This window comes from Corvus hawaiiensis, chromosome 3, assembly GCF_020740725.1.
Source record: "Corvus hawaiiensis isolate bCorHaw1 chromosome 3, bCorHaw1.pri.cur, whole genome shotgun sequence".
NCBI lineage: Eukaryota > Metazoa > Chordata > Aves > Passeriformes > Corvidae > Corvus > Corvus hawaiiensis.
In genome coordinates this window covers 108,705,395-108,775,520 of record NC_063215.1, presented here as the reverse complement: position 1 = coordinate 108,775,520, position 70,126 = coordinate 108,705,395, and the positions used below count along the sequence as shown (strand labels likewise).

Here is a 70,126-nt window from a genome sequence, read left to right as displayed (position 1 = left end):
CAAATCCCAAAGCTTTGCTCCTTTGCAATGTCACACAGATCTGGCTCAGAGGTGTCTTCAATCACAATTCCATAGGTAAGAAGAGGACGTGTATTTCACTGGGAAAAGAGGCACTGCTTTGGAAAAGGCATCTGTATGTATATTTACCCAGGACAGCAGTCCAACGGCGTTGTTTGCAACTTGTTTGCAGAAAGATGAGCGGACTGTGAGGTTATTGAACAGGTGACAAGGGTTCCTCAAATCTGTACCCTAGCCTGGGTGCCATTCAGCCCACGGGTATGGGATCATTTGGTACCATGGACCAGTGCTTGCCAGCATATTGAATTCCTGCCTAGCTGGATGAAGCAATTCAGGGTTCAGCTCCAGCTCTTGGTGGGCTGCATGATCACTGACAATGCTGCCTTTCCAGAATTTATTTCTCAGTTGCCTTTCATAGTCATTTGAAGCTTTTAAACCTCACATGTCAATTTGCTCTGCCTTAGGGAAAAACACTTCTGAGCCCTGTGCAAACTGTAACCTTTTGACACCAAAGTCTTCATGGTTTCCAGGTTCAGATGTTAGAGAAGAAAATGCATGTGAATGTGTTAATTAGGTTTTCTGGAGGAACAACTCTGTGTCACGTGGCTGCGTGTGTTTGCTTAGCTATGGGTCAAATCCCGGACTAGTAAAGCCTGGGAAGGCTGGCATGTGTCAGGGAAAACTAGTCCGTGAGCTTATGGAGTTGCCATCACCAGCAGAGTGGATGTGTCCTTTGGGGATTCCTCTGGAGACAAAATTAGGCACCTGCTCCCTCCTGCAATATTCTCTTAGATCTTTCTAAAATATCCTAGAAAAGGCAGTGAAACTTCATGTCTACTTGCACACCCACTGTTTGAATAGGGGCATTTTTGTCTCTCCGCTAAGTCATTGCTCTTGCACACCAGAAACAGGAACACCAACAAACAGGAATGATGCATGATCCTCCTGCTGGTGCCTCAGAATACTGGTAAGTGCAGATCTGGGTAGCTACCCAGATTAACATTTAATTAGCATTTCATGCTCCTTCAAGATCCCCAGATCTCAGGGCATTTTGTTTCCAAGCTGCAGCTATACCATCACTCTCTGGGGAAGAACAGTAAATAGGAAACAGCGACTGCCAGTATTGCAAGAGTGTGGGGAAAACCTGAAGTGTCTGTGTAAAAAGATGAGTGGGAAGAGTGTCATTGCCACAGCCAAAGCTTAATTAGGGCAGCAGGATCACTTCTTTATGCATGGCTGCAAGATGATCATCAGGGACCTTCATTTTTGTACCTCATGCAGGAAAGGAGCTCTTAATAATACCCTGCTACTGAAACCCACACTGGGGTGTAGCTCTGTAGTGGTTCCCAATGAAGCAGATTGCCTGCTTTGTCACTGCCAGCCCTGTGACCCTGTGAGGGACCACAGTTCATCCCACACGTTCTGTCTCCAGGAAAAGCTTGCCTTGGCTTATATGAGGGGAAAAACCAGAAGAATAATAAAATGGACAATTAATCTGGTCACTTTGGAGGACATGCTCATGCTTTCACATGTCAGCCTTGTACCGGCTTGTTCGTCATCATGAAACATATCAATAGAAAAAACTCAGATCCTATGCTACATCTGAATGAAATTCCTTCAGATTATTAAGATTTCTGTTGTCAGGACCAGGACAAAACCCTTCCGACACTCACTTGCAGCTGTCCTGGATTTCTGCAGCCCTTTGTGGAAACCTGCTGTAGGTACAGTGTCTGGAGTTGGTTTGGGCCTTTAGGAAAGATGTGTGGAACAGTATGCAGGGCTCTCCTAGGAGAAAACTGTTTGTCCAAGACCAGGGACATCGTGCCTGCAGAAGTGGAGTGGCCCCGCTCCCAGCCCAAGAGTCTGTGAGCTGAGCCACGCCGGGGAGAAAAGACCCCGAGGGGCACCAGCCCAGCCGCCTCACCTGCCATGACCGTTCTGCGGAGCTCTGCCGTGGGGTGGAAGTCGACGCTGGGCGAGCCACCGAGCTTTCATCTGCTGCTAGAACTACTCCGTGATAGCTCCTGTTTTTCCCGAGAGAGAAGCCAGCGCCATCTTGTAACGCGTGTCCTGGGCGGGTTTTCCTCTGGCATTTTGGGTCTTTGTTCCAGTGGGAGGACGGTGAGGTCTGACAGTTTGATATCTACAAGTTACTTACCTATTTTTCCTTGCCTTGTGGGCATTCTGTTTGTTAATAAAGTGTTGGGTTTTTTCCACTTTCATCTATTAGTATTCATTTCCTATTGCTGGAAAGGAATTGTTGGAACAGTTTAGAGGAGACAATTTATTCCAGACTGCCCTAAGTTTTCTCAAACTGACACAGATGGCTTCACATAGGAACATCCTCAAGGCTGCTGAGAGGAAGGCACGGAGGAAGACAAACCTAGTTGTACCGATTTGGCCAAATTTAGAAATATATCCCCTGAGAGAAGGCACATCACCACCCCTCCCCCACCAGGTTCGGGAAAAAATAAATTTTCCTTAACGGAAAGTGAAAGAGATAAAAACGATTTCTTTAACAAACACAGGGGAAAAGGAAAATAATGCTAACTAATAAAAATCTCTCGCTGTGGAGAAAAAACCTGGCAAAGTGTTAAGAGTCCTCCCTTTGGTCTCCTCGGAGCTGGGACTTGGCCCAGGGCCAGGCCCTCTGTGCTCGATGGAAAGTCCTCCCGATGTGCTCTGATAATTGAAGCAGTCCAGTAGAAAAGGGAGAAAATCTGAAATTCCAGGGAAGGAAAAAATGTTCAACTCTCAGTCTCTCTCTGGAGAAAAAGAAACTGAACAACTGGCCAAAAGCTGACCGGGCAGCCGCAAGCCGGGTGCCTCCTCCCTCCCCTGCCGCAGCTGGAAAAAAAGTCGCTATCTCTGTGTGACCTTGAACAAGCTGCAAACTGCTTTGAAAAAGTTTTGCTCAGTTTTTCCTTCCCCCTCTAAGGCTCAGTTTAAAGGCATAAAAAGGCACAAAAATTAATTTCTGGGCATAGGGCAGCAATATGGGATACACATCATAAAGTCACCCCAAGACACTAGTATTTCTGAGGGAAATTCTTTTACACCAAACCAACTGGAGTCGTCAAACAGCTGACCGGACGTTTCGAGACATGGGCCAAAGGGGAAACCTTTCAGTGTGTTTGGTCAAGGCCGGGCTATGCTCGAGGCAAAGGTGTGTCAGTGTACTCGGCTCCTTCTCTCCGCATGGTGTCCGGCAGGCACAGGAGCCCAGAGCTCCTGCAGAAACCATCACAGCACTCGGTGGGAGCAAACTTGTGTCCAGTCCTCACACAGAGCTCTGGTGTCCAGCACTGCACCTCCTTGGAATGAGGAATTGTTGCAGTGCTCTTGGAAGGAGCTAAGGAGGTTTGGCCTTCAGATCAGCTCCTTCCTAGCTCCTGATTTGCTGCCCTGGGTAAGCTGCTGCCTGTGGCAACACTTGGTTCACAGCTGACAGCCCTGCTCTGCTGGCGGGCGGCCATTGCAGGAGCTTTAGCTGGGGTCATTGTGATGCCTTTTCTTGGTCTTAAAATCAAGAGTCATGCATGGTTAGAAGGGGAAAAGGGATTTTACCTTGGTATTTATTTTAAGGATCCTTAGGTGTACACGTCCAGGTCATAGGCATCAAGATGCACCCCGCTGAGTCTATCTCTCTGTGTCTCCCCTCTCAACATTGGGTATAACATTACAGGTTTTACTAATTAGCATATCTATCAAAGATTCCCCAATGAGAGGCTCAAGTGAGCTCCCCTCCCCAAGGAACCTTCCGCTGGATGGTTCTATCTTGGTTTACAGAATGTGTTCTGGAGAGGACCTTGGGGTCCTCTGGGGCACACTGATCCCTAGCTACGAAGCTTCTAAAATGTTTAGTTTCTTAGCTTGACAAACAAGTCCAAGAATGTAGGCAAAAAGCACTAGGAATACAGAAGTTGTAAAAAAGTATAACAGGGGTATAAAAGAAAAGGCAAAAATCTTCATGGCATCATTTCCCCCCTTTTAGAGACTAACAAAACTCTATCTTGTCTAGTCTCTACTCTACTCTATTTTTTACCCACAGAACCGGTTTACACTACCAGCTGCTCCACAGGAAATTACACAGATAATAACTACAATTACAACTATGAAGAATATTTCTTTTACCCAGGCCCAGCTTGGTAACCATGAGGTGAGGGTATCAAAAATATGATCAAATTTTAAAGTCTTATTTCTAGAAGCCACTTCATGTAGAATTTGAGTTCCCTTCCAAATTTCATCCAAATCTTTCTTAATTCTTCCACTTTGGTCCACATAAGGACAACAAGAGGTTTTGACAATAGCACATACACCTCCTTGTGCAGCAAGTATGAAATTGAGAGCTATCCTGTTTTGCATAACTGCACGGGACAGACTGTCAGCTTCTTCTTGTAAGGCTGAAATTGCATCTGCAGTATGCTGCTCAATATGTTCAATGACAGCTGAGATGTTTACAATTGCTCTCTCCAGTGCAACTACTCCGTAAGCGGGTACAAGGGCTCTGATTATGCTATGAAAAAGTGTGGGACGTTCAATGAGGGGATTAAGAGATCTTTTTCTCCTCTCATTTGGTTTTTCAAGATGGTCAAATATTGTTATATTTGGGACCACAGCCCCAATAGCACAAGCCTGGTCTTTGTTCACGGGCATAACTTTCCAGGCCTTATCACCACATATCCAATACAACCCCGTCCCAAACGGCTGAGCCAGTCTCCACCCTGTCAATTTCATCTTTGCTGCAATTCTTGGGTCTATTATTTCCCTGAAATTGGTTCCCACATTTCAGTGCGGTTCTCTTCCATTAAAATGCCAATCAATGGCCAGTGACCCTTCCCATCTAGGGGTGGTAACTGAGTACAGATCCAGCAATTGCTCTTATTAAGAATTTTGGACACATTTTGGACCACCGTCTTATGTAAATCATGGGGTGAACCCTGAACCATGGTTACCAGTTGGGCAAACAGCAAACATGTAAAAAACAGTTTAGACTGCATCTTTCTGATTTGTATCAGTCTCTGTCTTCTTGGTGATTTCAGGATCAGAAGCTTTCTTCACTCTGGAGTAGTGAATCCACGGTCCCTTGCCAGCAACCTTGACCGCAGTAAAAGTGGTCAGCAAAACTTGGAATGGTCCCTTCCACTTGGCTTGCAAGGGGTCACTGTCCCACCACTTGATGTAGACCCAGTCTCCAGGCTGGAATGGATGAGCAGGTATGTCCAATCCTATTGGTTTGGATAACATGACGAATCTCTGGAGCTTCTGCAAAGTGGAACTCAGAGCCATTAAATATTTACCTCTCATATGAATTTCCCCCGGGATATGTGGAACCTGGTATGGCCTGCCGTATAATATTTCATAGGGACTGATGTTGTCCCTTCGCCTTGGCTGTACGCGGACTCTCAGCAAGGCTATAGGCAGGGCTTGAACCCATCTCATGGATGTCTCTTGACAAATCTTGCAAATCTGGGTTTTGAGGGTCCCATTCATACGTTCAACTTTGCCACTTGCCTGGGGCCTGTATGGTGTGTGCAGGTCCCAGGTAAGTCCCAAAATCCTGCTAACTTCCCCAACCACTGTTGCAACAAAATGCAAAATGTGGTCCCCTATCTGATGACATTCCCAAAGGAACTCCAAATCTTGGTATTATATGATCAAGCAAAGCTTTCACTACTTCTTTTGCTGTGTTGGTGCGACAGGGGAAAGCCTCAGGCCATCCACTGAAGGTGTCAACCAGTACCAGTATATACCTGCATCCCTCTTTGCGTGGCATCTCAGCAAAATCTATTTGCCAATAATCTCCTGGGAGATCTCCTGTCTTTGTCACTCCTAACACAACTCTCTTGCTTGTGTCAGGGTTGTTTTTACAGCAGGTTTCACACTTGCTTGTTACAGATTGTACAATATCAGTCATTCCTCTCCCTATCACTACTTTCCTCAAATGTTTAAAAGATTTTCTGTTCCCCAGTGGGTACTTTCATGCTCTCGTTGGGCTATTTCCCGAAGGATCGGGGTGGAACTACGACTTGTCCTACCGGGGTAACAGTCCACCCACCTTCTTTGACTTCAGCCTTAAGGAACTTAATTAATTTGTGATCATATTTTGGGGTAAATGATGACAAATCTATCTCTTTCTGTGGTACCACTGCAAAAATGCCTTTTTCTGCAATCCCCCCGGCTGTTTCGTCAGCAAAACGATTTCCCAGTTCGGGGGCTGTTTTCCCTTTCTGGTGACCCTTGCAATGCATGACAGCTACTTCCGTAGGCTTCCAAATGCTCTGTAAAAGTGCAAGAATTTGTTTAGCATGCTTAACCTCATTACCTTGAGCGGCCAGCAGGCCACGTTCCTTCCAAATAGCTCCGTGGGCATGAACAACACTGAAGGCATATTTGGAATCAGGCTGTATGTTCACCTTCCTCCCCTCACTCAGTTCTAGAGCTCTCGTTAGTGCAATGAGTTCAGCTTTCTGGGATGATACATCTGGAGGCAAGGCTTTTGCCGCAATGATTTTACCTGAGGTGGTTACGGCGTAACCGGTCATCCTCCTACCGTTTCTCATGAAGCTGCTCCCATCAGTGTACAATTCCCAGTCTGGATCTTTCAAAGGAACATCTTTCAGGTCTGGTCTGCTGCAATAAGTTTCCTCTATTGTCTGCAAACAATCATGCTCAGGCACACTGTCAAGTAACGTAGATGATAAAAACGTCGCAGGGTTGACCACAGAAGTTGTCTTTAGAGTATCATCATCCTGTTCTAACAACACAGATTGGTATTTGAGCATCCTGCTAGGGGAGAGCCAGTGTCCCCCCTTTTGCTCCAGCACATTTATCACTGCATGGGGTACATACACGACAATGTGCTGCCCAAGGGTGAATTTACGGGCCTCCTGTATCAGAAGGACTGTTGCTGCCACAGCTTTCAAGCATCCTAGCCAACCCTGGGCGACATTGTCTAGTTGTTTTGAGAAATAGGCCACAGCTCTTCGCTGGTCTCCAAGGTGCTGTGCCAGTACCCCCAGAGCAACATTCAGTCGCTCATGTGTAAAGAGTTCAAAAGGTTTAGTCAAGTCCGGCAGTCCCAGAGCTGGGGCTGACATTAAGGAATGTTTCAGCTGTTTAAATGCAGCCCTGGCATTCTCTGTCCACACGATTGTCCCCTTTTCAGCTGCTTTAAGGACCTCATATAAAGGTCTCACCAGTATACCGTAGTTTGATATCCACAGGCGACACCAACCTACCATTCCCAGGAAGGCCTGCATCTCCCTTACGGTATGGGGCTCTGGAAGTCGACAGACGGCTTCCTTCCGTTCTCTGCTGAGTTGGCAATGTCCATGGAAAATTTCCAGGCCCAGGTATACTACTGTTTCCCTGGCAACCTGTGCCTTCTCTTTCGAGACCCGATACCCACTTTGGCCCAAAAAGTTCAACAGACTTACAGTGAGCTCGATGCAGTCATCTCGTGTCTTGGCCGCTATCAAGATGTCATCAACATAGTGGAGAACCGCTCCTCCTGGTTCTTGTTTCCTCCAGTCCTCAAGCTCCTTTGACAGCTGTTTTCCGAAGATGGTCGGGCTGTTTTTGAATCCTTGTGGTAAAACTGTCCAGGTAAGCTGGGTCTTCCTCCCTGTTTCTGGATTCTCCCACTCAAAAGCAAAGAGTTCGTGGCTATTCTTATGCACAGGAATGCAGAAAAAGGCATCCTTGAGATCTAAAACAGTGAACCACCCTAATTCATTTGTTAGTGTTGTCAAAAGTGTGTAAGGATTTGCTACCACTGGGTGTATGTCCTGTGTTATCTTGTTGATTTCCCTCAAATCCTGTACCAACCTGTAGCTTTCACCATCAGCTTTCTTTACTGGCAAGATTGGTGTGTTGTACCTGGATTCACATTCTACTAACAACCCAAATTTGAGAGACTTTTCAATCACAGGTACCAATCCCTTATGAGCTTTTAATTTCAGAGGATATTGTCTTTGTCTTACTGAAGTAGCCCCTGCTTTGAGTGTGGTACTCACAGGTTCAGCTTTTTTGGATCTCCCAGGAGAATCATCGGCCCACACTATTTGAATGACAGCCTCTTCAACTTCTTTGGGAATTTTTCCATGGCATTCCTGTACAAGTATAGCAGCTGCTTCGATAATTTTAGATTCTGGGGTTATAACTTTCACTCCCCCTTCCTTTGAAAACTTAATTTCTGCTTCCAATTTTTCCAATAAATCTCTGCCTAACAATGGCATTGGGGAATTTGGCATATACAGGAACTGGTGAGTGACCCAGTGTTTTCCCAATTTAAATTTTAAAGGTTGGAAAAAAGGCCTTGTTTCACTTACCCCTGTAGCTCCAATCACATCCACAGTGTCTTGACTCAGTTTACCTTTTAAAGTACTTAACACAGAATATATTGCCCCTGTATCAGCCAGAAATTCAACATCGTCATTCCCCAGCTTAGCTACAACCGAAGGCTCTGCTGGGGTAGTTACCTTCGGTCCCCGTCAGTCTGTATTTACAGTTAGTTCTGAAACTGGGGGCTTCTTCTCTGCTCGTGATGGACACTCATTTTTCCGGTGCCCCCGTTTTTTGCAAATTGCGCATTGGTCCTCAGATAGGGGAAAAGGGGGACCCCTTTTTGATGTGTCAGATGACTTTTCCTTATCATACTTCTTCTTGTAGTGGGGTTTACGATGTTTATCTTTGTCTGCTAAGTCCCTGTTCTGGTATACCTTCCAGGCTACAGTCAACAATTTACTTATGTCCGGTGGCCCATCTATCTTTTGCAGCTTTTTCTTTATGTCATTAGCAGATTGACCTATAAACAGGTAGGCCAGGTGGATCTGCTGCTCAGGTGAGTCAGGGTCTAAGGTAGTGTATTTTTGTGCAGCCTCTTTAAGCCTATTTAGAAACTCTGTGGGGGTCTCATTTGGATTTTGTTTGATCTCATATAACCTAGCCCAATTCACTGCTTTAGGAACAGCACATTTTAACCCAACAACCCCCCATTTTTGGTATCGCTTCAGCTTTTCCATCTGTTCTGGGACATTAGGATCCCAGTTAGGGTTTGCTAGGGGATAGATATCATTAACTGACCCTTGAAGACTCCCAGTTGCAATTTGAGTTTCGATAGCAGATATAGCAGCTTTGTTGACCATTTCTCTCTCTGTTTTATCCAATAATTCATCTAGCATAACATTTAGATCACCCCAATCTGGGTTTTGGGATTTTATGGCCATTTCTACACGCATAGCTACTCTCTCTGGGTTGTCCCTGTACTTCCCAATTGAGTTTTTCCACTGCTATAATTCTCCAAGAGAAAATGGTGCCTTTATATAAATGACTCCTTGATTTCCCACAGCCTGTCTCAGAGGTGCTTCTAATACAAGTTCTTCCTCCCCCCCTTTATCTGTTTTGGACCTTGTGTGTTTAGCGACGGGACTGACTGCTCTCAAAGCTTCTCGGGCTACCCTGCCCCTTCTTCTACCACCCTCCCCGTGAGAACCATCTGTATCAAAATCATCCCATTCGCTTTTAATCCACCCCTTCTCTGCCTCTGGGGCAGTCAGGGGGCGGTGGCCAATCCACCCCTTCCCTGCCTCTGGAAAAGCCAGGGGGCGGTGGCATACCTGCCTCTTCTCTGCCTCTGGGGCGGTCAGGGGGCGGCGGCCGATCCGCATCTCTGCTACCTCCGCGCCCACCCTCCGCCCCCAAGGAGGCTGGGGGTGGGGGGGCCCCGCGCCGCTCCTGCGGCTTGGAGCCGGCCGCTCGCCCCCTCCCCTGCCCCTGCTCGGACAGCGGCAGGGACAGCGGAGGCGGCGGCGGCGGCAGTGGCGGCGGCGGCACCACTGCTCCCCCATCCTCCGCCCCCACCTGTGCGGGCTGCCCCGCCGGCAGAGGCGGAGCCACCGCTCCCCCATCTCCCCCCTGTGCGGGCTGCCCCGGCGGTGGAGTCGGTGGCGGCGGCGGCGGTGGCCGTGGCGGAGCCACCGTTCCCCCACCCCGCACCCCCACTTGTGCGGGCTGCCCCGGCGGTTGAACAGGGAGGGGAGACCCCTCCCCATTGCGCAAAGCTGGTGCTACCATATCTGTATCTGTCATATCAATCTCTCTGTCCGTATTAGTATACGAGTCAGCTTGCTGCGGCTTTTTCTTTCCCTTTCTCCTCCTCAAAGTCATTTCCATATTACTTTTGTCTACCACATATGCTTCTTCCCTGTTCAAATACAAAGTAAAAAGTTCTGCATATCTTAGTTCATCAAACCTACGTAATGATCTCAAGTCTACCATCAGGTCATTAATGATGTTATTTTCCAAACTCCCATAGCGAGGCCAATTTCCTTGACTTAATTTTAACGTCGGCCAAACCCGTGTGGACAATCTGATCAATTCTCGGGTGTCCAAAGTAGTTTTTCGCCCTGTCCGCCATTTCCAGTGTTATATTATCAGCTCTAATGGGCTGTTAGGAGGGATTTTTTCATTCACACTGCCCATGTTTGCTCACAGACAGGAAAACTCTGCCAGCGGAAAGCTCTCAACTCTGGAATTCAGCCTGCAATCTGGCCTTGGAATTCCGATTTCCCAGGCAGTTTATCTAGGTTACTACACAAACACTTCAAAACAGCACTTTAAAATACTAAAAAGCAACTAGTTTTAGCAAGCAGTAAATGCGCGCGCAAAAATCTGGTCTCAAAACGATTCAAACCCACAATTTCCCGACGTCTCAACCAACCAACCAATCAACCAACCTCTGAGCCACTCCTGCGGCTGTGTAGGGTGCAGCCTCTGGGCTCCTGTGGACTCCACGGAGGGCGTCCCCTCCTTTCCACAGTTTGGAGGGGAAAAGTTTAAGCTTTCCCCTTTCGTGGGCTTCTATGCCCCCAACCTTTCCAACCCCCTCGGAGATCTCCTTCCCTAGTGCCAGCACAGCCTCGGTAATATCGGTCCCCCTCTTTCCGTGCTTCTGCCTTTCCGTGCTGGGCCCTAAAGTCCTGGTCACAGTCTTAGATTGTTGCTCCGGCCCCTCTGTAATTTGCTGGCAAAGAGAGGGGCAAAGCAAGATGTGTTCCAAACCAAGATTGCAATTTTCAAGGTCTTTAGGGTCCCTTCGTGGTCGCCAGCAACTGATGCCTTTTCATGGTCTTAAAATCAAGAGTCATACACGGTTAGAAGGGGAAAAGGGATTTTACCTTGGTATTTATTTTAAGGATCCTTAGGTGTACACGTCCAGGTCATAGGCATCAAGATGCACCCCGCCGAGTCTATCTCTCTGTGTCTCCCCTCTCAACATTGGGTATAACATTATAGGTTTTACTAATTAGCATATCTATCAAAGATTCCCCAATGAGAGGCTCAAGTGAGCTCCCCTCCCCAAGGAACCTTCCCCTGCATGGTTCTATCTTGGTTTACAGAATGTGTTCTGGAGAGGACCTTGGGGTCTGGGGCACACTGATCCCTAGCTACGAAGCTTCTAAAATGTTTAGTCTCTTAGCTTGACAAACAAGTCCAAGAATGTAGGCAAAAAGCACTAGGAATACAGAAGTTGTAAAAAAGTATAACAGGGGTATAAAAGAAAAGGCAAAAATCTTCATGGCATCAATTGAACCTTTCAGATCTTCCCAAGGAGAGCTAAGGAGGGAACTTGTCAAAAGAGCATTGCCTGGGCAAAGCTTTTAACATTAAATCTTTCCTCTGTGCTCATTACCATGCACAGGAAATATTTGAGGAAGCAAGTTTGTTGTTCCAGAAATTCCTGCAATCAGTCAGATTGCCAGAAAGAAAACACAGATTTGGGATGTGTAATCTCACTTTAATTCATTGTATAGAGAAATACAGGAGCACTTCTTGGGAGCTGTGTGTCTAACCTAAGTGACCTTGCCACCAAGAACTGAGAAAAGTGGGGAGAGATGGAATCAGTGGCACAAGGATCTGCAGTGGGATTCTCCCGCAGGCCTGAGGAAACTGCCCCGGGCTTCCACTGGGCCATGGCTTTTTACTCCACATCAAAACTTCATGCAGCGGCTTTTCACTCCACATCAAAACTTCATGCTTCACACTGTGGTGGTGAATCTTCCCTGGCCTTGTCAGGCCACACTGTGATCTCAGAAATGCTTGTTAGGCCTCAGCCTTGATGAACAGCCCCTGGACTCAGCTCCTCTTGAGCTTGCCCAAAACACTGAGTGCTCCCAGGAACTTGTGCTGTCTAACCAGCTCCTGGGGTTTTCTATGAACAGTCTTGGAAACTACTTTTCTTGCCTGAAGGCCATAACATCCTTCTTCTCGCACTTCCAAAGACAGGGTGCTGACCCAAAGTGCGGCCATGATGAAGCATTTTATGACTGAAGCCCACTGTCTTGTGGCCCATAAACAGTGGTCCAAAAGGAAGCCCTCGAAGCTCTCCTGGACCACAGCGGCTGCCACTGGCAACCTCCAGTGGGGCCTCTCAGAGCCAGCGAGCTCAAGTTTCCTGTACTCACAGGATCGTCGATCAACAATGGATCCTGGGCCAATACCCCCACTCCTCACGGCTCCAGTTTAACTACTGTTAAGCTTGAGTGCTGTTAAGCTTTTAGGCCACATTCCTTTTCATCCTTGTCCTTTCTCTCCCTTTGTCAAACCCGTCTAAACACACACACACACAGAGTTCTCAGTTCATGTCTGGTTTGATTGACTGCATTTTGTTTGTTGCTTTTTTTCCTTGTTGTGCCTTAAAGGACTAGTAAGTATTAGTGTGAATGTTGCCAACAAATTTTGTTGAGCTGTTACTTAATATTCTGTACTAGTTTGAAAACAAACCAGTGAGAGATCACAAGACAGAACTGTAATTTAATAGGAAAATTAAAATAATTGCAATAGTACAAGAACACTGACAGAGTCAGGATACAACCTGACACCCTGTTAGTCAGGGTGGTGGTAGCAGCCCAGATGAAGTGGTCCTATTGAAGCAGTGATCCTGTAGAAGGGGCTGGTCTTCAGCTGAAGGTCCAGTAGTAGCCCTTATCCTCTGGGAATCCAGTAGGGAAGAGCTGCTTGTGCTTCAATCCTACCTGATTATATCCAGGTGGGAATGCTTGGCTCCTCCCCCTGGGTGGAGCATCTCCCAATGGGCTGATGTAATTCTGTGAGTCATGGGGTGGGTCATTGATTGCCCATTTAACAGAGATAGCCCCCAGAGGGATTTATCCAGGATGAGTCATGGTAGGAGATAACAAACACAGCCCCATCTGTTTTAACAGCTTGTGAAGGTGACAATAGAATACATACTCTTGGTTGCATCTTACACTGTAACCTAGGACATATTCAATCTGGTTTTACTGATAACCTTGACAGTGAATTTTTAAGCAATCTCAAACACTCGTTCGTAACAAGCCTTGGGAGCATGAGGTACAGGGCTGACATTGGAAAGCAGGAGAATCACTCTAAAGTGACGAGTTTAAATGTCCATTTCACTGCTCTTCTATTTATTTCACTCGATTAAGCCAAGCCAAGCTTTTCTTGGAGGCAGAATGTGTGTGGGATGTACTACGCCATTACCCCATAACTCTGGGCTGAATGGCACCCAGGCTAGGGTACAGATTTGAGGAACCCTTGTCACCTGTTCAATAACCTCACAGTCCGCTCATCCTTCTGCAAACAAGTTGCAAACAACGCCGTTGGACTGCTGTCCTGGGTAAATATACATACAGATGCCTTTTCCAAAGCAGTGCCTCTTTTCCCAGTGAAATACACGTCCTCTTCTTACCTATGGAATTGTGATTGAAGACACCTCTGAGCCAGATCTGTGTGACATTGCAAAGGAGCAAAGCTTTGGGATTTGGGCACATTCTCTTTGTTGCTTTGCTCAGGCCTTTTGTGAGCACAGAATAGATCGAGGCAGAAAACTGGAGACTACACAGGATCTTCTGGGTCCATTGTCCCCCAAACATGGTAATAGGTGGCCCCATTGTAATGCTAAATAACAAACAGCAGCACAAATGACATGAAGAAAACATGGCAAAAGAGGAAGAGGAGAGGCGCTGTGAGGAAAGAATACCGTGAGACAGTGGCACGTTGAGTCAGCTGCACTCTGACAACCTCTAGGCTAGCAGGTCTCACATTCTTGGCTTGTTTTTTAAAATTATTTTATTTAAAACAAACAAAAACAATCAAAATAAAATATATACTGTTGAAAATCTATTTTCAAAATTTAAAAGATAAAATGATAACACATTTATTCAAACCTACATCTACATGTCAGAACATATGTACATCTGTAACTACAAAGCCTAACGTATAAATCCAAATCTTCAAACATTCTTCAGACAGGCAGCACCTTCTTCCTGAGCTTGAGGAAAGAGAGCTCTTCTGGACAGGAGGCAAGGGCTTTGTCGGTTAGGGAACATAGGAAATGTCCAAGGAAAACTTCTTGATAAGACTGTAGCCAGTCACGCCTGCAAAGTGGAGACACAAAATATAACAGAGGCCGCAATGCAAACCTAAAGCATCTGAAGCTACGTATTTAATGGGACAGACCACCTGGAAACTTCTAAAGAGCTGCACAGGGAAACATGCTCCTGCCAGCAGCCACTTGAGGCAGGCCAGGGAGACACCCTGACCCACTTGCACAGAGCCAGCACAGGAACAGCCTGGCCTCTGGGCTGCCCTGGGACAGCAGGGAGCCCAGAGGCCTGTGCTTTCCAGGAATGGCTCAGCTGCACACGCACCCTCCTGCTCCTCTCCCGGCCCCACAGCTGAGCAGCCCTACAGCTCCACGGGGCACTGGGAGCAGCACAGCTCAGTGCAGGGGGCACATGCAGGGCAGAACTGTTCCCTGGCAATGTGCCCAGGCTCTCTAGGCTGGCACAAGAGCCTTCCTCCCGCCAGAGAGCAGCCCAGCTCCCGCCTTACCTCTTTGTGAGGCTGAGCCATGCTCAGCCTTCACCTTGTCCTCAATTGGAAGTTGCTTCAGGCACCCCATGCCACGACTAGGAAGGGGGGTGGAGAGAGTGGGGGCAGGTGCACACCCTTCCTTTGCATTCTGTCCTTTTTGGCACAGCTAAGAAGTCACGTCCGGAGGTGTCCAACTCAGCACTTTGTCATCTCTCTGCAGGTCATCGAGCCTTCACCAGCCCAAAATGTCGGAGAGGTTTTCCCGCACATGCTGGCTGGCAGCATGCTTCCTCAGCTTGGCGCCCATCACCTTGTAGAGGGCGCAGGCAAGCTTGGTGACCACAGTGCGGACATTGGCGCTTCGGACAGGCAGCGCCTTGTTCCCCAGGAAGGACCAGAGCACGGGCAGGGCGTAGCGCTGGACGACTTCGGGGCTCCTGGGATAAACCCATGCCACAAGCGCTGCCAGAAGAGAGACACAAACTTCTTAACCACCAGCCTTAATGCAAACAAGGATCTACCTCTAGTTGTGATTTTGGGAGTCTCTCTGGCTAAGATCAGTGAAATAACAGAGAGAGCCCCATGATCCAGAAATGGGCAAAGCAGCTGAACATCCCCAAAATAGAACCACCAAGCCCTCAGGACTAATTTCTCCAGATCCGAGCCTTGTACCTGTGGCACACTTCACACCTTTACTAAATCATTCCACAATCTGTTTCCGGCATGATGAATGACCAAAATGTCAAATTGCTGTTTATTTCCATTTAGAAGTTGTCTAAACCCACTGCTGAAGGTTTGAAAGGCACTTTAGAGAGGTAATTGAGAGATTTCTAATAAAAAGGATGACTCCGTTTTTGTGACCTGGCATAATTAGCAGTGGATTTAGCCCCAGCTAAAGCAAGGCTATAAATAAAGCAAGGCTATACACTGTCTTCTCTAGTATATATTGAGGTTATCATTTTCCCATCCCTTGGCTATTGCTGACATAGCAAGCTCCTCTGAGCAATCAATTTTCAGCTGCATTTGGAGCATTTTGGGCAGCGCTGACATAGGAAGACCCTGACTGCACACCCTGAAATGCTCAGTCCAATGGCACTTCCACAGCACAGGCAGGGAGCCTCAGCACTCTGCTTCTGCCCCTCTGCCCCCAAAGGCTGCCTTGCACAAAATCCGTGCCTCTAACACGTGTGCTGAGTTTGGACCAAACGGTGACCCCCAGGCACTGCAGGCTTCCGCCTCAAAACTTTCCAAGAGCAAAGCAAGAATTCTGTGAGGACAAAACAAACCGATCCCCTGAAACAGCATTTGCCACCGTTTTCCCTAAAGGATCAGAGCTGTCCCTGAGCTTCCAAGAGAGGAGCCAGCTTGGGAATTTTTAGCCCCTCCCTTTCCTGGAGGCGGCTTCTGAGATGCCCCAGTGAGAGCTCAGCCCCGAGGCCGAGTGCCGCCCCCATCTCAGATGCTGCACACCTCTGCAGCAGCCAGGGAAAACCTGCCCAATACACCTTCCATGGGTATTGGGCAGGAGGGACAAGCTCAGCACCTCCTGATTTGGAGGAGCCACTCTGGTGTCTATTCACTGGCATTCCCTGTAAATTCTGCCTCGGAAGACCTCTTGGCTTAGAAGGGGAGGCCATACCTGAGAGATGCTCCGTGACATCCAGCAGAGCTTGGCCCTTCAGTTCACTCCTGCGGTGGCTGAACTCTTTCATCAGGGATACTTTATCTACAAGGGAAACACACATTTCTGCTCTCTCTTCTGAGGTCATAAGAGAAAGGACAGTGGGGTGGGAAAGGGCAGGGGCAACTACATTTTGTAAAAGAAAGGAAATTCCTGCTGATTTTTGAATCCTTTTCTTCTTTCCTTCCAGCCTACTTGGGAGGATTTTAAATTCCAAAAGAAAAGCTCTCCTTTCACATTTTAAATCCAAAGTTGTCTGCTGTACCAGGAGCTATGTTAAACATTTCACATCAGGGACCTCAAGAGTTCAATCACACGTAAGCAGTGAAAAGGTTTTGCATCCCAGAGCTTTGCAGAAGTGATCTTCTCTCTCCCCTATGGAAAAGGGTGAGAAGGCTCCAAAATTCACACCTCTGTTCCCACCTGAAGGATAAGCTGTTTTTAAATTGTCAGGTTACCTGTGTGGATCTAGGGACAAGACTCCAAGTTACTCATACAAGAGCTATTACTGCTCAGTGCCTCAGTAGCCTGTGGGTTTCTGTAACATCTGTGAAATCAGATCTTGGCAGAGAGATTGAAAAATGAACTGATTTCCCAATACTTGACCGGCGTATGTATTTTGGTTTTCATTGTGCCTATCTGTTGCGGTTTTGGGGGTCTGAATTTTCTGTTGCCTGCATTGGCCTGCAAGCCTCCAGTCCTACCACTCTAATAAGCCAAGGCAAGCTTTTCCTGGAGACAGAACGTGTGTGGGATGAAGTTTGGTCCCTCACAGGGTCACCAGGGCTGGCAGTGACAAAGCAGGCAATCTGCTTCATTGGGAACCACTACAGAGCTACACCCCAGTGTGGGTTTCAGTAGCAGGGTATTATTAAGAGCTCCTTTCCTGCATGAGATACAAAAAGGAGGTCCCAAATGATCTTCATGCAAGCATGCAGTAAAGAACTGATCCTGCTGTCCTAATGAAGCTAATGCCTATAATGTGGAGCCTTCCAGGAGGCTGCTCTGCAGAGGTTCTGATGCGCCAGTGTCCCTTCATGCCAACAGCAAAGCTATTCATTTGGGAAGTCAAATGGGGCCCAGGCAAACTCCAAAAATCCCTTTGGCCCTGAATTCCAGCAAAGCTGTAGTCCAGCACTTCCTCTTCAGACAAGCAGCACAGAGCCAAGGGCTCCTGGGACTTTTGGGAAATGCCAATGCACATTCAAGCCTGGTGGGGGACTGGTGCGTAAGGACTGCACCTGCACAGCTTCTGGTGGATGTCAGCTGGAGGTTTCCACAGACAACAACAGCTGTCAAGGCACTCAGCGTTCTCTTGACTCGCAGAGGCAGAGACACACTTGAGGAGAGTCCATGCCAGGGCTCAGCCTTACCTAAGTGAGCCATGGATTCTTCCAGCGCTTTCACAGCTGCGGCATAAACCCCGGGGTCCTTTGAGTTTAGGTTGTTTGTTATTCCTTCAACCAAACAGATGATCACCGGGTTTAAGCCATCTTTCAGGATGCCTACGATTTCAGCCAGCACGTCCAGCGCCTTCTGCTTCACTTTCTTGTGCGTATCACCAAGTCTCGGGACAAAATAATCAAAAATCTGTGAAGAGAACAAACAACATGAAAGCTGGATTAAAATGTCCTTGTTTGAGGAAGGGACGCAGAAGTGAGCACTCAGCAATGTAAAAGATGAAAGTGATCCTTCCTGTCAGGTCAGCACTTGCTTGCACAATTTCCCTGTTTTCCTGTGGGCCACTCTCTGGAATGGTTGCGCAACCTCATGCTGGTTGAAAGATTTTCATATATTTTGAAGAGGTTTGGGTGGGGACAGGATAGTTCCTATGGTGTTTCCCTCCACATTTCAGTCATTAAATTCATCCCATTTATTGATGCAAAACAGTATCTTTGCTTTCGAAGTATGCAACCAGATATTTACAATGCCCCTTTTTCTACACAGTTGCCTCAAGTTCTGAGGGCAGTTACGATTTTGCCAAAACTATGGCTGGAGGAGATCCAGGTTTTGTTCCGTCTGTCTCAGAACCTGTGTCTGGAGAAGTGCAGGGCTCTGATCAACTCTTCCAGGATCCAGACCAATTGTCTACCTAGCAGGTAGACTTCTGAAATTTAATGTGCTGTACCGCTCTCATTAGAGCAGGTTCAGTCCCTTGACAGCCACATTATCAGGCACCATTTTCTGGACAAAGGGAAAAAGCAGCTGCTGGGAGGAGAAGGAAGAGATCTGTCCCTAGCCATTTCCCTCCTTTTCCAAAGAGAAAAAAAGACCCCCCCCAAGAAGGGTGAGCACCGTCTTTACCAAGAGGACTAGGGATGCCGATGGAAACGAGTAGCCAGAGTTGTGCCTGTGCAAGACAAGTCGGAGTTTACAGAAGTATCCTTTAAAAAAACTTGGTTTAAACCAGCCCAGCCTGATACTTCTCTTCCCCATCCAAACCCATTTTTTTGTCTAGAGAATAATTGCCACGCTTTCAGTGGCTGGATTCCCTTCACTTAACCCAAGTGGGAGTAGGAGACAGCAGAAGTTACACCAGCAGAAAACTCTGTCCTCATCTGATGAACAGCATCAATAGGCACCTGCCAGACAAATACATCTGGACTGAAAGAACTTGTCCTGAAGCGTGGACCTGAATTAAATATTTCAGGGTAAGAGGCACCAGCCTGTCCCACACAGCCAGGATGTAGTGCCAAGACACACTGAATTAACTTGCCTGCTACAGGCTTGGGAAAGGAGCTAAAGGAAAGGAACAGTGAAGACACCCTACATACTTGGACAGTGTTAGTGGAGACAAGCTGGGGGCTGCTTTTGCACAGGTCTAGGAGGAGTGCCACTCCTTCCATCCGTGTCTTAAACTCCTTGGCTTCCAGGAGATTGTACAGCTTCTGGAGCGGCTCCGTTTCTTCCACAGCCGGAGGTAACGTGACCTGGGCTTTTGGGCGGTGTAGGAGGCGTTCATCAGAGGTAGACTTCACCCTGGAGAATAAAACCAAATGAGGACCTGTTGGTGATCATACCTTCAGTTAATTGTGAGCAGAACATCTTGGGGAGGTTTCCTAATGATGTGATTTCAAGCTAGAAAATCCTGATCTGAAAAACAACGTGAGACCTCATGACAATCATTACAGGAGACAATCTGCAAGCAACATTCTCACCAGTGCTTACTCAGGAAAACCAAGGATGAGATGCATCTCACTTATCTCCAGACAGCTTCCCAGGTACACATGTTGCACTGCTTTGTGAGGAAAGAGAGACGCTACTTCCAAGTTTAAATGCCTCATCATAAGGCAAGTGTGTGTCTTATAATAAGGAAACTCATCCCTCTGGAGAAGTGTCTCTACAGCAGGCATGACAATCTGGAAAAGCAGCTCAGATGCATCTGAACAGATGGATAGGGGCATATCTGAAGGATCCAGAAAATCCGTAACAGGAATAAAAACAGAAGCCAGACATCCCAGCACTACGCTCACATGATTGCTTCCCTAGAGACTAGATCCACAGCTTAACAAACCCACTGGGAACAACTCTCTTGGATCAGCCTGTCTCTTCCATGGGCATGGGAAGATCCTGACTATGCTACTGAGGCATGTGGTCACTCTCCTGCCAGTGCTGAGCATGAGAGAGCTAAATAAATCCCCTCTGTTATCAGAGGACAACAGGTACAAGTAGCTCTCCCACTGGTAAGAAGAGACAGCAAGGAACAAATTCCTGTCTCAAATGCTGATTGCAGCCCAGGGGGAAATAAACCAAACATGCTGTCCATCAAGCAAACAGTATGAAGGACAGGAATGTCAAGACAAAACGTCCACATTGAGACACCTGTTGACCAAAGTTGCTCAGGAACTGGCTTGCTACTTACTACTCATCTTGGTACTGTCTGAGGGTAAGAAAACCATGACTCAGGAAGGCCAAACCACGTGCATGGGAAGTGCTATTTTGGGGAACGGCATCTTGCTTCTAGACTGGGACTTCTCATCAAAACACCCATCTGAAGAAGACTGCTCTCAGAGGAAAAAAGCCCTGCTTGAATTTACTTGTCCCAAGTGAGGCAGCGGAGACATGGCCCTCTCACAGCCTCCACAGCACTGTCCTTGCCAGTGCACTGGATCTTCTGAGCTGCAACCAATGGGTGTCTTTTTGTTGCCCATTTTTTGTGGAAACCCTTCCAGAGAAGTTGTGTTCAGCGTAATGCAGAAGGAGACATTTTTTATGATAGAGCATTTGTAGGGAAAGGAAACAATCTCTGGCACAGGTCATCTCCACCAGAAAGATTTTCCTGAGGAAGAGACATGTAAAGCTTGCCATGTGCTTTGTCACATCTAACTAAAGTGCTCAGTACCGTTTACTAGAAGGCAATGTGGCCTGGGGCTTCTTCGAGCCATCGCTCCTCTTCTTCACAGGCTTCTCGACAGATGGCTGTTCACCCTTCTGCGTTTCCATCCCCTACAAAGGCATAAAGAAACCCCATGGATCTTTAGAATGTAAAATAGGAAATTACCTGTTTAAAACACAACTTATAACCAGGATCACTGCTACCAAGGCTTGGGCAAACCTTTCCGAACTTACAGAAGGAAACAGGCCAGAGGTTCAGTGATGCCAGCTCTTTGTTTTCAATAGCCCAAGGCAGGTTATGGCTGCTACCATACTGAGCAGCAGTCTAAAATCCCCAATTCATTCCTCTTGAGCATAAATGGGAATAATGCAAACTGGTAGGGAACTAATGCTCTTAAAGAAAGCTGCAGAAAAATTTGGACTCTTTGGAGGTTGGCCCATTGTGTTGGAAGTTGATTTGGTTCCACACTCACTCTCCCTGTTGCTGCACAAAGGCACACTCCCTTCTATAACATAGGTAAAAAGAACAAAAATACCCCAGGCAAACAAATGATTTTCCACTGGATGCTGCTGAATTCACCAAGCTTCTTCCAGCTCCACAGGGCATGACAGCAGGGCAGTATTCCCAGAAGACAGACAGTAATTGTAGGAATTGGGATTGACTGGGACATCTTTTGTATATTTGGAAATTTTCTTGGCACTACTGCTTCCTGTGTCTTTTGCAAAGACTCTGTTATCTCCAGAAGCACTGTTCTCACTTAATTGCGTCACTGGGGGCAGAGTAGGGATAGTGGGGTGGGGGGTTATGCTTAAATGTAAACCCATTTTCTCCTCTTTCCCTTCCCTGTTTGTGGCCAATATTCAAAATATCCAATACCCCACTTTTCCCCTAATATTATCAGTTCCTTTGTGCTCTGCAGATGAAAGGGCTACGGATCAACAGTTCATTCCCAGGAGCAAATTGATTTGGCAGAAAAGGAATGAGATAAGATTAGGTATGTTTGATGTCATATCAGCAGTGGCAATACTTGCACAAAGGAGACATTTCTCCTACCAAGCACTTACTTTCTTCTTCATTCTTGTCAGAATATCTTCCAGGTCACGGGTGGAAAGAGATTGTTCCAAAAGCCTTTTAAATTTTTGGTGATTCAGCATCATTTTCACCATCTCCTGTCCATAATGCCTAAAACAAGAAAGAAAGAAAGAAAGAAAGAAAGAATAGAAGGTGAACAAACAAAGGAGGAGCGTTAACAGAATAAGCTGATACCTTAACCTCAGCAGCTGCCATACCTGCATGAGAAGGCATTACCTACTCAGCAAAGAGAGAGATTTACCTCCACTTGTCACTGCACAGTGCTGTCAGCTGAACACAAGAGGCAAGAGGAGAACGTGGGGCAACAGAAAAATACAATCTCACTCTGAAACTGTGGGTGCGCTTCTGTGGCATCGAAGGACCCCAGGGAACAAGCGAAACACCTCTGCTTTGAGTCAGAGCTTATTAGCAGTGTCTTGCTGCCATTGCACAGTAATTTGCCTTTCTTTAACTGGCAGGGAAGCCAGGACCAAATGCCTCATGCTTGCTTTTGATTATTCTATACCATATGTATGCACAGGGACAGCTAGTTGCTCATGCGTTCTTGGCAGCTATTAATGGGAATTGAATCCTCAAAGTGAGGGGGTTTTTTTGGTGGTTTGGATTGATTTTGCCACTAGGAAACCACAGTTTTCTTCAAGAAGCAATTTGGAGGTCATTCAGCCACAGATAAGAGCATTATAGAAATCTGCAGAAGAGGTTTAGAAAGACTGAATACATTGGCTAAAGACCCCTGGAATATTTCTAGGAAAGTCTTAAGTTAATGAGAAATAGATGTATGCGATCCTTCAGTGATGAACATTAGCCAACATTTTGGCTTTGTCTTGTGCACCTAAAGGCCAAGCAAAACTGTTTGACTGGCTCATCTGATGGCTCTTTTGATCTCAGGAAGGAATCATTCAAGTCCCAGGAAGTTGGCAATGCTCCCTCTTGCGGGACAACCTCACGTTCCCCAGCACAGTCATTTCCCCAGACAAGCCAGGGCAGCGGTCACAGCACCAAGCCTGACAGAGCTCAAGAAGCCTTTGGACAATGCTCTCGGGCACATGGAGTGACTCTTGGGGGGCCCTGCACACAGGCAGGAGCTGGACTCGATGACCCTGATGGGTCCCTTCCAACTCAGCGTATTCCGTGACTCTGTGAACCTCATCCACACAGTGAGGGAACTTGATATTTCCTTTAGCTTCCACTCTTTTGTGGTTTTGCCCTTTACAGCCAGACACCCAACAGTTTTCCTGTTTTAGGAGGTGAAATGAAGATCATTACCTTGTGTCCTCGTGACAGTCCTGAGCAAGCGTCCCTGCCGCGTGCGCCAGCCTCTCAGCCCTGGGCGTTCCTGCGAGCTTCGTGACTCCAGTTTTCTCCATCAAGGACAGGAGGAGTTGGGCCGCGCACTTCCGCACCTGGACGTGGCGGCTCCTGGGAAGAAGAGAGCGGACACTGGGGCACAGGGAGCAGGGGGACACAGCGCAGGCCTTGGCCAGAGCATGCTCCCTGTCATTGCTGGGGGAAGGAGGCCTGGGTTCTCCCTGACACTTGGGACACCTGTAGAAGGTTCTGTCCGCAGAGAAACACAAAGTTAGCACTGTACAGAAGGACTGCCTGCAAGCAAGAGCGAGGAATTCAGTCTCCCTGCACTATCTGATACTCAATGTCTTTCCCCAAATTCACTCTGAGAAAGGGGGAAATTAAAGACAACCCAGGCGGACCCATCAGGGGCCAGCCACTACACAGAGAGCCGCAGCAGGATTGAGGATATTTCCACCCATTTACCCCCAAATCTGCAGACCTTGGGAAAGAAACAAATGCCCCACATGCTGTGGGACATGAAGTCGAAGAATATCCAGCAATGCAGCCAGTTTCTTCTGTGAGGCTTGGCAGGAGATACATCTGAACGTTTCCCCCTTTTCCAAAGCTGAGGAAAGGGTGGCAGTCAGTTTAGCCAGCTTGTCCTGTTCTAGACAGTGTCTCTTGGGGACTATCAGGCCCAGCACCAACACTTAAGGCAGCACCTGCTTCAGCTGTCCCATGGCAGTCGGCCTGTGAAGGTGCCTGTACAGTGATTCATCATCTCAAGGCTAACATGAGACATCAGTTTGAATAGCAAGTGGGGCTCTAAGGCCAGGACAGTCCTACAAGACGCCTCTTGGCAGGAGCTGCACCTGCTGTGCAGGCTGTGCCACACCCAGCACGTTCTCCCCCATGTGCTCCATGCCCCAGCAAGAACCCTCCTTACTTCTCAAGTGAATGGCATAATGAGGATGCATGGTTTTTCCCAAGGCCTCTGTGGTTAGGGCTGTGAAATATCAAAGAGCGCTCACAGCTGCAGTTGCAATTGTCCCTCTTCCCACAAAACCACAGGGCTCTATCCTTAGCCTTTGCAGCCACTTTCACTTGCCCACCATTCACCACATCTAGGCAACTCGGACAGACTGGGAGAACTCCAGGAAGCAGCAGCAAGCTGAGTCAGGGGAGGTTGAGGTTGGATATCAGGAAAACGTTTTTCACCCAGACGGTGGCTGGGCACTGGAACAGGCTCCCCAGGGCACTGGTCACAGCACCAAGCCTGAGAGAGTTCAGGAAGCCTTTGGACAACGCTCTCAGGCACATGGTGTGACCCTTGGCGTGTTTGTTCTGTGCAAGGCCAGGAGCTGGACTCAATGATCCTGATGGGCCCCTTCCAACTCAGCATATTCTACAGCTCTGTGATTCTGTCAACTAAAAGGCTGCATGAGGGCAGAAATAGGTGACAAGAGGAAAGAAGTGAGGTTGATTGGAGAATCAAGTCACTGAGATCACAGAAGATGCAGGATACAGGACCCTTCCCTCCCACCATTCCCATTCTCTCTCTCAGCCCTTCTCCCCCCCACACAATAGAAGGTGAAGAATATCACTAAGAGAAGAAGAACCTACTGGACTCCACTGTCCATGAGAGCAGTCATTGCTCGTGCAGGAGTCACATGCTCCACCATGACTCCCAGGGTGTGACTGGCTGCTTTCTGAACAAACTCTGGGGAGTTCCACACCATCTGGAGAAGGACCCGAGCAACCTCATCCACCTCCGAGTCCATGTCCTTCTGCAAGGTCACAAAGAGCTCTCCAAGAGTGACGATTGCAGAGTAAGACACCTTTGAGCGAAGGTTGGTCACCTGGGGAAGTCATGCGGGGAAACATAAGAATCACCTTGAAAAGAAAACCAGTTGCCTTAGACAAAAGTCCCAGGAAATGACAACACTTCCCGCTGTGTCCAGGGGAACACAAAAGCACAGGCAGAGCAGAAGAGCACAAGCACAGAAAGGCACTTAACTCTGGCACCTACTTGTGCTAGGCCTCAGGCCTGCTTCCTGCAGGCCTAAAACATATTCTTTAACTTAAAGTGTTCTACTTAACTCTTCTGGAATGTCCACTGCTTTGGTTTTAGGCCCTTTTATTCAAAAAACAAAGAAACAAATTAAAGCAAGGGCTGCTCTCAAGCCATAAAGGCACAAGTCATAAAGACAAAAGAGTCATTTGCTCCTGTTTGAAAAAGCAACAGCAGCAGTTGAAGCCCTCAGCCAGGAAACAGAAAACACAGGCTCAAGTCTACAGACTAATTGGCAGTGTTGAATTACAGCTTGGGCAGAGATTTGGACTGCAGCAAATAACATAATTAGTGTCTCCGCTTCTGCATTTGCACGTTGCATTGTAATGGCAGCTCGCTCCAAGAGGAGCGTGTCAGATGCCCGACCTACCAGTAAATAGAGCTACATGTGCACACAGATCCTATAGAGAGCTGACAGACATGAGAAAGATAGGGTCTAGAAACAGAAATGAAGGCAGTCCCTGAGCACACAGGGAGATGAACAAGCACATATCTACTCTACACACCGTGTATGAAGCACAGAGGACGATTCAGAACAATGTTCTTACCTCGTTGGTAAGTGCCAAGCAAACCTCACGAAGTCTACAAAGAAGGACTTCTGAGTGGGACTCAGCCAGGTGTTTGATGCTGAAGAGTCCCTTCTCCTTCAGCTCCCTGAAAGGCAAGTACCAAAAAGAGTGACTTTCTCTCCACCCAAGAACTAGGCAGCACCCTCTGAATTTACCAGGCTGGCGGCTCAGTCAAACAAAGGGAGGTGCTTTTCAAGCAGTACTTGATGAGATCGTGGAACTCGCTGCCACAGGTTGCTGTGGCTGTCCAAAGCATACACAAATCCAAGAGGCAAATAGAGGGCTTTCAGAGTCTTCTTCATTTGTGGCCGTTTAACAAGACAGCCTTTCTGAAGTCTCTGGCACATGAAGTCCCAATGTCAGTGCTTCCTGGAGGCTGTGAGACCGTGCCATGCTGCTGTTTCTTGTCACCTCCCTGTACCTGTCCCTGAGACACAGTCCCATTGGGCTGTGTCTGGGGCATTTTCCTTCTTTGCCAGCCCCAGCAGGCAGTTCAGCAGTGAGAGTCTGCACTGGCACTCTGTAGCTGAGTTTCCACTCTGCAATCTAGGCCTGTCTGTCACCCACTCCACTCCACCTCACACATTCCCCAGGAAAGCAGCAGGATACCCCAGAAGATTCCACACCAGGGCAAGAACAGCTGAAAGTCTGGCTTTTCCCAAAAGCCCCTACCTAAAACAACAGCAACATGTTATTTACAAGGTGCAAACATCTCCCTCTCTCAGCACTTGCTTTGTGCAGGACCTGAGCTACAGGAAGGCGCGTGATGCATCGGGGCTGCAGCGCAGGGCTGGCAGCTGATGCCACGGGCATCCCTGCGTGTCACCCGGACCCCCCCACAGCTGCAGAAGCTCTCTGCACCTCACAGGGCACCAAACAGAAATGGGGAAGAGAAAGCAGAAGAGAAAGGGCAGAGCAAAGGCGACTGCACAAGGAGATGCATCGCTGCAGATTTTTCATGCTTATCCCAGGGTGAATGGAGTCCTTATCCCAGTGTGAATGAAGCATCCAGCAGTGAGTAGATGATAACCCAGACATCAAAAAGACAACCAATATCACCTAATATTTGTGGGGTTATCACCTCTGGGCCTCTACAGGCCTCCTTCTGTCTGTGTCTAAGTTTGGGACACATTGTGAGTATTGACAAAACATCTCAGGCCCATATGAAGCAGTGAGAAGGAAACAGTTGACTTGCAAAAGTGCAAGATTCCTAGAGGATTTTATTTCTTTTTCCTTCTCTTCTGCCATGAGCCCCTCAGGACTAATGACAGGCTGAGTGACTCTATAGCACAACTCAGTGCATTTCTCAGAAAGAAGAACTCCCTGTAGCTGCTCCTGGGACTCACATGCGGAAGGTCACAGGCAGACCCTGACTCCTGCATCTGCTGCCAGCAGTGGGGCCGGAGACAAATCTTACTCAGTCCCACTGGGCCCCGAGGCACCCAAATCTCTACACTCCAAACTGCTGCCATCCTGCTTCTGGCTTCAGCCAGCAAATCATCTTGTCCCACAGCTTTCTCTCTTCCCTCAAGATTTCCTTTGCAGCTCCACAGAGCAGCAGGCAAAGCAAGGAAACAGCACGGACCTGCTGCAGCTGGAGCACTGCTGCAGACCAAGGCCAAGAAAAGGCTGCTCTCAAATCTTTATCCTCTCTCTGCTCTGGAGTGGTTTCACTGGTGCCCCTCGGCCCTCTGGGCTGTTGGGGCTCAGAGGCACTAGCAAGATGCTCTCCTAACCTACCTTAACGCTAAGAGGGAGACAGAGTGAACGGGGCCTTTCTTACCAGTCATCGCTGCTGAGCAAGGAGAGTGCCTCGAGCAAGGACTGCTGTGGCTCCAAAGAGGCTCCGTCCTTCTGCCCCTTCCCACGGAGCGGCTCCTCTCGGCGCTCGGCACCAGTGGCCGTCTGCGGGGTCACTGTAAGGAGAGGGTCAGCCATGAGCGCTGCAGCCCCGGGCAAGGCACCCCGCCATGGAGCGGCCTGCAGCCCCATCTCCCAGCCAGGCTTCCATGAGGTACAAACTGGCACTGGCTCAGAGAATTCCCTGCTCTCTGGCTCCTTGCTTTCTCCCAGCCCCCCTAGCTGGGCACAGCTCCTTGGCTCAACCAGACAATTGCCCACACAGCGCCAGCTCCCAAGTGCCACAGGTACCACAGCCAGCGGCACGTTCCTGAGGCCGCAGAGCTCCCACTCCCTGTGAGACAGTGCCCACCAGCAGGACTTGCTCCCCACGAGGGACCCCTCAGCTGCCTCTCCTGTCTCAGCGCCCTGATTTCCCCGAGCCCTGAGGACAGAGGCACTCTGCAACTCCCTGAGGAAAGACCTGCAGCTGCCTCGTGACAGCACCAAGCCGAGCCTGAACAAGCGAGTCCTGCTGGGCCCGGCTGAATCCCCTCAGAGCAGCTACCAGGGAACAGCGATACCTGACCCTTCACACCTCACAGCGCCTCTGTTCCCATTGGCTTCAAATATTCTAGACAGAGGGCAGCTGAGTGCACTTACATTTCAGCCTGCTCTTGGGAAGGGAGTAGTTCATGGATTTTGTTCTTTCTAAGCATCATGAATCTTTACTATTTCAGTAAAGTACACACTGGCTGTATTTCAAAGATGCTGAGGTGAAATGTGTTTGTCCTCAAATGGACTTGTGTGCACACTGTGCAAGCCTAAGCTTTCTCTTGTGGAAAAATGGAATCTCTAGCCCAGATGGTTGATAAAAAAGCCTTCCAAATGCAAATTGATGATAAGAATACGTAAATACAGATGCAAATTGTTGGCAGACACAATCTCTTGATAGTCAGTTTACAAGGTATGAGAAAATTCAGATGATAAATGCATTTCTTAAGAAACCCACTTGTCATCCAAAGGACTGTTGATCATCAATTTCATGTCATGCACTCAACAGGTCGTTTTCTAATGTGTACAAGGAAACATCTGAGCTGTCTCAAATGATGGAGTTTAAACATTGCACAGAATCTAGATGAACTGCTCTAGACTCTGTAGAAGTTTTGCGCTACCCTGCATGTTCTCACACAGTATGGAGGAAGCGTAACATCAAAAATATTCAGATGGGAGCTAATCTGGCTGTCACTGATGTACCCCTGTCACTGCCATCAGTGGTGTCACTGCAGAAGGATGTGGATGTACACATCTATATTCAATAGGAATGGGGAGCCACGTCAGGCTAGTTCTGGTCAATTGTGAGCATGGAAGTAGCATGACTAGAAAAGAGCACTCAAAGTATCATTCCTAGCTCCCTTCTTCTTCTCTCACCCTACTCAGGATCATAGCACAGGCAGGCTGCCCTCACAGGAGAGGCAAGAGCCACAAGGGACTATGTGCTGTGTATTCACTGCAGGCAGCAAACAGCCTGGGAGCACCAGGCAGCCCCTCCTGGCTGTCACCTGCTACACAGGCCGCTGTATTTGGGTGGGGTGACACAGGAGGTGCTGCTTGTTCCCTCTTGGCATTGCAGGCCATGGGATGGCAGCGGCGAGAAGCCATTGGGCACTTCTGGGAGCAGCAGCACGGCTGCACCAAGTGGCTGACTGCCATGCAGAGACAACCCTTGCTGGGAGAGCAGGAAAGCTGGCTGCAGAGCCGGACAGCAGCACAGGCAGAGGGCCAAGATGGAGAGTGGACAATTGATCGTGGTGGTACTCGTAGGTGCACAGTGAGCACACCCTGCCAGACTGCCCCGAGCTCATCCCTGCAGTTACAGCTGCCTCCTGGCACCAGTGCTGTAGTTTGCTCTATCAGGATGGGCAAAAGCCAGAGCTTAGGTCTTTACCACTACTTTATGCAGCTCAGCTTTCCAATGGATCAATAAGAACCAACTGCTCCAGTTCTGCCGAGCTGGAGTAACTCAAGAGTAGATTTGCTGTTCATTCTCAGCACAGGCTATGAACCCAAGATCCCAGCTGTGGTGGCTGAGGCAGGAGGCGGTTTGTGCTCCTTGTGCAAGGAAAACCGGTGCAGGAAAAAGCTGCTGTGGAGCAGGCTTACCTGAGGAGTTGCGTGGGAAGCTGCCGTCTCCATGGATGATGGGCTTCTTGGGCAGTAAGGGCACGTTGTCCTGCTTCCTCAAGACCTTCTTCTTCAAGGCACTACCAGGGTGTTTCCTCGGCACACTGGAAGCTGTGCCATTGACAGGCGGTAGGCTAAAGCCTGCAGGGACCAAAGAGGAGCTTGGAAGTGGAGGGTGACAATGGAAAGGCCCAGAAAACTTGCTGGAGCTGGGTAACATCTCTTTGTTATCCCAAAGAACTTCAAGTATAACAGTGGCACAGTACCATGGGAAAGTGATCACAGACTCCTAGAAGAGTTTATGTGGGAAGGCACCTTTAACCACCATCTAGTCCAGCCCCCACGAGCAGGGACATCTTCAGCACGAGCAGCTTCCTCAGGGCCCCATCTAACATGGCCTTGAACACCTTCAAGGATCGATCAACAACAGCTTCTCGGGGCAAACTCTTCCAGTGTTTCATCCCTTTCATTATAAAATAAATCTTCCTAATATCTAATTGAAATCTACCCTCTTCTGGTTTAAAACCAAATTGCAGTGATGCTTCCCCGAAGAAACAAGGAAACCCCAGTATTGCTTTGCTTTTGTTTTCCTGTTTCAGAGGCTGGCTGGGGAAGTTACCAAAAGAAAGCGCAGATAACCTTGCGTGATGCCCTCGGGCTGAGTGCTGCCTCCTGAGGTCCCTGCTGCTGCCCTGGGGCAGCGCACACAGCACTGCAGTCAGAGCCCCTCAGCCCGGATTCAGTCGGCAACGCTGCTTGCTCCTGGGGCTACAACAGAAGCACTGGCTCGGGGCTTCAGCACAGCTCTACAGCACCAGCTCCTCAGCAGGGAGTGGTGGGAGAAGGGTCTCTGGGGTTTTCATTAGAAGGAGTTGAATTTTGTTTCTTCCAGGTTGCACCTTGGTTGAAAAGCATTCTTTTGGACCCGCTTTTCCTGGAGGCTGCTATCCAGGAGAGAGTCTGAAGCCCCAGTGTACTTTGCAAGACAGAATTTTACACTCTGAAGGACTTCAGAGGGGAAGGTGGGAAGCTGATATTCTGTTACGGACTCAGTGAGGCCATGGGCAAGACACTTCATGCCTCTCCATTTTTCTTTGGGGACCGGAAATACATCCTATGCAAACTCCCACTCAGATGCAAATGTAACAGCCCCCCAGTCTGAGGGCAACACTGTGCAGAGGGCAAGCAAGTGATCAGAAAGGACCACAGGTGTAGCAACCACTTACTTGCTGCAGCTGCATCCCCGGGGTCAACTGTCTGTGGAGGCAGCTGCAAGGACGTTTCCTTTTCTCTCTCTGTCTTGATCTCTTTCTCCAAAAGCTCCATTGGCTTCCGCTCTAAGTTCCTTTGAGCCAACTTGCCCAGTGCAGCACGGACCTGCATGCAATGGGAATGCATCACAGACTGTAAGCAGAGACACACAAACCAGACACAACATCTCATCAGGAGCACAGAGTCCATAGAGTTCCACAGTCCTTGATGCAGCTCCATGTACATTCCAATGGTTTCTGAAGAATGCCTCCCGTCCTCACCTTGGCAATTACACACAGTGAGGTGGAACACTTTATTGCCATAACTTCCCACTGCTCCAAGGTACTGTTTCTCAGCCTGTGTCAGGAGGCCCTGCTTGAAGCAAGAAAATCACAGGAGTGCTCCAAGACAGATGAAGAGCCCACGTGACCAGTGAGCAGGCAGTTCCCTTCCTACAGGCCATGGCAGGAGAATAAAAACCATGTGCAATACGCAGCAAGGAGGGGTAAGTAGCTGTTGCTTAACACTCATGGCCAGGAATTGCAGCTGTTTCTCACTTCTGGCTTCTGAAGGACTCAGCTGCTCTCGGAGACCGTGAGGCCAAAAAGAGGAGTCACGTGAAAACAAGTTGCAGAAACATTGATGTTAATGCGTGGAAAAATTGAGAATGAGAGGGCTGTGAGATACAGCAAGAAAGGTAACCAGGAAAAATCAAACTCTCTCATTTTATTTTGCAGCCTTGCTTACACTCAGCATTAGAATCCTTGCTTCTGTGCTTCCCAGGATGCACTTTGCCCACATTCACTGATGTGTAGCTTGCTCTGCCATTCAGAACTTCTCTACAAGGGCCTTTGTACATGGCATGACCTTAGCACCATCTCCAAACCAGTGACCTTGCCACCACTGGAAATAGCCAAGCAGTTGCTCTGTAGCTGTCAAATATATTCCCAAGAGAATCCCCATCCCCCAAGAGTGGAAGATTATGATTTTCAGGGACATTTTGGGCCTAGCACTAAACAGTCACTGGAAAGGAAGTCTGCTCATCCCTGTCCTTATCCCTCACCTTTCCAAAGCCATCCTTCAGGGCTTCGGCACTCGTAAGGCCAGCACTGGTGGGGTGATCCGTCTCCTTGGCCTGGCTCAGTGGGAGGCCTGTTAATGGAAGCAAAGGTTCCTGTAAATCTCTGGCACACTTCAAGCCCCCAACAGCGCCATGCTGGGCAACAGGCAAGACAGCTTCCAGATTGCAGAGCTCTGATAAGACCCAGAGATTGTGTCTGAGAGCAGCAAGCTACATATGCCTAGAACCTCTCCCAATGGATGGGCTACTGCCACAGTGCACTGGCAGCAGATATGGCATTGCTCTGTGGCCAGCAGAATGAAACCTCCTGCATGATGGAGGCTTCACCCCTGGATGCTGGAGAGCCGCTGTGTTTGATAGAGAAGGGCAGAGACGGAGCTTGCTCCTGAGAGAGATTCTTATCTGCCCTAATTCGTGCTGATTTTAGTAAACATCTTCTTCCCGGTTCCTAAAAGAACTCCCGGGTTCTAACACCCGTAAGCATTTAGATCAATATTTTCTTCTCTTTGTGGCAATATTTTAGAGGACATGAAAAGAAAAGCTTAGGATTGCAGGAGTGTTAGCAAAACGTGAATTGTGTTCTTGAAACTGGATTATTTGCTTTCCCCAAGGATTTTCATTCTAAACTGTGTGAGATTGGGCCACTTTCAGGCCAGTCTGACTAAAGGCTGAATTTTCTAATGGAAGTGGAACAATGTAGGTCATTCTGAAACACTCTCCAACAGAGCCGTTAAAACTCAGAGGATGAATCACTCTTTACATGGCTTCACAGAGGATAAAAACACGCAGCAGCAAAGTAGCAAAAAACCAATGTCTTAAATCAGGATTTTTTGCCCAGCAAAATGGTCAGCTTAATCATAAAAAAGAGTTAGATGTGGGCTTTGAGGAAGGAGGGCTATTCTGGATTGGAAGGCAAGGCCTTGGAAGGTAAGAGCATCTGAGAAGTTGACAGGGAAACTACTGACTCCAGGGTAACCTCCTTGGGACCAGTGCAGTCAGTCCCAAGTGCAAAGTGGAGACACAAAATATAACAGAGGCCGCAATGCCAACATAAAGCATCGGAAGCTACGTATTTAACGGGACAGACCACCTGGAAACTTCTAAAGAGCTGCACAGGGAAACATGCTCCCGCCAGCAGCCACTTGAGGCAGACCAGGGAGACACCCTGACCCACTTGCACAGAGCCAGCACAGGAACAGCCTGGCCTCTGGGCTGCCCTGGGACAGCAGGGAGCCCAGAGGCCTGTGCTTTCCAGGAATGGCTCAGCTGCACACGCACCCTCCTGCTCCTCTCCCGGCCCCACAGCTGAGCAGCCCTACAGCTCCACGGGGCACTGGGAGCAGCACAGCTCAGTGCAGGGGGCACATGCAGGGCAGAACTGTTCCCTGGCAATGTGCCCAGGCTCTCTAGGCTGGCACAAGAGCCTTCCTCCCGCCAGAGAGCGGCCCAGCTCCCGCCTTACCTCTTTGTGAGGCTGAGCCATGCTCAGCCTTCACCTTGTCCTCCCTGGCAGTGACCCCGGGGGCAGCGCTGCTCAGCTGCCCCTGCCGGGGCTCCTGGGCCAAGGCCCCCTGAGCAGGCTGCGAGCGGAGACCTGCACTGCCAAGGCCGGGCTTCCGCGCATCCGTCTCCAAGCCAAAAAGTTCAGCCAGTTCCCTTGGGAACAGAGGCATCCCAGGTCCTATCACACACCATGAACTCTTTCCCTTCTTCCTCTGGGCTTTTGTTGTAGACTCAGAAGAAGCTGTGGATCAGGTACAAGGGAAGAAGTGAGTTAGTTGAACTCCCACCTTTACAATCACCACAACTAATGGGTGAGGCACTCGAGGGGTTATTTAAATATTGAGAAGATCACTTTGTTTTTATTTTTCATGAAACTAGCATCACTATAATTGCTCTGAACTGTATGGAGCTGGCAGGACAGGAGAGAGAGGTTCCACTACTTTACTTCTGTGCTGCTCATGGCTCATCCACTACTTGGGGATCCCTTTCCTTCCAAACAGTTGGCAACCCACAGGGGTCTCTAGAATTTGACAATTCCACCTAGGAAGTAATTGCTTTCCAAAGCCAGTTTTCAAGGCCTTTGTTTCTGTAACTCCCCCTCAGTTCTCGGTTGGGTTTTGTTGGTGGTTTTTATTTCTCTTTACAACAAAGGCAGTGCTGGGACACAAACAATGGCACCCCATGCTAGAAGCAAAAGAAGATTTGCAATCAAATTTAGATGTCCCCACTATTCAAGCAGCCCATATCTGTAGGGAACACATTGTTCATGCAAACGTCCCAGCTTTCTCTGCTTTGTTGCTCCAGGAGTTTATTCCCTGCTTTCCTTCCTGCAGAGACACCCAAACCCAACATAAACATGACCTGCCTCAAAACATTTCTGATCTTCGCTAATCCTGACAATTCAAAATTTTCTTAATGGAAACAGCATGGTGCAGGTTAATCTGAAATGCTCTCCAACTGAGCTTTTGAAACTCAGAGAACTAATCATTCTGTACAGGCCTCCACCAATGATAAATCGTTTTTCTGCATCAGCAAAATTGTTTCTTCAAATCTCATCTCTCCTATCATTCCATGCCCAGAGATGGCAAAGGAACAACAACCCTGGCATTGAGGCTTTGAACTTGAAAGCAGGGACTGACACACATGCACCAGACACCTCATTTGGTCTGGCACAACTCTTCTTGTCAGGGATCAGGCAAGGCAGGGAGGGGGGACAAGGCAGAAGGCATCTCCTCCCCCAGCCTCAGCCTGCAATACTGACACGGGCAGAGAGAGTCGGGGAAGAGATTTGTCCTTGTGAACCTGCCATAGGTGGCTTTAGGCTTGTGCTGTCAGAGGATGACAAACTCTGATCCTGCATAGGCTGCATCCATTTGGAAGTCTCCTTCCCCTTAACTGGAACATTCACAAGGCCTTTCTGTCTAAGGAGGTTTCCCTATTTCTCCCCGTGCAAAACCAGGCAATGTCCATGAATCTCCTTCAGATCTCAAAGGGTTCAGCACAGAAACTGCCCCAAGGGAAGGTGTCCTCCTTCAAAGGCAGGAGGAAGGAGTGGGAACATTTCTCCTTTCATGCTAAATGTCCTTTTTTCTCTACTAATTATGACCTTAGAAAGGGTGCAGGGAGATGAAAGGCATGTGCAGGATGGAGAGGAATGTTTTCTTTTCCTGTGGCGCATTTCCCGAGCCCCAAGGTACCAGTCCAGCTCCTGGAGTAATTTTCACTGCACCACCAGAGCACACTCCCAGTGACCAGGCTCTGGGAGAGTCCACTGAGCCCATCAAGGAATTGAAAGGAATTTGAAGACATTTAAACCAGGATGGTTTTCAACCAAACTGTCACAATGCCACCCCTGGGTCAGCATTCCAATGGTCAGTTTAGGACAGACATGCCCTGTACCTACCTGCATGTTCAGAGTTCTTCTCTTTGCTTCTGCTGCTGGATCTTGGCCTTGAGAAAAGGGAGGACAAAAGAACATATGAGCGCGTAGAAAGAGAAGGGCGTGGAATGTGTGTAGCATCAAAGGAGGCAAACCTTCTTAGCATGGTCCCCCTGATGAAGGAGGAAATGCAACACATAAACCCAACATGATGCAAAGCTGGTGAATTGTCCTTAAGCTTTCAGGTGCTGGAGTCCCAGAGAGCTTGCCAAGCTCCGGCTGAAACACAGCAGTCATTCTTCAACTTGCATCAGACCTGCCCAGTTCTCTCCTTTTGGAGCCAAGTGGCTCCTACAGCCTCTGTGAAGCAGCAAGAGCTGCTGAGCTGAGACACAAGTCTGTATGGAGGGCAGCTACTTTTGTTCTCCGGCCCAAGCTTGACTTTGCCTGCTCATGCCTTACACTGGTGACAGTCTCGGGCTACATGGGGTCATAGCACTGCTCTCTCCTGAGAATGACAGTACACCTCCTTGCTCTTTCAAGGACAAAAAGGCCTTTTCCAACTCAGCTGCTAGGTAAGGATATTCCGATTGCACTTTAAAAGCCCTACGGACGCTTTTCAATTGGAATGATACTTCTGGGACTCCTGCTTTATCCTTGTCACTAGGATAAGCTTGACAGCTACATTTTCTCACACATATATCCAAGCCAATATCTTTGCATCAGGTACAGTCCTATAACTCTTCTCTAGCACCTTGCCCTCTTTGATCTTAAGCCCAGATCGAAATACTAGACATGGATCAGATGATACATCTGTACCCCAAGTTTTATCTGGGCTCTGGTTTCACGGTGGAGGCCCAGGCACAGAGAAGTCACGCCTGACATTTACAGGAGCAGCACCTGAATTTGCAGACACCTCCTCAGTAGCCAATATTTGCCCTGACATATCCTCATGGCTGCAGAAGTTGACAGGCAAGGATCACAGTATTCAAAGAACCGCAGTATCCAGATCCATGCAATCCAGTTCCCAAATGACAGCACAAACACCACAGAGGGAATCAGTAGCCAAGTCCAGCAGAGGACCTGTTCTGAGGTGCTCTTAAGCCCTGCCTCCTCTTCCCCACAACCACCTCTGCTCTTAGGGCATATGGTGTTGGCTTTGCCATTGTGCTGGATCACCACAGATGGGCAAAATGGGGAATACACTGAGGTTTGCCCAAATACAAGGGAGAGATGACTGTGGAAAATAACCTCACGAGACGGGAAGTGCGAGGGGAACAGCACACTGGAGCAGCAGACACCTTGGCTTACCTCATCTCCTGGGACTCCTGGAAATCCAGCTGCGGAGAGCTTGGGACAGACGCTGCCGCACTGCTCACAGGGGGACTCACTGCCTTGCGTATTGGGGGGATCAAAGGTGGTCCCAATGACCCCTTCTTCATATCCCCACCTCTGGAATGCACAGGCATCAAGGCAGCCTGGAAAGAGCAGAAGACTCAGATCAAGCAACCAGCCTTGCCCCCATTCATGCCTGAAGACATTTAGCCATGCTCTTAGCTGGGACCTGGCAGAGATGTCAAACTGATGGAGCAGCTTGGTCTAGGACAGGGAATGGAAAGGGAAGTGGTGAGGGAGAGACCATGTCCCACATTTGCCACCGCTATCCCTGTGCTCACTTGTCTGGAAATCTACATTCCCAGATGGCATCCACATGTTTGGCACCAAGATGTTCTGCGGTGCCACTGCCTCCACTGGCCTTTTGGATCGTATGGGAATGGCCTTGGATCCCTATTCTCTCCCTGTCCCTAAAGCACCTAACAGCCAGTGCTGATCTCCAGCCAAGTCCCCACAAAGCCATCCTGCAGGATGTCCAAACCTGCTTTTCTCAAGCCCCTCATTTCTGCTGCTGCTTCCCTTCCCTCGTACAGTTCCCCAGCAGCCTTTGAGCCCCGATGCTGCTGAGCTCTGGGCATGCTCGGTGCTCTCCAGCTCCCACACATCCATCATCTCAGGCTCACTGGCATTTAGGAAGTTCTGCTGAGCTCCCTGCCCTGCTGCTCTCTGGAAGGCCTCTGCCTGCCCAAGTTGCTCCAGGGCCCCCATGCCATGTCCAGCAAGCGGGGTGGAGGCAGCGGGGGCAGATGCACACCCTTCCTTAGCATCCCATTGTCCCTGGCACAGCTAAAGAGCCAAATCAGGCCCTGTTCAAACTTCAGTGGAAGGATCAGTTCCTCTCAGGGATACGCTGGGCCCTTTCTCAGCAAGGCTTGGATCAAGTACACAAGCCTTGGGTTGGACATTCTGTTTACCAAAGCTGTTGTTCATCTGCCTCCTCCTGCACCCCATGGCAAACCCAAAACAACTGCAGGTCCTGGCCCTGCTGCAAAGGCAATCGTGGGGGTGGGCTCTGGGCTGCTCTCCCCATGGCCACCTGCCATCCCTGCCCTCTGGACAAAGCCATGCCAGAATGCACAAAGCTGCCCAGAAGCTGATGAAGTCTAGAAATAGCATCAGAGACAACTGGGCACAAGGGCATGGCTGTACAACTCAAAAGCTGACACAACCCGGAACTGACTTTGCAGGACTGCCTGTTCCAGCAAACACCTTTCTCCGTCCAAACCGGACACAGCTGACAGAAAACAGCACCAAGACACAGAGATGGTTCACACATACCCGTAGTTTACTAAATGTAGAAGGATTGGTTCACAAGATTGGCCAACTTCAGCTGCTCTGACTGCCTGTTGGTGTTTTCTCAGCCATAAGACAGAGCAGGAGCCACAAGAGAGCCAGAAACCATTCAAAGACCTCCCCTGCTCTTGATACCTGCTGAGGACATGAAGCCTGCACTACACACCCACTGCAAAGACAGCCTGAAGTGCAGTGTCCTGCTGAGCTCTCCCTTTGCTCAGCTGCTTCCCTGGCCTCACACCACAGCAAAAGGTCTCCGAGCTCTGCCTACAGCACATAAACTGAAAATACACCAGACAGGACTTAGGTTGGTGTCCTTACCATATGTCCTTTTCTCTCTGAACTCAGCTCCTGCTTTTTTCTTCTGTCATCATCATTGCCGGTGACATTTTTCCCATTCTCCTGCTCTCTGCTACATATTTTGTGTTAGAAGAAGCAGAGCTCTTCTGGATGGGAGGCAATGGCTTGGAGGGAAGGAGCATAGAGGGAGATGCCACAGTAAACTTCTTGGCAAGAGTGTAGCCAGTCAGTCCTGCAAAATGGAAACACAAAATATAACAGAGGCCACGATGACAACATAAAGCATCTGAAGCTACAGTATTTCATTGGAGAGATTCCCTGGAAACTTCTAAAGAGCTGCACAGGGAAACATGCTCCTGCCAGCAGCCACTTGAGGCAGGCCAGGGGGACACCCTGACCCACTTGCACAGAGCCAGCACAGGAACAGCCTGGCCTCTGGGCTGCCCTGGGACAGCAGGGAGCCCAGAGGCCTGTGCTTTCCAGGAATGGCTCAGCTGCACACGCACCCTCCTGCTCCTCTCCCGGCCCCACAGCTGAGCAGCCCTACAGCTCCACGGGGCACTGGGAGCAGCATAGCTCAGTGCAGGGGGCACATGCAGGGCAGAACTGTTCCCTGGCAATGTGCCCAGGCTCTCTAGGCTGGCACAAGAGCCTTCCTCCCGCCAGAGAGCGGCCCAGCTCCCGCCTTACCTCTTTGTGAGGCTGAGCCATGCTCAGCCTTCACCTTGTCCTCACTTGGAAGTTGCTTCAGGCACCCCATGCCACGACTAGGAAGGGGGGTGGAGAGAGCGGGGGCAGGTGCACACCCTTCCTTTGGATTCTGTCCTTTTTGGCACAGCTAAGAAGTCACGTCCGGAGGTGTCCAACTCAGCACTTTGTCATCTCTCTGCAGGTCATCGAGCCTTCACCAGCCCAAAATGTCGGAGAGGTTTTCCCGCACATGCGGAGGCTGGCTGGCAGCATGCTTCCTCAGCTTGGCGCCCATCACCTTGTAGAGGGCGCAGGCAAGCTTAGTGACCACAGTGCGGACATTGGCGCTTCGGACAGGCAGCGCCTTGTTCCCCAGGAAGGACCAGAGCACGGGCAGGGCGTAGCGCTGGACGACTTCGGGGCTCCTGGGATAAACCCATGCCACAAGCGCTGCCGGAAGAGAGACACAAACTTCTTAACCACCAGCCTTAATGCAAACAAGGATCTACCTCTAGTTGTGATTTTGGGAGTCTCTCTGGCTAAGATCAGTGAAATAACAGTGAGAGCCCCATGATCCAGAAATGGGCAAAGCAGCTGAACATCCCCAAAACAGAACCACCAAGCCCTCAGGACTAATTTCTCCAGATCCGAGCCTTGTACCTGTGGCACAATTCACAGCTTTACTAAATCATTCCACAATCTGTTTCCGGCATGATGAATGACCAAAATGTCAAATTGCTGTTTATTTCCATTTAGAAGTTGTCTAAACCCACTGCTGAAGGTTTGAAAGGCACTTTAGAGAGGTAATTGAGAGATTTCTAATAAAAAGGATGACTCCGTTTTTGTGACCTGGCATAATTAGCAGTGGATTTAGCCCCAGCTAAAGCAAGGCTATAAATAAAGCAAGGCTATACACTGTCTTCTCTAGTATATATTGAGGTTATCATTTTCCCATCCCTTGGCTATTGCTGACATAGCAAGCTCCTCTGAGCAATCAATTTTCAGCTGCATTTGGAGCATTTTGGGCAGCGCTGACATAGGAAGACCCTGACTGCACACCCTGAAATGCTCAGTCCAATGGCACTTCCACAGCACAGGCAGGGAGCCTCAGCACTCTGCTTCTGCCCCTCTGCCCCCAAAGGCTGCCTTGCACAAAATCCGTGCCTCTAACATGTGTGCTGAGTTTGGACCAAACGGTGACTCCCAGGCACTGCAGGCTTCCGCCTCAAAACTTTCCAAGAGCAAAGCAAGAATTCTGTGAGGACAAAACAAACCGATCCCCTGAAACAGCATTTGCCACCATTTTCCCTAAAGGATCAGAGCTGTCCCTGAGCTTCCAAGAAAGGAGCCAGCTTGGGAATTTTTCGCCTCTCCCTTTCCTGGAGGCGGCTTCTGAGATGCCCCAGTGAGAGCTCAGCCCCGAGGCCGAGTGCCGCCCCCATCTCAGATGCTGCACACCTCTGCAGCAGCCAGGGAAAACCTGCCCAATACACCTTCCATGGGTATTGGGCAGGAGGGACAAGCTCAGCACCTCCTGATTTGGAGGAGCCACTCTAGTGTCTATTCACTGGCATTCCCTGTAAATTCTGCCTCGGAAGACCTCTTGCCTTAGAAGGGGAGGCCATACCTGCGAGATGCTCCGTGACATCCAGCAGAGCTTGGCCCTTCAGTTCACTCCTGCGGTGGCTGAACTCTTTCATCAGGGATACTTTATCTACAAGGGAAACACACATTTCTGCTCTCTCTTCTGAGGTCATAAGAGAAAGGACACTGGGGTGGGAAAGGGCAGGGGCAACTACATTTTGCAAAAGAAAGGAAATTCCTGCTGATTTTTGAATCCTTTTCTTCTTTCCTTCCAGCCTACTTGGGAGGATTTTAAATTCCAAAAGAAAAGCTCTCCTTTCACATTTTAAATCCAAAGTTGTCTGCTGTACCAGGAGCTGATGTGAAATGTTAAACATTTCACATCAGGGACCTCAAGAGTTCAATCACACGTAAGCAGTGAAAAGGTTTTGCATCCCAGAGCTTTGCAGAAGTGATCTTCTCTCTCCCCTATGGAAAAGGGTGAGAAGGCTCCAAAATTCACACCTCTGTTCCCACCTGAAGGATAAGCTGTTTTTAAATTGTCAGGTTACCTGTGTGGATCTAGGGACAAGACTCCAAGTTACTCATACAAGAGCTATTACTGCTCAGTGCCTCAGTAGCCTGTGGGTTTCTGTAACATCTGTGAAATCAGATCTTGGCAGAGAGACTGGAAAATGAACTGATTTCCCAATACTTGACCGGCGTATGTATTTTGGTTTTCCTTGTGCCTATCTGTTGCGGTTTTGGGGGTCTGAATTTTCTGTTGCCTGCATTGGCCTGCAAGCCTCCAGTCCTACCACTCTAATAAGCCAAGGCAAGCTTTTCCTGGAGACAGAACATGTGTGGGATGAAGTTTGGTCCCTCACAGAGTCACAGGGCTGGCAGTGACAAAGCAGGCAATCTGCTTCATTGGGAACCACTACAGAGCTACATTCCAGTGTGGGTTTCAGTAGCAGGGTATTATTAAGAGCTCCTTTCCTGCATGAGATACAAAAAGGAGGTCCCAAATGATCTTCATGCAAGCATGCAGTAAAGAACTGATCCTGCTGTCCTAATGAAGCTAATGCCTATAATGTGGAGCCTTCCAGGAGGCTGCTCTGCAGAGGTTCTGATGCACCGGTGTCCCTTCATGCCAACAGCAAAGCTATTCATTTGGGAAGTCAAATGGGGCCCAGGCAAACTCCAAAAATCCCTTTGGCCCTGAATTCCAGCAAAGCTGTAGTCCAGCACTTCCTCTTCAGACAAGCAGCACAGAGCCAAGGGCTCCTGGGACTTTTGGGAAATGCCAATGCACATTCAAGCCTGGTGGGGGACTGGTGCGTAAGGACTGCACCTGCACAGCTTCTGGTGGATGTCAGCTGGAGGTTTCCACAGACAACAACAGCTGTCAAGGCACTCAGCGTTCTCTTGACTCGCAGAGGCAGAGACACAGTTGAGGAGAGTCCATGCTAGGGCTCAGCCTTACCTAAGTGAGCCATGGATTCTTCCAGCGCTTTCACAGCTGCGGCATAAACCCCGGGGTCCTTTGAGTTTAGGTTGTTTGTTATTCCTTCAACCAAACAGATGATCACCGGGTTTAAGCCATCTTTCAGGATGCCTATGATTTCAGCCAGCACGTCCAGCGCCTTCTGCTTCACTTTCTTGTGCGTATCACCAAGTCTCGGGACAAAATAATCAAAAATCTGTGAAGAGAACAAACAACATGAAAGCTGGATTAAAATGTCCTTGTTTGAGGAAGGGACACAGAAGTGAGCACTCAGCAATGTAAAAGATGAAAGTGATCCTTCCTGTCAGGTCAGCACTTGCTTGCACAATTTCCCTGTTTTCCTGTGGGCCACTCTCTGGAATGGTTGCGCAACCTCATGCTGGTTGAAAGATTTTCATATATTTTGAAGAGCTTTGGGTGGGGACAGGATAGTTCCTATGGTGTTTCCCTCCACATTTCAGTCATTAAATTCATCCCATTTATTGATGCAAAACAGTATCTTTGCTTTTGAAGTATGCAACCAGATATTTACAATGCCCCTTTTTCTACACAGTTGCCTCAAGTTCTGAGGGCAGTTACGATTTTGCCAAAACTATGGCTGGAGGAGATCCAGGTTTTGTTCCATCTGTCTCAGAACCTGTGTCTGGAGAAGTGCAGGGCTCTGATCAACTCTTCCAGGATCCAGACCAATTGTCTACCTAGCAGGTAGACTTCTGAAATTTAATGTGCTGTACCGCTCTCATTAGAGCAGGTTCAGTCCCTTGACAGCCACATTATCAGGCACCATTTTCTGGACAAAGGGAAAAAGCAGCTGCTGGGAGGAGAAGGAAGAGATCTGTCCCTAGCCATTTCCCTCCTTTTCCAAAGAGAAAAAAAGACCCCCCCCAAGAAGGGTGAGCACCGTCTTTACCAAGAGGACTAGGGATGCCGATGGAAACGAGTAGCCAGAGTTGTGCCTGTGCAAGACAAGTCGGAGTTTACAGAAGTATCCTTTAAAAAAACTTGGTTTAAACCAGCCCAGCCTGATACTTCTCTTCCCCATCCAAACCCATTTTTTTGTCTAGAGAATAATTGCCACGCTTTCAGTGGCTGGATTCCCTTCACTTAACCCAAGTGGGAGTAGGAGACAGCAGAAGTTACACCAGCAGAAAACTCTGTCCTCATCTGATGAACAGCATCAATAGGCACCTGCCAGACAAATACATCTGGACTGAAAGAACTTGTCCTGAAGCGTGGACCTGAATTAAATATTTCAGGGTAAGAGGCAGCAGCCTGTCCCACACAGCCAGGATGTAGTGCCAAGACACACTGAATTAACTTGCCTGCTACAGGCTTGGGAAAGGAGCTAAAGGAAAGGAACAATGAAGACACCCTACATACTTGGACAGTGTTAGTGGAGACGAGCTGGGGGCTGCTTTTGCACAGGTCTAGGAGGAGTGCCACTCCTTCCATCCGTGTCTTAAACTCCTTGGCTTCCAGGAGATTGTACAGCTTCTGGAGCGGCTCCGTTTCTTCCACAGCCGGAGGTAATGTGACCTGGGCTTTTGGGCGGCGTAGGCGGCGTCCATCAGAGGTAGACTTCACCCTGGAGAATAAAACCAAATGCGGACCTGTTGGTGATCATACCTTCAGTTAATTGTGAGCAGAACATCTTGGGGAGGTTTCCTAATGATGTGATTTCAAGCTAGAAAATCCTGATCTGAAAACAACGGGAGACTTCATGACAATCTGTCATGGGTTAGCAAGCATAGTCCCGGAAGTGATGTTCTTGCAAAGGAGTGCTTACAGCTTCTTCTCTGACCTGACAGAACCTATCAGCTGGCCACTTTGAATATGGACAATTCTTTAAGCCACTTAAAGTTGTGACCGCCTCTGTGATCCACACTTAAGAACAGGAAACCCCGAGGCAGACTCTCTCTGTCTTGTTTCCGGTGCTGGGACAGGTGGCTGCGGGCCCCGTGTGGGGGCCAGCGGGCCCGGCCCAGGCCCTGCTCAGGCCAGGCCGGGTCGGGCCACAGCCATCCTGGAGCCGACGGGCCCTGTTCCACCCGTGGAACCCCCCCCACAGCAGGGCTGTGGGCAGCCGGAGCGGCTCGGCTCCCCCTCTCCAGAGCTGCCAAGATTCAGCTAAAGCTGCACGGCTGTCTGGCAGAGGTCATGTGACCAACAGCGATAAGCCACATTCCAGCTGCAAGGCCTAGGTGAGATTAACCCTTTTAGTGCTATGAAGAGCTGAAAACCGGAGGGAAGTGAAAGAGGAGATGCTTAAAGCTGAAATTCTGTTGTGAAGCTATGATAGATCAGAGTACCTGCTGTAATTTCATGAAGGCATGGGGGGTGGAGCATTCAACTTGTACTTGTGAGCAAAAGCACCTGCGCTGAGATAAGCAGATGCTGACGCAGCTGTAATTTCATGAGAAGTTTGAACAGGGAGAGATGGAAGTGATGAGGACTTTTGCTCCAAATGGAAAAGGAGAAAACCTCAGGTCCTAGAGATGCCCCCAGAGATAGTTCTGAAGAGGAAGATGAGGAAGACCCTTTGCTTCCAGGGAAGGAGAAGGGCCTCTATTCTTAGAAATGAAATGCTCCCAGAGATGGGTGAAGAGAACTTTTGTTTCTGAACGGCTCAACCTTAAAATTTCACCCCAGCAATTCAAGAGTGGACCCTCGAAAGCAGTTGTGGGAAAAGCTGCAAGACGGGGGGAAGGGACTCACATGCGAGCAGAGAACCAACCCGGGCGGCTGGCTCCTTGTGATAATGTTTTCATAGCATGGGCAAGAGAGGCTCCTCTTCCTAAATGGACTGAACAAGGTTATTATGGAAGTGGTAACAGACTGAACATCTCAAGGGCTGTCTTTTTACATTATCACTGCGAGAAGGGAGAAAGGCGGGGGGAGGAGAAGTGTTCTGAAGGCGTGGTATGACTTTTTTTTTCTTCTTTTAGGTCTGTTAATAAACTTCTTTCTATTCTTTCAAGTTTGGTGCCTGCTTTGCATTTCTCCTAATTCTTATCTCACAGAAGGTAAACAGTAATGAGTATTTTGGACCAAACCACTACACTAAATTGGTTTTTCTGCCTGGTTACAAACCAAACCTGCTACACAATCATTACGGGAGACAATCTGCAAGCAACATTCTCACCAGTGCTTACTCAGGAAAACCAAGGATGAGATGCATCTCACTTATCTCCAGACAGCTTCCCAGGTACACATGTCGCACTGCTTTGTGAGGAAAGAGAGACGCTACTTCCAAGTTTAAATGCCTCATCATGAGGGAGGTGTGCGTCTTATAATAAGGAAACTCATCCCTCTGGAGAAGTGTCTCTACAGCAGGCATGACAATCTGGAAAAGCAGCTCAGATGCATCTGAACAGATGGATAGGGGCATATCTGAAGGATCCAGAAAATCCGTAACAGGGATAAAAACAGAAGCCAGACATCCCAGCACTACGCTCATATGATTGCTTCCCTAGAGACTAGATCCACAGCTTAACAAACCCACTGGGAACAACTCTCTTGGATCAGCCTGTCTCTTCCATGGGCATGGGAAGATCCTGACTATGCTACTGAGGCATGTGGTCACTCTCCTGCCAGCGCTGAGCATGAGAGAGCTAAATAAATCCCCTCTGTTATCAGAGGACAACAGGTACAAGTAGCTCTCCCACTGGTAAGAAGAGACAGCAAGGACCAAATTCCTGTCTCAAATGCTGATTGCAGCACAGGGGGAAATAAACCAAACATGCTGTCCATCAAGCAAACAGTATGAAGGACAGGAATGTCAAGACAAAATGTCCACATTGAGACACCTGTTGACCAAAGTTGCTCAGGAACTGGCTTGCTACTTACTACTCATCTTGGTACTGTCTGAGGGTAAGAAAACCATGACTCAGGGAGGCCAAACCACGTGCATGGGAAGTGCTATTTTGGGGAACGGCATCTTGCTTCTAGACTGGGACTTCTCATCAAAACACCCATCTGAAAAAGACTGCTCTCAGAGGAAAAAAACCCTGCTTGAATTTACTTGTCCCAAGTGAGGCAGCGGAGACATGGCCCTCTCACAGCCTCCACAGCACTGTCCTTGCCACTGCACTGGATCTTCTGAGCTGCAACCAATGGGTGTCTTTTTGTCGCCCATTTTTTGTGGAAACCCTTCCAGAGAAGTTGTGTTCAGCGTAATGCAGAAGGAGACATTTTTTATGATAGAGCATTTGTAGGGAAAGGAAACAATCTCTGGCACAGGTCATCTCCACCAGAAAGATTTTCCTGAGGAAGAGACATGTAAAGCTTGCCACGTGCTTTGTCACATCTAACTAAAGTGCTCAGTACCGTTTACTAGAAGGCAATGTGGCCTGGGGCTTCTTCGAGCCATCGCTCCTCTTCTTCACAGGCTTCTCGACAGATGGCTGTTCACCCTTCTGCGTTTCCATCCCCTACAAAGGCATAAAGAAACCCCATGGATCTTTAGAATGTAAAATAGGAAATTACCTGTTTAAAACACAACTTATAACCAGGATCACTGCTACCAAGGCTTGGGCAAACCTTTCCGAACTTACAGAAGGAAACAGGCCAGAGGTTCAGTGATGCCAACTCTTTGTTTTCAATAGCCCAAGGCAGGTTATGGCTGCTACCATACTGAGCAGCAGTCTAAAATCCCCAATTCATTCCTCGTGAGCATAAATGGGAATAATGCAAACTGGTAGGGAACTAATGCTCTTAAAGGAAGCTGCAGAAAAATTTGGACTCTTTGGAGGTTGGCCCATTGTGTTGGAAGTTGATTTGGTTCCACACTCACTCTCCCTGTTGCTGCACAAAGGCACACTCCCTTCTATAACATAAGTAAAAAGAACAAAAATACCCCAGGCAAACAAATGATTTTCCACTGGATGCTGCTGAATTCACCAAGCTTCTTCCAGCTCCACAGGGCATGACAGCAGGGCAGTATTCCCAGAAGACAGACAGTAATTGTAGGAATTGGGATTGACTGGGACATCTTTTGTATATTTGGAAATTTTCTTGGCACTACTGCTTCCTGTGTCTTTTGCAAAGACTCTGTTATCTCCAGAAGCACTGTTCTCACTTAATTGCGTCACTGGGGGCAGAGTAGGGATAGTGGGGTGGGGGGTTATGCTTAAATGTAAACCCATTTTCTCCTCTTTCCCTTCCCTGTTTGTGGCCAATATTCAAAATATCCAATACCCCACTTTTCCCCTAATATTATCAGTTCCTTTGTGCTCTGCAGATGAAAGGGCTACGGATCAACAGTTCATTCCCAGGAGCAAATTGATTTGGCAGAAAAGGAATGAGATAAGATTAGGTATGTTTGATGTCATATCAGCAGTGGCAATACTTGCACAAAGGAGACATTTCTCCTACCAAGCACTTACTTTCTTCTTCATTCTTGTCAGAATATCTTCCAGGTCACGGGTGGAAAGAGATTGTTCCAAAAGCCTTTTAAATTTTTGGTGATTCAGCATCATTTTCACCATCTCCTGTCCATAATGCCTAAAACAAGAAAGAAAGAAAGAAAGAAAGAAAGAAAGAAAGAAAGAAAGAAAGAAAGAAAGAATAGAAGGTGAACAAACAAAGGAGGCGTGTTAACAGAATAAGCTGATACCTTAACCTCAGCAGCTGCCATACCTGCATGAGAAGGCATTACCTACTCAGCAAAGAGAGAGATTTACCTCCACTTGTCACTGCACAGTGCTGTCAGCTGAACACAAGAGGCAAGAGGAGAACGTGGGGCAACAGAAAAATACAATCTCACTCTGAAACTGTGGGTGCGCTTCTGTGGCATCGAAGGATCCCAGGGAACAAGCAAAACACCTCTGCTTTGAGTCAGAGCTTATTAGCAGTGTCTTGCTGCCATTGCACAGTAATTTGCCTTTCTTTAACTGGCAGGGAAGCCAGGACCAAATGCCTCATGCTTGCTTTTGATTATTCTATACCATATGTATGCACAGGGACAGCTAGTTGCTCATGCGTTCTTGGCAGCTATTAATGGGAATTGAATCCTCAAAGTGAGGGGATTTGGGTGGTCTGGGTTGATTTTGCCACTAGGAAACCACAGTTTTCTTCAAGAAGCAATTTGGAGGTCATTCAGCCACAGATAAGAGCATTATAGAAATCTGCAGAAGAGGTTTAGAAAGACTGAATACATTGGCTAAAGACCCCTGGAATATTTCTAGGAAAGTCTTAAGTTAATGAGAAATAGATGTATGGGATCCTTCAGTGATGAACATTAGCCAACATTTTGGCTTTGTCTTGTGCACCTAAAGGCCAAGCAAAACTGTTTGACTGGCTCATCTGATGGCTCTTTTGATCTCAGGAAGGAATCATTCAAGTCCCAGGAAGTTGGCAATGCTCCCTCTTGCGGGACAACCTCACGTTCCCCAGCACAGTCATTTCCCCAGACAAGCCAGGGCAGTGGTCACAGCACCAAGCCTGACAGAGCTCAAGAAGCCTTTGGACAATGCTCTCGGGCACATGGAGTGACTCTTGGGGGGCCCTGCACACAGGCAGGAGCTGGACTCGATGACCCTGATGGGTCCCTTCCAACTCAGCGTATTCCGTGACTCTGTGAACCTCATCCACACAGTGAGGGAACTTGATATTTCCTTTAGCTTCCACTCTTTTGTGGTTTTGCCCTTTACAGCCAGACACCCAACAGTTTTCCTGTTTTAGGAGGTGAAATGAAGATCATTACCTTGTGTCCTCGTGACAGTCCTGAGCAAGCGTCCCTGCCGCGTGCGCCAGCCTCTCAGCCCTGGGCGTTCCTGCGAGCTTCGTGACTCCAGTTTTCTCCATCAAGGACAGGAGGAGTTGGGCCGCGCACTTCCGCACCTGGACGTGGCGGCTCCTGGGAAGAAGAGAGCGGACACTGGGGCACAGGGAGCAGGGGGACACAGCGCAGGCCTTGGCCAGAGCATGCTCCCTGTCATTGCTGGGGGAAGGAGGCCTGGGTTCTCCCTGACACTTGGGACACATGTAGAAGGTTCTGTCCGCAGAGAAACACAAAGTTAGCACTGTACAGAAGGACTGCCTGCAAGCAAGAGCGAGGAATTCAGTCTCCTTGCACTATCTGATACTCAATGTCTTTCCCCAAATTCACTCTGAGAAAGGGGGAAATTAAAGACAACCCAGGCTGACCCATCAGGGGCCAGCCACTACACAGAGAGCCGCAGCAGGATTGAGGATATTTCCACCCATTTACCCCCAAATCTGCACACCTTGGGAAAGAAACAAATGCAGGGAAAACATGCTGTGGGACATGAAGTCGAAGAATATCCAGCAATGCAGCCAGTTTCTTCTGTGAGGCTTGGCAGGAGATACATCTGAACGTTTCCCCCTTTTCCAAAGCTGAGGAAAGGGTGGCAGTCAGTTTAGCCAGCTTGTCCTGTTCTAGACAGTGTCTCTTGGGCACTATCAGGCCCAGCACCAACACTTAAGGCAGCACCTGCTTCAGCTGTCCCATGGCAGTCGGCCTGTGAAGGTGCCTGTACAGTGATTCATCATCTCAAGGCTAACATGAGACATCAGTTTGAATAGCAAGTGGGGCTCTAAGGCCAGGACAGTCCTACAAGACGCCTCTTGGCAGGAGCTGCACCTGCTGTGCAGGCTGTGCCACACCCAGCACGTTCTCCCCCATGTGCTCCATGCCCCAGCAAGAACCCTCCTTACTTCTCAAGTGAATGGCATAATGAGGATGCATGGTTTTTCCCAAGGCCTCTGTGGTTAGGGCTGTGAAATATCAAAGAGCGCTCACAGCTGCAGTTGCAATTGTCCCTCTTCCCACAAAACCACAGGGCTCTATCCTTAGCCTTTGCAGGCACTTTCACTTGCCCACCATTCACCACATCTAGGCAACTCGGACAGACTGGGAGAACTCCAGGAAGCAGCAGCAAGCTGAGTCAGGGGAGGTTGAGGTTGGATATCAGGAAAAAGTTTTTCACCCAGAGGGTGGCTGGGCACTGGAACAGGCTCCCCAGGGCACTGGTCACAGCACCAAGCCTGAGAGAGTTCAGGAAGCCTTTGGACAACGCTCTCAGGCACATGGTGTGACCCTTGGCGTGTTTGTTCTGTGCAAGGCCAGGAGCTGGACTCAATGATCCTGATGGGCCCCTTCCAACTCAGCATATTCTACAGCTCTGTGATTCTGTCAACTAAAAGGCTGCATGAGGGCAGAAATAGGTGACAAGAGGAAAGAAGTGAGGTTGATTGGAGAATCAAGTCACTGAGATCACAGAAGATGCAGGATACAGGACCCTTCCCTCCCACCATTCCCATTCTCTCTCTCAGCCCTTCTCCCCCCCACACAATAGAAGGTGAAGAATATCACTAAGAGAAGAAGAACCTACTGGACTCCACTGTCCATGAGAGCAGTCATTGCTCGTGCAGGAGTCACATGCTCCACCATGACTCCCAGGGTATGACTGGCTGCTTTCTGGACAAACTCTGGGGAGTTCCACACCATCTGGAGAAGGACCCGAGCAACCTCATCCACCTCCGAGTCCATGTCCTTCTGCAAGGTCACAAAGAGCTCTCCAAGAGTGACGATTGCAGAGTAAGACACCTTTGAGCGAAGGTTGGTCACCTGGGGAAGTCATGAGGGGAAACATAAGAATCACCTTGAAAAGAAAACCAGTTGCCTTAGACAAAAGTCCCAGGAAATGACAACACTTCCCGCTGTGTCCAGGGGAACACAAAAGCACAGGCAGAGCAGAAGAGCACAAGCACAGAAAGGCACTTAACTCTGGCACCTACTTGTGCTAGGCCTCAGGCCTGCTTCCTGCAGGCCTAAAACATATTCTTTAACTTAAAGTGTTCTACTTAACTCTTCTGGAATGTCCACTGCTTTGGTTTTAGGCCCTTTTATTCAAAAAACAAAGAAACAAATTAAAGCAAGGGCTGCTCTCAAGCCATAAAGGCACAAGTCATAAAGACAAAAGAGTCATTTGCTCCTGTTTGAAAAAGCAACAGCAGCAGTTGAAGCCCTCAGCCAGGAAACAGAAAACACAGGCTCAAGTCTACAGACTAATTGGCAGTGTTGAATTACAGCTTGGGCAGAGATTTGGACTGCAGCAAATAACATAATTAGTGTCTCCGCTTCTGCATTTGCACGTTGCATTGTAATGGCAGCTCGCTCCAAGAGGAGCGTGTCAGATGCCCGACCTACCAGTAAATAGAGCTACATGTGCTCACAGATCCTATAGAGAGCTGACAGACATGAGAAAGATAGGGTCTAGAAACAGAAATGAAGGCAGTCCCTGAGCACACAGGGAGATGAACAAGCACATATCTACTCTACACACCGTGTATGAAGCACAGAGGACGATTCAGAACAATGTTCTTACCTCGTTGGTAAGTGCCAAGCAAACCTCACGAAGTCTACAAAGAAGGACTTCTGAGTGGGACTCAGCCAGGTGTTTGATGCTGAAGAGTCCCTTCTCCTTCAGCTCCCTGAAAGGCAAGTACCAAAAAGAGTGACTTTCTCTCCACCCAAGAACTAGGCAGCACCCTCTGAATTTACCAGGCTGGCGGCTCAGTCAAACAAAGGGAGGTGCTTTTCAAGCAGTACTTGATGAGATCGTGGAACTCGCTGCCACAGGTTGCTGTGGCTGTCCAAAGCATACACAAATCCAAGAGGCAAATAGAGGGCTTTCAGAGTCTTCTTCATTTGTGGCTGTTTAACAAGACAGCCTTTCTGAAGTCTCTGGCACATGAAGTCCCAATGTCAGTGCTTCCTGGAGGCTGTGAGACCGTGCCATGCTGCTGTTTCTTGTCACCTCCCTGTACCTGTCCCTGAGACACAGTCCCATTGGGCTGTGTCTGGGGCATTTTCCTTCTTTGCCAGCCCCAGCAGGCAGTTCAGCAGTGAGAGTCTGCACTGGCACTCTGTAGCTGAGTTTCCACTCTGCAATCTAGGCCTGTCTGTCACCCACTCCACTCCACCTCACACATTCCCCAGGAAAGCAGCAGGATGCCCCAGAAGATTCCACACCAGGGCAAGAACAGCTGAAAGTCTGGCTTTTCCCAAAAGCCCCTACCTAAAACAACAGCAACATGTTATTTACAAGGTGCAAACATCTCCCTCTCTCAGCACTTGCTTTGTGCAGGACCTGAGCTACAGGAAGGCGCGTGATGCATCGGGGCTGCAGCGCAGGGCTGGCGGCTGATGCCACGGGCATCCCTGAGTGTCACCCGGACCCCCCCACAGCTGCAGAAGCTCTCTGCACCTCACAGGGCACCAAACAGAAATGGGGAAGAGAAAGCCGAAGAGAAAGGGCAGAGCAAAGGCGACTGCACAAGGAGATGCATCGCTGCAGATTTTTCATGCTTATCCCAGGGTGAATGGAGTCCTTATCCCAGTGTGAATGAAGCATCCAGCAGTGAGTAGATGATAACCCAGACATCAAAAAGACAACCAATATCACCTAATATTTGTGGGGTTATCACCTCTGGGCCTCTACAGGCCTCCTTCTGTCTGTGTCTAAGTTTGGGACACATTGTGAGTATTGACAAAACATCTCAGGCCCATATGAAGCAGTGAGAAGGAAACAGTTGAATTGCAAAAGTGCAAGATTCCTAGAGGATTTTATTTCTTTTTCCTTCTCTTCTGCCATGAGCCCCTCAGGACTAATGACAGGCTGAGTGACTCTATAGCACAACTCAGTGCATTTCTCAGAAAGAAGAACTCCCTGTAGCTGCTCCTGGGACTCACATGCGGAAGGTCACAGGCAGACCCTGACTCCTGCATCTGCTGCCAGCAGTGGGGCCGGAGACAAATCTTACTCAGTCCCACTGGGCCCCGAGGCACCCAAATCTCTACACTCCAAACTGCTGCCATCCTGCTTCTGGCTTCAGCCAGCAAATCATCTTGTCCCACAGCTTTCTCTCTTCCCTCAAGATTTCCTTTGCAGCTCCACAGAGCAGCAGGCAAAGCAAGGAAACAGCACGGACCTGCTGCAGCTGGAGCACTGCTGCAGACCAAGGCCAAGAAAAGGCTGCTCTCAAATCTTTATCCTCTCTCTGCTCTGGAGTGGTTTCACTGGTGCCCCTCGGCCCTCTGGGCTGTTGGGGCTCAGAGGCACTAGCAAGATGCTCTCCTAACCTACCTTAACGCTAAGAGGGAGACAGAGTGAACGGGGCCTTTCTTACCAGTCATCGCTGCTGAGCAAGGAGAGTGCCTCGAGCAAGGACTGCTGTGGCTCCAAAGAGGCTCCGTCCTTCTGCCCCTTCCCACGGAGCGGCTCCTCTCGGCGCTCGGCACCAGTGGCCGTCTGCGGGGTCACTGTAAGGAGAGGGTCAGCCATGAGCGCTGCAGCCCCGGGCAAGGCACCCCGCCATGGAGCGGCCTGCAGCCCCATCTCCCAGCCAGGCTTCCATGAGGTACAAACTGGCACTGGCTCAGAGAATTCCCTGCTCTCTGGCTCCTTGCTTTCTCCCAGCCCCCCCAGCTGGGCACAGCTCCTTGGCTCAACCTGACAATTGCCCACACAGCGCCAGCTCCCAAGTGCCACAGGTACCACAGCCAGCGGCACGTTCCTGAGGCCGCAGAGCTCCCACTCCCTGTGAGACAGTGCCCACCAGCAGGACTTGCTCCCCACGAGGGACCCCTCAGCTGCCTCTCCTGTCTCAGCGCCCTGATTTCCCCGAGCCCTGAGGACAGAGGCACTCTGCAACTCCCTGAGGAAAGACCTGCAGCTGCCTCGTGACAGCACCAAGCCGAGCCTGAACAAGCGAGTCCTGCTGGGCCCGGCTGAATCCCCTCAGAGCAGCTACCAGGGAACAGCGATACCTGACCCTTCACACCTCACAGCGCCTCTGTTCCCATTGGCTTCAAATATTCTAGACAGAGGGCAGCTGAGTGCACTTACATTTCAGCCTGCTCTTGGGAAGGGAGTAGTTCATGGATTTTGTTCTTTCTAAGCATCATGAATCTTTACTATTTCAGTAAAGTACACACTGGCTGTATTTCAAAGATGCTGAGGTGAAATGTGTTTGTCATCAAATGGACTTGTGTGCACACTGTGCAAGCCTAAGCTTTCTCTTGTGGAAAAATGGAATCTCTAGCCCAGATGGTTGATAAAAAAGCCTTCCAAATGCAAATTGATGATAAGAATACGTAAATACAGATGCAAATTGTTGGCAGACACAATCTCTTGATAGTCAGTTTACAAGGTATGAGAAAATTCAGATGATAAATGCATCTCTTAAGAAACCCACTTGTCATCCAAAGGACTGTTGATCATCAATTTCATGTCATGCACTCAACAGGTCGTTTTCTAATGTGTACAAGGAAACATCTGAGCTGTCTCAAATGATGGAGTTTAAACATTGCACAGAATCTAGATGAACTGCTCTAGACTCTGTAGAAGTTTTGTGCTACCCTGCATGTTCTCACACAGTATGGAGGAAGCGTAACATCAAAAATATTCAGATGGGAGCTAATCTGGCTGTCACTGATGTACCCCTGTCACTGCCATCAGTGGTGTCACTGCAGAAGGATGTGGATGTACACATCTATATTCAGTAGGAATGGGGAGCCACGTCAGGCTAGTTCTGGTCAATTGTGAGCATGGAAGTAGCATGACTAGAAAAGAGCACTCAAAGTATCATTCCTAGCTCCCTTCTTCTTCTCTCACCCTACTCAGGATCATAGCACAGGCAGGCTGCCCTCACATGAGAGGCAAGAGCCACTAGGGACTATGTGCTGTGTATTCACTGCGGGCAGCAAACAGCCTGGGAGCACCAGGCAGCCCCTCCTGGCTGTCACCTGCTACACAGGCCGCTGTATTTGGGTGGGGTGACACAGGAGGCGCTGCTTGTTCCCTCTTGGCATTGCAGGCCGTGGGATGGCAGCGGCGAGAAGCCATTGGGCACTTCTGGGAGCAGCAGCACGGCTGCACCAAGTGGCTGACTGCCATGCAGAGACAACCCTTGCTGGGAGAGCAGGAAAGCTGGCTGCAGAGCCGGACAGCAGCACAGGCAGAGGGCCAAGATGGAGAGTGGACAATTGATCGTGGTGGTACTCGTAGGTGCACAGTGAGCACACCCTGCCAGACTGCCCCGAGCTCATCCCTGCAGTTACAGCTGCCTCCTGGCACCAGTGCTGTAGTTTGCTCTATCAGGATGGGCAAAAGCCAGAGCTTAGGTCTTTACCACTACTTTATGCAGCTCAGCTTTCCAATGGATCAATAAGAACCAACTGCTCCAGTTCTGCCGAGCTGGAGTAACTCAAGAGTAGATTTGCTGTTCATTCTCAGCACAGGCTATGAACCCAAGATCCCAGCTGTGGTGGCTGAGGCAGGAGGCGGTTTGTGCTCCTTGTGCAAGGAAAACCGGTGCAGGAAAAAGCTGCTGTGGAGCAGGCTTACCTGAGGAGTTGCGTGGGAAGCTGCCGTCTCCATGGATGATGGGCTTCTTGGGCAGTAAGGGCACGTTGTCCTGCTTCCTCAAGACCTTCTTCTTCAAGGCACTACCAGGGTGTTTCCTCGGCACACTGGAAGCTGTGCCATTGACAGGCGGTAGGCTAAAGCCTGCAGGGACCAAAGAGGAGCTTGGAAGTGGAGGGTGACAATGGAAAGGCCCAGAAAACTTGCTGGAGCTGGGTAACATCTCTTTGTTATCCCAAAGAACTTCAAGTATAACAGTGGCACAGTACCATGGGAAAGTGATCACAGACTCCTAGAAGAGTTTATGTGGGAAGGCACCTTTAACCACCATCTAGTCCAGCCCCCATGAGCAGGGACATCTTCAGCACGAGCAGCTTCCTCAGGGCCCCATCTAACATGGCCTTGAACACCTTCAAGGATCGATCAACAACAGCTTCTCGGGGCAAACTCTTCCAGTGTTTCATCCCTTTCATTATAAAATAAATCTTCCTAATATCTAATTGAAATCTACCCTCTTCTGGTTTAAAACCAAACTGCAGTGATGCTTCCCCGAAGAAACAAGGAAACCCCAGTATTGCTTTGCTTTTGTTTTCCTGTTTCAGAGGCTGGCTGGGGAAGTTACCAAAAGAAAGCGCAGATAACCTTGCGTGATGCCCTCGGGCTGAGTGCTGCCTCCTGAGGTCCCTGCTGCTGCCCTGGGGCAGCGCACACAGCACTGCAGTCAGAGCCCCTCAGCCGGGATTCAGTCGGCAACGCTGCTTGCTCCTGGGGCTACAACAGAAGCACTGGCTCGGGGCTTCAGCACAGCTCTACAGCGCCAGCTCCTCAGCAGGGAGTGGTGGGAGAAGGGTCTCTGGGGTTTTCATTAGAAGGAGTTGAATTTTGTTTCTTCCAGGTTGCACCTTGGTTGAAAAGCATTCTTTTGGACCCGCTTTTCCTGGAGACTGCTATCCAGGAGAGAGTCTGAAGCCCCAGTGTACTTTGCAAGACAGAATTTTACACTCTGAAGGACTTCAGAGGGGAAGGTGGGAAGCTGATATTCTGTTACGGACTCAGTGAGGCCATGGGCAAGACACTTCATGCCTCTCCATTTTTCTTTGGGGACCGGAAATACATCCTATGCAAACTCCCACTCAGATGCAAATGTAACAGCCCCCCAGTCTGAGGGCAACACTGTGCAGAGGGCAAGCAAGTGATCAGAAAGGACCACAGGTGTAGCAACCACTTACTTGCTGCAGCTGCATCCCCGGGGTCAACTGTCTGTGGAGGCAGCTGCAAGGACGTTTCCTTTTCTCTCTCTGTCTTGATCTCTTTCTCCAAAAGCTCCATTGGCTTCCGCTCTAAGTTCCTTTGAGCCAACATTCCCAGTGCAGCACGGACCTACATGCAATGGGAATGCATCACAGACTGTAAGCAGAGACACACAAACCAGACACAACATCTCATCAGGAGCACAGAGTCCATAGAGTTCCACAGTCCTTGATGCAGCTCCATGTACATTCCAATGGTTTCTGAAGAATGCCTCCCGTCCTCACCTTGGCAATTACACACAGTGAGGTGGAACACTTTATTGCCATAACTTCCCACTGCTCCAAGGTACTGTTTCTCAGCCTATGTCAAGAGGCCCTGCTTGAAGCAAGAAAATCACAGGAGTGCTCCAAGACACATGAAGAGCCCACGTGACCAGTGAGCAGGCAGTTCCCTTCCTACAGGCCATGGCAGGAGAATAAAAACCATGTGCAATACGCAGCAAGGAGGGGTAAGTAGCTGTTGCTTAACACTCATGGCCAGGAATTGCAGCTGTTTCTCACTTCTGGCTTCTGAAGGACTCAGCTGCTCTCGGAGACCGTGAGGCCAAAAAGAGGAGTCACGTGAAAACAAGTTGCAGAAACATTGATGTTAATGCGTGGAAAAATTGAGAATGAGAGGGCTGTGAGATACAGCAAGAAAAGTAACCAGGAAAAATCAAACTCTCCCATTTTATTTTGCAGCCTTGCTTACACTCAGCATTAGAATCCTTGCTTCTGTGCTTCCCAGGATGCACTTTGCCCACATTCACTGATGTGTAGCTTGCTCTGCCATTCAGAACTTCTCTACAAGGGCCTTTGTACATGGCATGACCTTAGCACCATCTCCAAACCAGTGACCTTGCCACCACTGGAAATAGCCAAGCAGTTGCTCTGTAGCTGTCAAATATATTCCCAAGAGAATCCCCATCCCCCAAGAGTGGAAGATTATGATTTTCAGGGACATTTTGGGCCTAGCACTAAACAGTCACTGGAAAGGAAGTCTGCTCATCCCTGTCCTTATCCCTCACCTTTCCAAAGCCATCCTTCAGGGCTTCGGCACTCGTAAGGCCAGCACTGGTGGGGTGATCCGTCTCCTTGGCCTGGCTCACTGGGAGGCCTGTTAATGGAAGCAAAGGTTCCTGTAAATCTCTGGCATACTTCAAGCCCCCAACAGCGCCATGCTGGGCAACAGGCAAGACAGCTTCCAGATTGCAGAGCTCTGATAAGACCCAGAGATTGTGTCTGAGAGCAGCAAGCTACATATGCCTAGAACCTCTCCCAATGGATGGGCTACTGCCACAGTGCACTGGCAGCAGACATGGCATTGCTCTGTTGGCCAGCAGAATGAAACCTCCTGCATGATGGAGGCCTCAGCCCTGGATGCTGGAGAGCCGCTGTGTTTGATAGAGAAGGGCAGAGACGGAGCTTGCTCTTGACAGAGATTCTTATCTGCCCTAATTCGTGCTGATTTTAGTAAACATCTTCTTCCCGGTTCCTAAAAGAACTCCCGGGTTCTAACACCCGTAAGCATTTAGATCAATATTTTCTTCTCTTTGTGGCAATATTTTAGAGGACATGAAAAGAAAAGCTTAGGATTGCAGGAGTGTTAGCCAAACGTGAATTGTGTTCTTGAAACTGGATAATTTGCTTTCCCCAAGGATTTTCATTCTAAACTGTGTGAGATTGGGCCACTTTCAGGCCAGTCTGACTAAAGGCTGAATTTTCTAATGGAAGTGGAACAATGTAGGTCATTCTGAAACACTCTCCAACAGAGCCGTTAAAACTCAGAGGATGAATCACTCTTTACATGGCTTCACAGAGGATAAAAACACGCAGCAGCAAAGTAGCAAAAAACCAATGTCTTAAATCAGGATTTTTTGCCCTGCAAAATGGTCAGCTTAATAATAAAAAAGAGTTAGATGTGGGCTTTGAGGAAGGAGGGCTATTCTGGATTGGAAGGCAAGGCCTTGGAAGGTAAGAGCATCTGAGAAGTTGACAGGGAAACCTCTGACTCCAGGGTAACCTCCTTGGGACCAGTGCAGTCAGTCCCAAGTGCAAAGTGGAGACACAAAATATAACAGAGGCCGCAATGCAAACCTAAAGCATCTGAAGCTACGTATTTAATGGGACAGACCACCTGGAAACTTCTAAAGAGCTGCACAGGGAAACATGCTCCTGCCAGCAGCCACTTGAGGCAGACCAGGGAGACACCCTGACCCACTTGCACAGAGCCAGCACAGGAACAGCCTGGCCTCTGGGCTGCCCTGGGACAGCAGGGAGCCCAGAGGCCTGTGCTTTCCAGGAATGGCTCAGCTGCACACGCACCCTCCTGCTCCTCTCCCGGCCCCACAGCTGAGCAGCCCTACAGCTCCACGGGGCACTGGGAGCAGCACAGCTCAGTGCAGGGGGCACATGCAGGGCAGAACTGTTCCCTGGCAATGTGCCCAGGCTCTCTAGGCTGGCACAAGAGCCTTCCTCCCGCCAGAGAGCGGCCCAGCTCCCGCCTTACCTCTTTGTGAGGCTGAGCCATGCTCAGCCTTCACCTTGTGCTCCCTGGCAGTGACCCCGGGGGCAGCGCTGCTCAGCTGCCCCTGCCGGGGCTCCTGGGCCAAGGCCCCCTGAGCAGGCTGCGAGCGGAGACCTGCACTGCCAAGGCCGGGCTTCCGCGCATCCGTCTTCAAGCCAAAAAGTTCAGCCAGTTCCCTTGGGAACAGAGGCATCCCAGGTCCTATCACACACCATGAATTTTTTCCCTTCTTCCTCTGGGTGTTTGTTGTAGACTCAGAAGAAGCTGTAGATCAGGTACAAGGGAAGAAGTGAGTTAGTTGAACTCCCACCTTTACAATCACCACAACTAATGGGTGAGGCACTCGAGGGGTTATTTAAATATTGAGAAGATCACTTTGTTTTTATTTTTCATGAAACTAGCAGCACTATAATTGCTCTGAACTGTATGGAGCTGGCAGGACAGGAGAGAGAGGTTCCACTACTTTACTTCTGTGCTGCTCATGGCTCATCCACTACTTGGGGATCCCTTTCCTTCCAAACAGTTGGCAACCCACAGGGGTCTCTAGAATTTGACAATTCCACCTAGGAAGTAATTGCTTTCCAAAGCCAGTTTTCAAGGCCTTTGTTTCTGTAACTCCCCCTCAGTTCTCGGTTGGGTTTTGTTGGTGGTTTTTATTTCTCTTTACAACAAAGGCAGTGCTGGGACACAAACAATGGCACCACGTGTTAGAAGCAAAAGAAGATTTGCAATCCCCATGAGATGTCCCCACTATTCAAGCAGCCCATATCTGTAGGGAACACATTGTTCATGCAAACGTCCCAGCTTTCTCTGCTTTGTTGCTCCAGGAGTTTATTCCCTGCTTTCCTTCCTGCAGAGACACCCAAACCCAACATAAACATGACCTGCCTCAAAACATTTCTGATCTTCGCTAATCCTGACAATTCAAAATTTTCTTAATGGAAACAGCATGGTGCAGGTTAATCTGAAATGCTCTCCAACGGAGCTTTTGAAACTCAGAGAACTAATCATTCTGTACAGGCCTCCACCAATGATAAATCGTTTTTCTGCATCAGCAAAATTGTTTCTTCAAATCTCATCTCTCCTATCATTCCATGCCCAGAGATGGCAAAGGAACAACAACCCTGGCATTGAGGCTTTGAACTTGAAAGCAGGGACTGACACACATGCACCAGACACCGCATTTGGTCTGGCACAACTCTTCTTGTCAGGGATCAGGCAAGGCAGGGAGGGGGGACAAGGCAGAAGGCATCTCCTCCCCCAGCCTCAGCCTGCAATACTGACACAGGCAGAGAGAGTCGGGGAAGAGATTTGCCATCGTGAACCTGCCATAGGTGGCTTTAGGCTTGTGCTGTCAGAGGATGACAAACTCTGATCCTGCATAGGCTGCATCCATTTGGAAGTCTCCTTCCCCTTAACTGGAACATTCACAAGGCCTTTCTGTCTAAGGAGGTTTCCCTATTTCTCCCCGTGCAAAACCAGGCAATGTCCATGAATCTCCTTCAGATCTCAAAGGGTTCAGCACAGAAACTGCCCCAAGGGAAGGTGTCCTCCTTCAAAGGCAGGAGGAAGGAGTTGGAACATTTCTCCTTTCATGCTAAATGTCTTTTTTTCTCTACTAATTATGACCTTAGAAAGGGTGCAGGGAGATGAAAGGCATGTGCAGGATGGAGAGGAATGTTTTCTTTTCCTGTGGCGCATTTCCCGAGCCCCAAGGTACCAGTGCAGCTCCTGGAGTAATTTTCACTGCACCACCGGAGCACACTCCCAGTGACCAGGCTCTGGGAGAGCCCATCAAGGAATTGAAAGGAATTTGAAGACATTTAAACCAGGATGGTTTTCAACCAAACTGTCACAATGCCACCCCTGGGTCAGCATTCCAATGGTCAGTTTAGGACAGACATGCCCTGTACCTACTTGCATGTTCAGAGTTCTTCTCTTTGCTTCTGCTGCTGGATCTTGGCCTTGAGAAAAGGGAGGACAAAAGAATATATGAGCGTGTAGAAAGAGAAGGGCATGGAATGTGTGTAGCATCAAAGGAGGCAAACCTTCTTAGCATGGTCCCCCTGATGAAGGAGGAAATGCAACACATAAACCCAACACGATGCAAAGCTGAGGAATTGTCCTTAAGCTTTCAGGTGCTGGAGTCCCAGAGAGCTTGCCAAGCTCCAGCTGAAACACAGCAGTCATTCTTCAGCTTGCATCAGACCTGCCCAGTTCTCTCCTTTTGGAGCCAAGTGGCTCCTACAGCCTCTGTGAAGCAGCAAGAGCTGCTGAGCTGAGACACAAGTCTGTATGGAGGGCAGCTACTTTTGTTCTCCGGCCCAAGCTTGACTTTGCCTGCTCATGCCTTACACTGGTGACAGTCTCGGGCTACATGGGGTCATAGCACTGCTCTCTCCTGAGAATGACAGTACACCTCCTTGCTCTTTCAAGGACAAAAAGGCCTTTTCCAACTCAGCTGCTAGGTAAGGATATTCTGATTGCACTTTAAAAGCCCTACGGGCGCTTTTCAATTGGAATGATACTTCTGTGACTCCTGCTTTATCCTTGTCACTAGGATAAGCTTGACAGCTACATTTTCTCACACATATATCCAAGCCAATATCTTTGCATCAGGTACAGTCCTATAACTCTTCTCTAGCACCTTGCCCTCTTTGATCTTAAGCCCAGATCGAAATACTAAACATGGATCAGATGATACATCTGTACCCCAAGTTTTATCTGGGCTCTGGTTTCACGGTGGAGGCCCAGGCACAGAGAAGTCACGCCTGACATTTACAGGAGCAGCACCTGAATTTGCAGACACCTCCTCAGTAGCCAATATTTGCCCTGACATATCCTCATGGCTGCAGAAGTTGACAGTCAAGGATCACAGTATTCAAAGGTCTGCAGTATCCAGATCCATGCAATACAGTTCCCAAATGACAGCACAAACACCACAGAGGGAATCAGTAGCCAAGTCCAGCAGAGGACCTGTTCTGAGGTGCTCTTAAGCCCTGCCTCCTAATCCCCACAACCACCTCTGCTCTTAGGGCATATGGTGTTGGCTTTGCCATTGTGCTGGATCACCACAGATGGGCAAAATGGGGAATACACTGAGGTTTGCCTAAATACAAGGGAGAGATGACTGTGGAAAATAACCTCACGAGACGGGAAGCGCGAGGGGAACAGCACACTGGAGCAGCAGACACCTTGGCTTACCTCATCTCCTGGGACTCCTGGAAATCCAGCTGCGGAGAGCTTGGGACAGACACTGCCGCACTGCTCACAGGGGGACTCACTGCCTTGCGTATTGGGGGGATCAAAGGTGGTCCCAATGACCCCTTCTTCATATCCCCACCTCTGGAATGCACAGGCATCAAGGAAGCCTGGAAAGAGCAGAAGACTCAGATCAAGCAACCAGCCTTGCCCCCATTCATGCCTGAAGACATTTAGCCATGCTCTTAGCTGGGACCTGGCAGAGACGTCAAACTGATGGAGCAGCTTGGTCTAGGACAGGGAATGGAAAGGGAAGTGGTGAGGGAGAGACCATGTCCCACATTTGCCACCGCTATCCCTGTGCTCACTTCTCGGGAAATGTGGCTACATTCCCAGATGGCATCCACATGTTTGGCACCAAGATGTTCTGCGGTGCCACTGCCTCCACTGGCCTTTTGGATCGTATGGGAATGGCCTTGGATCCCTATTCTCTCCCTGTCCCTAAAGCACCTAACAGCCAGTGCTGATCTCCAGCCAAGTCCCCACAAAGCCATTCTGCAGGATGTCCAAACCTGCTTTTCTCAAGCCCCTCATTTCTGCTGCTGCTTCCCTTCCCTCGTACAGTTCCCCAGCAGCCTTTGAGCCCCGATGCTGCTGAGCTCTGGGCATGCTCGGTGCTCTCCAGCTCCCACACATCCATCATCTCAGGCTCACTGGCATTTAGGAAGTTCTGCTGAGCTCCCTGCCCTGCTGCTCTCTGGAAGGCCTCTGCCTGCCCAAGTTGCTCCAGGGCCCCCATGCCATGTCCAGCAAGCGGGGTGGAGGCAGCGGGGGCAGATGCACACCCTTCCTTAGGATCCCATTGTCCCTGGCACAGCTAAAGAGCCAAATCAGGCCCTGTTCAAACTTCAGTGGAAGGATCAGTTCCTCTCAGGGATACGCTGGGCCCTTTCTCAGCAAGGCTTGAATCAAGTACACAAGCCTTGGGTTGGACATTCTGTTTACCAAAGCTGTTGTTCATCTGCCTCCTCCTGCACCCCACGGCAAACCCAAAAGAACTGCAGGTCCTGGCCCTGCTGCAAAGGCAATCGTGGGGGTGGGCTCTGGGCTGCTCTCCCCATGGCCACCTGCCATCCCTGCCCTCTGGACAAAGCCATGCCAGAATGCACAAAGCTGCCCAGAAGCTGATGAAGTCTAGAAATAGCATCAGAGACAACTGGGCACAAGGGCATGGCTGTACAACTCAAAAGCTGACACAACCCGGAACTGACTTTGCAGGACTGCCGGTTCCAGCAAACACCTTTCTCCGTCCAAACCGGACACAGCTGACAGAGAACAGCACCAAGACACAGAGATGGTTCACACATACCCGTAGTTTACTAAATGTAGAAGGATTGGTTCACAAGATTGGCCAACTTCAGCTGCTCTGACTGCCTGTTGGTGTTTTCTCAGCCATAAGACAGAGCAGGAGCCACAAGAGAGCCAGAAACCATTCAAAGACCTCCCCTGCTATTGATACCCGCTGAGGACATGAAGCCTGCACTACACACCCACTGCAAAGACAGCCTGAAGTGCAGTGTCCTGCTGAGCTCTCCCTTTGCTCAGCTGCTTCCCTGGCCTCACACCACAGCAAAAGGTCTCCGAGCTCTGCCTACAGCACATAAACTGAAAACCTTCCACATAGGACTCTAGCTTCATTTCCTTACCTTCCATCCTTTTCCCTCTGTACTCAACTCCTGGTTTGCTCTACTGTCTTCGTCGTAGCTAGTGCCATTTTTCCCATTCTCCTGCTCTCCGCTACATATTTTCTTTGCATTTGAAGAAGGAGAGCTCTTCTGGATGGGAGGCAATTGCTTGGAGGGAAGGAGCATAGAGGGAGATTGCACGGTAAATTTCTTGGCAAGAGTAGCCAAGTCAGTCAGTCCTGTAAAATGGAAACACAAAATAAAACAGAGGCCACAATGACAACATAAAGCCCTTGAAGCTACAATATTTCATGCGAGAGATTCCCTGGAAACTTCTAAAGAGCTGCACAGGGAAACATGCTCCCGCCAGCAGCCACTTGAGGCAGGCCAGGGAGACACCCTGACCCACTTGCACAGAGCCAGCACAGGAACAGCCTGGCCTCTGGGCTGCCCTGGGACAGCAGGGAGCCCAGAGGCCTGTGCTTTCCAGGAATGGCTCAGCTGCACACGCACCCTCCTGCTCCTCTCCCGGCCCCACAGCTGAGCAGCCCTACAGCTCCACGGGGCACTGGGAGCAGCACAGCTCAGTGCAGGGGGCACATGCAGGGCAGAACTGTTCCCTGGCAATGTGCCCAGGCTCTCTAGGCTGGCACAAGAGCCTTCCTCCCGCCAGAGAGCGGCCCAGCTCCCGCCTTACCTCTTTGTGAGGCTGAGCCATGCTCAGCCTTCACCTTGTCCTCCCTGGCAGTGACCCCGGGGGCAGCGCTGCTCAGCTGCCCCTGCCGGGGCTCCTGGGCCAAGGCCCCCTGAGCAGGCTGCGAGCGGAGACCTGCACTGCCAAGCCTGGGGGTCTGCACAGCATCCTTGCAGCCAGCCAGGGGTGGGAGGGCACCAGGGTGGGGAGGCCGCACAGGGCCCTCCTTAGGCATGGTCTCCATCCACTTCTTCCTTGAGGTTTTGTCTACAGAAGAAGCTGTAGATCAGGTACAAGGGAAGAAGTGAGTTAGTTGAACTCCCACCTTTACAATCACCACAACTAATGGGTGAGGCACTCGAGGGGTTATTTAAATATTGAGAAGATCGCTTTGTTTTTATTTTTCATGAAACTAGCAGCACTATAATTGCTCTGAACTGTATGGAGCTGGCAGGACAGGAGAGAGAGATTCCACTACTATGCTTCTGTGCTGCTCATGGCTCATCCACTACTTGGGGATCCCTTTCCTTCCAAACAGTTGGCAACCCATAGGGTTCTCTAGAATTTGACAATTCCACCTAGGAAGTAATTGCTTTCCAAAGCCAGTTTTCAAGGCCTTTGTTTCTGTAACTCCCCCTCAGTTCTCGGCTGGGTTTTGTTGGTGGTTTTATTTCTCTTTACAACAAAGGCAGTGCTGGGACACAAACAATGGCACCCCATGTTAGAAGCTGCAGAAGCTTTGCACTCCCCATGAGATGTCCCCAATACTCAAGTAGCCTGTATCTGTAGGGAACAAATGGGTCATCCAAATATCCCACTTTTGCTCTAATTCATGGTTCCAGGGATTTATTGCCTGCTTTCTTCTCTGCAAAGAAACTGAAACCCAACACAAACATGACCTGCCTCAAAACATTTCTGATCTTCACTAATCCTGACAATTCAAAATTTTCCCAATGGAAGTGGCATAGGGCAGATCATAAAACGAAGACCTGTCTTAAATCTGGAATTTTTTCCCCCTGTAGAAAGGTCAGGTCAATATTAAAAGAGATAGCTCATTTCTACTCCAAAATTAATCCAGAAATGCCACCTTACTTAGCCAGCAATACTTCTCCCCAGATGCATTCAGCATTCCAGCTGCATATCAGCAATTAAGGAGTCATTCCAAAAGGGCCGTGCCCAGGATTTGGCAGAACAAACTCTGAGGCAAGGGACCAGTGGATCTGATCCCTTTTTCTGCATCAGCAAAATTATTTCTTCAAATCTCATCTCTCCTATCATTCCATGCCCAGAGATGGCAAAGGAACAACAACACTGGCATTGAGGCTTTGAACTTGAAAGCAGGGACTGACACACATGCACCAGACACCGCATTTGGTCTGGCACAACTCTTCTTGTCAGGGATCAGGCAAGGCAGGGAGGGGGGACAAGGCAGAAGGCATCTCCTCCCCCAGCCTCAGCCTGCAATACTGACACAGGCAGAGAGAGTCGGGGAAGAGATTTGCCATCGTGAACCTGCCATAGGTGGCTTTAGGCTTGTGCTGTCAGAGGATGACAAACTCTGATCCTGCATAGGCTGCATCCATTTGGAAGTCTCCTTCCCCTTAACTGGAACATTCACAAGGCCTTTCTGTCTAAGGAGGTTTCCCTATTTCTCCCCGTGCAAAACCAGGCAATGTCCATGAATCTCCTTCAGATCTCAAAGGGCTCAGCACAGAAACTGCCCCAAGGGAAGGTGTCCTGCTTCAAAGGCAGGAGGAAGGAGTTGGAACATTTCTCCTTTCATGCTAAATGTCCTTTTTTCTCTACTAATTATGACCTTAGAAAAGGTGCAGGGAGATGAAAGGCATGTGCAGGATGGAGAGGAATGTTTTCTTTTCCTGTGGCGCATTTCCCGAGCCCCAAGGTACCAGTGCAGCTCCTGGAGTAATTTTCACTGCATCACCGGAGCACACTCCCAGTGACCAGGCTCTGGGAGAGTGCACTGAGCCCATCAAGGAATTGAAAGGAATTTGAAGACATTTAAACCAGGATGGTTTTCAACCAAACTGTCACAATGCCACCCCTGGGTCAGCATTCCAATGGTCAGTTTAGGACAGACATGCCCTGTACCTACCTGCATGTTCAGAGTTCTTCTCTTTGCTTCTGCTGCTGGATCTTGGCCTTGAGAAAAGGGAGGACAAAAGAACATATGAGCGCGTAGAAAGAGAAGGGCATGGAATGTGTGTAGCATCAAAGGAGGCAAACCTTCTTAGCATGGTCCCCCTGATGAAGGAGGAAATGCAACACATAAACCCAACACGATGCAAAGCTGAGGAATTGTCCTTAAGCTTTCAGGTGCTGGAGTCCCACAGAGCTTGCCAAGCTCCGGCTGAAACACAGCAGTCATTCTTCAACTTGCATCAGACCTGCCCAGTTCTCTCCTTTTGGAGCCAAGTGGCTCCTACAGCCTCTGTGAAGCAGCAAGAGCTGCTGAGCTGAGACACAAGTCTGTATGGAGGGCAGCTACTTTTGTTCTCCGGCCCAAGCTTGACTTTGCCTGCTCATGCCTTACACTGGTGACAGTCTCGGGCTACATGGGGTCATAGCACTGCTCTCTCCTGAGAATGACAGTACACCTCCTTGCTCTTTCAAGGACAAAAAGGCCTTTTTCAACTCAGCTGCCAGGTAAGGATATTCCGATTGCACTTTAAAAGCCCTACGGACGCTTTTCAATTGGAATGATACTTCTGTGACTCCTGCTTTAACCTTGTCACTAGGATAAGCTTGACAGCTACATTTTCTCACACATATATCCAAGCCAATATCTTTGCATCAGGTACAGTCCTATAACTCTTCTCTAGCACCTTGCCCTCTTTGATCTTAAGCCCAGATCAAAATACTAAACATGGATCAGATGATACATCTGTACCCCAAGTTTTATCTGGGCTCTGGTTTCACGGTGGAGGCCCAGGCACAGAGAAGTCACGCCTGACATTTACAGGAGCAGCACCTGAATTTGCAGACACCTCCTCAGTAGCCAATATTTGCCCTGACATATCCTCATGGCTGCAGAAGTTGACAGTCAAGGATCACAGTATTCAAAGGTCTGCAGTATCCAGATCCATGCAATCCAGTTCCCAAATGACAGCACAAACACCACAGAGGGAATCAGTAGCCAAGTCCAGCAGAGGACCTGTTCTGAGGTGCTCTTAAGCCCTGCCTCCTCTTCCCCACAACCACCTCTGCTCTTAGGGCATATGGTGTTGGCTTTGCCATTGTGCTGGATCACCACAGATGGGCAAAATGGGGAATACACTGAGGTTTGCCTAAATACATGGGAGAGATGACTGTGGAAAATAACCTCACGAGACGGGAAGAGCGAGGGGAACAGCACACTGGAGCAGCAGACACCTTGGCTTACCTCATCTCCTGGGACTCCTGGAAATCCAGCTGCGGAGAGCTTGGGACAGACACTGCCGCACTGCTCACAGGGGGACTCACTGCCTTGCGTATTGGGGGGATCAAAGGTGGTCCCAATGACCCCTTCTTCATATCCCCACCTCTGGAATGCACAGGCATCAAGGAAGCCTGGAAAGAGCAGAAGACTCAGATCAAGCAACCAGCCTTGCCCCCATTCATGCCTGAAGACATTTAGCCATGCTCTTAGCTGGGACTTGGCAGAGATGTCAAACTGATGGAGCAGCTTGGTCTAGGAAAGGGAATGGAAAGGGAAGTGGTGAGGGAGAGGCCATGTCCCACATTTGCCACCGCTATCCCTGTGCTCACTTCTCGGGAAATGTGGCTACATTCCCAGATGGCATCCACATGTTTGGCACCAAGATGTTCTGCGGTGCCACTGCCTCCACTGGCCTTTTGGATCGTATGGGAATGGCCTTGGATCCCTATTCTCTCCCTGTCCCTAAAGCACCTAACAGCCAGTGCTGATCTCCAGCCAAGTCCCCACAAAGCCATTCTGCAGGATGTCCAAACCTGCTTTTCTCAAGCCCCTCATTTCTGCTGCTGCTTCCCTTCCCTCGTACAGTTCCCCAGCAGCCTTTGAGCCCCGATGCTGCTGAGCTCTGGGCATGCTCGGTGCTCTCCAGCTCCCACACATCCATCATCTCAGGCTCACTGGCATTTAGGAAGTTCTGCTGAGCTCCCTGCCCTGCTGCTCTCTGGGAGGCCTCTGCCTGCCCAAGTTGATCCAGGGCCCCCATGCCATGTCCAGCAAGCGGGGTGGAGGCAGCGGGGGCAGATGCACACCCTTCCTTAGGATCCCATTTTTCCTGGCACAGCTAAAGAGCCAAATCAGGCCCTGTTCAAACTTCAGTGGAAGGATCAGTTCCTCTCAGGGATACGCTGGGCCCTTTCTCAGCAAGGCTGGAATCAAGTACACAAGCCTTGGGTTGGACATTCTGTTTACCAAAGCTGTTGTTCATCTGCCTCCTCCTGCACCCCACGGCAAACCCAAAACAACTGCAGGTCCTGGCCCTGCTGCAAAGGCAATCGTGGGGGTGGGCTCTGGGCTGCTCTCCCCATGGCCACCTGCCATCCCTGCCCTCTGGACAAAGCCATGCCAGAATGCACAAAGCTGCCCAGAAGCTGATGAAGTCTAGAAATAGCATCAGAGACAACTGGGCACAAGGGCATGGCTGTACAACTCAAAAGCTGACACAACCTGGAACTGACTTTGCAGGACTGCCGGTTCCAGCAAACACCTTTCTCCGTCCAAACCGGACACAGCTGACAGAGAACAGCACCAAGACACAGAGATGGTTCACACATACCCGTAGTTTACTAAATGTAGAAGGATTGGTTCACAAGATTGGCCAACTTCAGGTGCTCTGACTGCCTGTTGGTGTTTTCTCAGCCATAAGACAGAGCAGGAGCCACAAGAGAGCCAGAAACCATTCAAAGACCTCCCCTGCTATTGATACCCGCTGAGGACATGAAGCCTGC

General features: G+C 49.3%; 1 protein-coding gene and 4 long non-coding RNA genes across 5 annotated transcripts; all 5 read right to left on the bottom strand.

Moving 5' to 3' along the window:
* Positions 1–22,035: 22,035 nt before the first annotated feature.
* On the bottom strand, positions 22,036–24,941 carry LOC125323295. Its single transcript, XR_007202463.1, has 3 exons — positions 24,900–24,941; positions 23,253–23,405; positions 22,036–22,076 (listed from the first exon to the last, which is right to left on the bottom strand). It is a non-coding gene; the product is annotated as an uncharacterized LOC125323295 (long non-coding RNA).
* Positions 24,942–25,094: 153 nt separating this feature from the next.
* LOC125323290 lies at positions 25,095–27,843 on the bottom strand. Its single transcript, XR_007202458.1, has 3 exons — positions 27,700–27,843; positions 25,896–26,001; positions 25,095–25,135 (listed from the first exon to the last, which is right to left on the bottom strand). It is a non-coding gene; the product is annotated as an uncharacterized LOC125323290 (long non-coding RNA).
* An 11,625-nt stretch (positions 27,844–39,468) lies between these two features.
* Positions 39,469–45,537, bottom strand: LOC125322377 (TOG array regulator of axonemal microtubules protein 2-like). Its single transcript, XM_048296033.1, has 4 exons — positions 45,515–45,537; positions 43,782–43,986; positions 42,381–42,597; positions 39,469–39,781 (listed from the first exon to the last, which is right to left on the bottom strand). The coding sequence occupies exons 1-4, from the start codon at positions 45,535–45,537 to the stop codon at positions 39,546–39,548; spliced, it is 681 nt and encodes a 226-aa protein (XP_048151990.1). The 3' UTR covers positions 39,469–39,545.
* Positions 45,538–47,862: 2,325 nt separating this feature from the next.
* LOC125323294 lies at positions 47,863–50,797 on the bottom strand. Its single transcript, XR_007202462.1, has 3 exons — positions 50,756–50,797; positions 49,105–49,257; positions 47,863–47,903 (listed from the first exon to the last, which is right to left on the bottom strand). It is a non-coding gene; the product is annotated as an uncharacterized LOC125323294 (long non-coding RNA).
* Positions 50,798–50,950: 153 nt separating this feature from the next.
* LOC125323289 lies at positions 50,951–53,699 on the bottom strand. The gene is made up of 3 exons (XR_007202457.1): positions 53,556–53,699; positions 51,752–51,857; positions 50,951–50,991 (listed from the first exon to the last, which is right to left on the bottom strand). It is a non-coding gene; the product is annotated as an uncharacterized LOC125323289 (long non-coding RNA).
* Between the last annotated feature and the right edge of the window lie 16,427 nt (positions 53,700–70,126).

What these genes read in the sequence shown, in the direction of transcription:
- LOC125322377 (XM_048296033.1), bottom strand. Translation starts at nt 45,537, where the DNA reads ATGTTGCTTGCAGATTGTCTCCC. An exon ending in TCTCCACTAACACTGTCCAA is followed by an intron (nt 42,598 to 43,781) that starts GTATGTAGGGTG and finishes TTCTCTTCACAG; the next exon opens with ATTTTTGATTATTTTGTCCC. An exon ending in AGAATCCATGGCTCACTTAG is followed by an intron (nt 39,782 to 42,380) that starts GTAAGGCTGAGC and finishes CTCTTCCGGCAG; the next exon opens with CGCTTGTGGCATGGGTTTAT.